The sequence below is a fragment of the Ovis canadensis genome, chromosome 25 (genome assembly GCF_042477335.2).
Source record: "Ovis canadensis isolate MfBH-ARS-UI-01 breed Bighorn chromosome 25, ARS-UI_OviCan_v2, whole genome shotgun sequence".
Classification (NCBI taxonomy): domain Eukaryota; kingdom Metazoa; phylum Chordata; class Mammalia; order Artiodactyla; family Bovidae; genus Ovis; species Ovis canadensis.
This window is the reverse complement of record NC_091269.1, coordinates 16,073,703-16,145,791: the sequence shown is the minus strand read 5'-3', so window position 1 is coordinate 16,145,791 and position 72,089 is coordinate 16,073,703.

Here is a 72,089-nt window from a genome sequence, read left to right as displayed (position 1 = left end):
GTGGAAATCACGTGGCCCCCACCCGGAAATCACGTGGGCCCCACCCTGAAATCACGTGGGCCCCACGGGGAAATCACGTGGGCCCCCAGGGGAAATCACGTGTGCCCCCAGGGGAAATCACGTGGGCCCCACCCGGAAATCACGTCGGCCCCACGGGGAAATCACGTGGGCCCCACAGGGAAATCACGTGGGCCCCACCCGGAAATCACGTGGGCCCCACGGGGAAATCACGTGGGCCCCACCCGGAAATCACGTGGGCCCCACGGGGAAATCACGTGGGCCCCCAGGGGAAATCACGTGGGCCCCCAGGGGAAATCACGTGGGCCCCCAGGGGAAATCACGTGGGCCCCACGGGGAAATCACGTGGGCCCCACGGGGAAATCACGTGGGCCCCACCCGGAAATCACGTAGGCCCCACGGGGAAATCACGTGGGCCCCACAGGGAAATCACGTGGGCCCCACCCGGAAATCACGTGGGCCCCACCCGGAAATCATGTGGGCCCCACGGGGAAATCTCGTGGGCCCCACGGGGAAATCACGTCGGCCCTCAGGGGAAATCACGTGGGCCCCACGGGGAAATCACGTGGGCCCCCAGGGGAAATCACGTGGGCCCCCAGGGGAAATCACGTGGGCCCCACGGGGAAATCACGTGGGCCTCAAGGGGAAATCAGGTGGGCCCCACGGGGAAATCACGTGGGCCCCACGGGGAAATCACGTGGGCCCCAACCGGAAATCACGTGGGCCCCACGTGGAAATCACGTGGGCCTCACCCAGAAATCACGTGGGCCCCACGGGGAAATCACGTGGGCCCCCAGGGGAAATCACGTGGGCCCCCAGGGGAAATCACGTGGGCCCCACGGGGAAATCACATGGGCCCCACGGGGAAATCACGTGGGCCCCACCCGGAAATCACATGGGCCCCACGGGGAAATCACGTGGGCCCCACGGGGAAATCACGTGGGCCCCCTGGGGAAATCACGTGGGCCCCCAGGAGAAATCACGTGGGCCCCCAGGGGAAATCATGTGGGCACCACGGGGAGATCACGTGGGCCCCACCCGGAAATCACGTGGGCCCCCCGGGGAAATCACGTGGGCCCCACCGGGAAATCACGTGGGCCCCACGGGGAAATCACGTGGTCCCCCAGGGGAAATCACTTGGGCCCCCAGGGGAAATCACGTGGGCCCCACGGGGAAATCACGTGGGCCTCCAGGGGAAATCACGTGGGCCCCCAGGGGAAATCACGTGGGCCCCACGGGTAAATCACGTGGGCCCCCAGGGGAAATCACGTGGGCCCCCAGGGGAAATCACGTGGGCCCCACGGGGAAATCACGTGGGCCCCACACGGAGATCACGTGGGCCCCACCCGAAAATCACGTGGGCCTCACGGGGAAATCACGTGGGCCCCCAGGGGAAATCACGTGGGCCCCACGGGGAAATCACGTGGGCCCCCAGTGGAAATCACGTGGCCCCCACCCGGAAATCACGTGGGCCCCACCCTGAAATCACATGGGCCCCACGGGGAAATCACGTGGGCCCCCAGGGGAAATCACGTGAGCCCCCAGGGGAAATCACGTGGGCCCCACGGGGAAATCACGTGGGCCCCACAGGGAAATCACGTGGGCCCCACCCGGAAATCACGTAGGCGCCACGGGGAAATCACGTGGGCCCCACAGGGAAATCACGTGGGCCCCACCCGGAAATCACGTGGGCCCCACGGGGAAATCACGTGGGCCCCACCCGGAAATCACGTGGGCCCCACGGGGAAATCACGTGGGCCCCCAGGGGAAATCACGTGGGCCCCCAGGGGAAATCACGTGGGCCCCAAGGGGAAATCACGTGAGCCCCAGGGGAAATCAAGTGGGCCCCACGGGGAAATCACGTGGGCCCCACTGGGAAATCACGTGGGCCCCACGGGGAAATCACGTGGGCCCCACGGGAAAATCACGTGGGCCCCACCGGGAAATCACGTGGGCCCCACTGGGAAATCACGTGGGCCCCCAGGGGAAATCACGTGGGCCCCCAGGGGAAATCACGTGGGCCCCACAGGGAAGTCACTTGGGCCCCGAGGGGAAATCACGTGGGCCCCCAGGGGAAATCACGTGGGCCCCACGGGGAAATCAGGTGGGCCCCACGGGGAAATCACGTGGGCCCCACGGGGAAATCACGTGGGCCCCACGCGGAAATCACGTGGGCCACACCCGGGAATCACGTGGGCCCCACGGGGAAATCACGTGTGCCCTCAGGGGAAATCACGTGGGCCCCACGGGGAAATCACGTGGGCCCCATCCGGAAATCACGTGGGCCCCCAGGGGAAATCACGTGGGCCCCACGGGGAAATCACGTGGGCCCCCAGGGGAAATCACGTGGGCCCCACGGGGAAATCACGTGGGCCCCATGGGGAAATCACGTGGGCCCCACCCGGAAATCACGTGGGCCCCATGGGGAAATCACGTGGGCCCTACGGGGAAATAACGTGGGTCCCACGGGGAAATCACGTGGGCCCCCAGGGGAAATCACTTGGGCCCCACCCGGAAATCACGTGGGCCCCACCCAGAAATCACGTGGGCCCCACGGGAAATCACGTGGGTCCCACGGGGAAATCACGTGTGCCCCCAGGGGAAATCACGTGCGCCCCCAGTGGAAATCACGTGGGCCCCCAGGGGAAATCACGTGGGCCCCACGGAGAAATCACGTGGGCCCCCAGGGGAAATCACGTGGGTCCCCAGGGGAAATCACGTGGGCCCCACGGGGAAATCACGTGGGCCCCCAGGGGAAATCACGTGGGCCCCACGGGGAAATGACGTGGGCCCTCAGGGGAAATCAGGTGGGCCCAACGGGGAAATCACGTGGGCCCCACGGGGAAATCACGTTGGCCCCCAGGGGAAATCAGGTGGGCCCAACGGGGAAATCACGTGGGCCCCACGGGGAAATCACGTTGGCCCCACCCGGAAATCACGTGGGCCCAACGGGGAAATCACGTGGGCCCCCAGGGGAAATCACGTGGGCCCCCAGGGGAAATCACGTGGGCCCCACGCGGAAATCACGTGGGCCCCACGCGGAAATCACGTGGGCCCCACGGGGAAATAACGTGGGCCCCGCCCGGAAATCACGTGGGCCTCACGGGGAAATCTCGTGGGCCGCCATGGGAAATCACGTGCGCCCCCAGGGGAAATCACGTGGGCCCCACGGGGAAACCACGTGGGCCCCCAGGGGAAATCACGTGGGGGCCCAGGGGATATCACGTGGGCCCCATGGGGAAATCACGTGGGCCCCACGGGGAAATCACGTAGGCCCCACGGGGAAATCACGTGGGCCCCACCCGGAAATCACGTGGGCCCCACCCGGAAATCACGTGGGCCCCACGGGGAAATCACGTGGGCCCAGAGGGGAAATCACGTGGGCCCCCAGGTGAAATCACGTGGGCCCCACGGGGAAATCACGAGGGCCCCACCCGGAAATCCCGTGGGCCCCCAGGGGAAATCACGTGGGCCCCCAGGGGAAATCTCGTGGGCCCCCAGGGGAAATCACGTGGGCCCCACGGGGAAATCACGTGGCCCCTCAGGGGAAATCACGTGGGCCCCCAGGGGAAATCACGTGGGCCCCACGGGGAAATCACGTGGCCCCTCAGGGGAAATCACGTGGGCCCCCAGGAGAAATCACGTGGGCCCCACGGGGGAATCACGTGGGCCCCCAGGGGAAATCACGTGGGCCCCACGGGGAAATCACGTGGGCCCCACCCGGAAATCACGTGGGCCCCACGGGGAAATCACGTGGGCCCCCAGGGAAAATCACGTGGGCCCCCAGGGGAAATCACGTGGGACCAACGGGGAAATCACGTGGGCCCCCTGGGGAAATCACGTGGGCCCCACGGGGAAATCACGTGGGCCCCCAGGGGAAATCACGTGGGCCCAACGGGGAAATCACGTGGGCCCCCAGGGGAAATCACGTGGGCCCCACGGGGAAATCACGTGGGCCCCACCCGGAAATCACGTCGGCCCCACGGGGAAATCACGTGGGCCCCCAGGGGAAATCACGTGGGCCCCACGGGGAAATCACGAGGGCCCCACCCGGAAATCACGTGGGCCCCCAGGTGAAATCACGTGGGCCCCCAGGGGAAATCAAGTGGGCCCCTCGGGGAAATCACCTGGGCCCCCAGGGGAAATCAGGTGGGCCCCACGGGGAAATCACGTGGGCCCCACGGGGAAATCACGTGGGCCCCAACCGGAAATCACGTGGGCCCCACGTGGAAATCACGTGGGCCCCACCCGGAAATCACGTGGGCCCCACGGGGAAATCACGTGGGCCCCAAGGGGAAATCAGGTGGGCCCCACGGGGAAATCACGTGGGCCCCACGGGGAAATCACGTGGGCCCCAACCGGAAATCACGTGGGCCCCACGTGGAAATCACGTGGGCCCCACCCGGAAATCACGGGGGCCCCACGGGGAAATCACGTGGGCCCCCAGGGGAAATCACGTGGGCCCCACGGGGAAATCACGTGGGCCCCACCCGGAAATCACGTGGGACCCACGGGGAAATCACGTGGGCCCCAAGGGGAAATCAGGTGGGCCCCACGGGGAAATCACGTGGGCCCCCAGGGGAAATCACGTGTGCCCCAGGGGAAATCACGAGGGCCCGCAGGGGAAATCACGAGGGCCCCACGGGGAAATCACGTGGGCCCCCAGGGGAAATCACGTGGGCCCCCAGGGGAAATCACGTGGGCCCCCAGGGGAAATCACGTGGACCCCCAGGGGAAATCACGTGGGCCCCACGGGGAAATCACGTGGGCCCCACGGGGAAATCACGTGGGCCCCACCCGGAAATCACGTGGGCCCCACAGGGAAATCACGTGGGCCCCACCCGGAAATCACGTGGGCCCCACGGGGAAATTACGTGGGCCCCACCCGGAAATCACGTGGGCCCCCAGGGGAAATCACGTGGGCCCCACGGGGAAATCACGTGGGCCACACGGGGAAATCACGTGGGCCCCACCCGGAAATCACGTGGGCCCCACGGGGAAATCACGTGGGCCCCCAGGGAAAATCACGTGGGGGCCCAGGGGAAATCACGTGGGCCCCATGGGGAAATCACGTGGGCCCCACGGGGAAATCACGTAGGCCCCACGGGGAAATCACGTGGGCCCCACCCGGAAATCACGTGGGCCCCACCCGGAAATCACGTGGGCCCCACGGGGAAATCACGTGGGCCCAGAGGGGAAATCACGTGGGCCCCACGGGGAAATCACGTGGGCCCCACGGGGAAATCACGAGGGCCCCACCCGGAAATCCCGTGGGCCCCCAGGGGAAATCACGTGGGCCCCCAGGGGAAATCTCGTGGGCCCCCAGGGGAAATCACGTGGGCCCCACGGGGAAATCACGTGGCCCCTCAGGGGAAATCACGTGGGCCCCCAGGGGAAATCACGTGGGCCCCACGGGGAAATCACGTGGCCCCTCAGGGGAAATCACGTGGGCCCCCAGGGGAAATCACGTGGGCCCCACGGGGAAATCACGTGGGCCCCCAGGGGAAATCACGTGGGCCCCACGGGGAAATCACGTGGGCCCCACCCGGAAATCACGTGGGCCCCACGGGGAAATCACGTGGGCCCCCAGGGAAAATCACGTGGGCCCCCAGGGGATATCACGTGGGACCAACGGGGAAATCACGTGGGCCCCCTGGGGAAATCACGTGGGCCCCACGGGGAAATCACGTGGGCCCCCAGGGGAAATCACGTGGGCCCAACGGGGAAATCACGTGGGCCCCCAGGGGAAATCACGTGGGCCCCACGGGGAAATCACGTGGGCCCCACCCGGAAATCACGTGGGCCCCACGGGGAAATCACGTGGGCCCCCAGGGGAAATCACGTGGGCCCCACGGGGAAATCACGAGGGCCCCACCCGGAAATCACGTGGGCCCCCAGGTGAAATCACGTGGGCCCCCAGGGGAAATCAAGTGGGCCCCTCGGGGAAATCACCTGGGCCCCCAGGGGAAATCAGGTGGGCCCCACGGGGAAATCACGTGGGCCCCACGGGGAAATCACGTGGGCCCCAACCGGAAATCACGTGGGCCCCACGTGGAAATCACGTGGGCCCCACCCGGAAATCACGTGGGCCCCACGGGGAAATCACGTGGGCCCCAAGGGGAAATCAGGTGGGCCCCACGGGGAAATCACGTGGGCCCCACGGGGAAATCACGTGAGCGCCAACCGGAAATCACGTGGGCCCCACGTGGAAATCACGTGGGCCCCACCCGGAAATCACGGGGGCCCCACGGGGAAATCACGTGGGCCCCCAGGGGAAATCACGTGGGCCCCACGGGGAAATCACGTGGGCCCCACCCGGAAATCACGTGGGACCCACGGGGAAATCACGTGGGCCCAAGGGGAAATCAGGTGGGCCCCACGGGGAAATCACGTGGGCCCCCAGGGGAAATCACGTGTGCCCCAGGGGAAATCACGAGGGCCCGCAGGGGAAATCACGAGGGCCCCACGGGGAAATCACGTGGGCCCCCAGGGGAAATCACGTGGGCCCCCAGGGGAAATCACGTGGGCCCCCAGGGGAAATCACGTGGACCCCCAGGGGAAATCACGTGGGCCCCACGGGGAAATCACGTGGGCCCCACGGGGAAATCACGTGGGCCCCACCCGGAAATCACGTGGGCCCCACAGGGAAATCACGTGGGCCCCACCCGGAAATCACGTGGGCCCCACGGGGAAATCACGTGGGCCCCACCCGGAAATCACGTGGGCCCCCAGGGGAAATCACGTGGGCCCCACGGGGAAATCACGTGGGCCACACGGGGAAATCACGTGGGCCCCACCCGGAAATCACGTGGGCCCCACGGGGAAATCACGTGGGCCCCCAGGGAAAATCACGTGGGCCCCCAGGGGAAATCACGTGGGACCAACGGGGAAATCACGTGGGCCCCACGGGGGAATCACGTGGGCCCCAGGGGGAAATCACGTGGGCCCCCAGGGGAAATCACGTGGGCACCACGGGAAAATCACGTGGGCCCCCTGGGGAAATCACGTGGGCCCCACGGGGAAATCACGTGGGCCCCCAGGGGAAATCACGTGGGCCCCCAGGGGAAATCACGTGGGTCCAACGGGGAAATCACGTGGGCCCCCAGGGGAAATCACGTGGGCCCCACGGGGAAATCACGTGGGCCCCACCCGGAAATCACGTGGGCCCCACGGGGAAATCACGTGGGCCCCCAGGGAAAATCACGTGGGCCCCACGGGGAAATCACGAGGGCCCCACCCGGAAATCACGTGGGCCCCCAGGTGAAATCACGTGGGCCCCAAGGGGAAATCACGTGGGCCCCAGGGGGAAATCACTTGGGCCCCCGGGGGAAATCACGTGGGCCCCAACCGGAAATCAGGTGGGCCCCACGGGGAAATCACGTGGGCGCCACCCGGAAATCACGTGAGCCCCACCCGGTAATTACGTGGGCCCCACGGGGAAATCAGGTGTGCCCCACGGGGAAATCACGTGGGCCCCCAGGGGAAATCACGTGGGCCCCCTGGGGAAATCACGTGGGCCCGCAGGGGAAATCACGTGGGCCCCACGGGGAAATCACGAGAGCCCCCAGGGGAAATCACGTGGGACCCCAGGGGAAATCACGTGGGCCCCACGGGGAAATCACGTGGGCCCTCAGGGGAAATCAAGTGGGCTCCACGGGGAAATCACGTGGGCCCCACGGGGAAATCACGTGGGCCCCATGGGGAAATCACGTGGGCCCCACCCGGAAATCACGTGGGCCCCACGGGGAAATCACGTGTGCCCCCAGGGGAAATCACGTGGGCCCCCTGGGGAAATCACGTGGGCCCCACGGGGAAATCACGTGGGCCCCACCCGGAAATCACGTGGGCCCCACGGGGAAATCACGTGTGCCCCCAGGGGAAATCACGTGGGCCCCCAGCGGAAATCACGGGGGCCCCAGGGGAAATCACGTGGGCCCCACGGGGAAATCACGTGGGCCCCACGGGGAAATCACGTGGGCCCCACGCGGAAATCACGTGGGCCACACCCGGGAATCACGTGGGCCCCACGGGGAAATCACGTGTGCCCTCAGGGGAAATCACGTGGGCCCCACGGGGAAATCACGTGGGCCCCATCCGGAAATCACGTGGGCCCCCAGGGGACATCACGTGGGCCCCACGGGGAAATCACGTGGGCCCCCAGGGGACATCACGTGGGCCCCACGGGGAAATCACGTGGGCCCCACCCGGAAATCACGTGGGCCCCACCCGGAAATCACGTGGGCCCCATGGGGAAATCACGTGGGCCCTACGGGGAAATAACGTGGGTCCCACGGGGAAATCACGTGGGCCCCCAGGGGAAATCACTTGGGCCCCACCCGGAAATCACGTGGGCCCCACCCGGAAATCACGTGGGCCCCACGGGAAATCACGTGGGTCCCACGGGGAAATCACGTGGGCCCCCAGGGGAAATCACGTGCACCCCCAGTGGAAATCACGTGGGCCCCCAGGGGAAATCACGTGGGCCCCACGGAGAAATCACGTGGGCCCCCAGGGGAAATCACGTGGGTCCCCAGGGGAAATCACGTGGGCCCCACGGGGAAATCACGTGGGCCCCCAGGGGAAATCACGTGGGCCCCACGGGGAAATGACGTGGGCCCTCAGGGGAAATCAGGTGGGCCCAACGGGGAAATCACGTGGGCCCCACGGGGAAATCACGTTGGCCCCAGGGGAAATCAGGTGGGCCCAACGGGGAAATCACGTGGGCCCCACGGGGAAATCACGTTGGCCCCACCCGGAAATCACGTGGGCCCAACGGGGAAATCACGTGGGCCCCCAGGGGAAATCACGTGGGCCCCACGGGGAAATAACGTGGGCCCCGCCCGGAAATCACGTGGGCCTCACGGGGAAATCTCGTGGGCCGCCATGGGAAATCACGTGCGCCCCCAGGGGAAATCACGTGGGCCCCACGGGGAAACCACGTGGGCCCCCAGGGAAAATCACGTGGGGGCCCAGGGGAAATCACGTGGGCCCCATGGGGAAATCACGTGGGCCCCACGGGGAAATCACGTAGGCCCCACGGGGAAATCACGTGGGCCCCACCCGGAAATCACGTGGGCCCCACCCGGAAATCACGTGGGCCCCACGGGGAAATCACGTGGGCCCAGAGGGGAAATCACGTGGGCCCCCAGGGGAAATCACGTGGGCCCCACGGGGAAATCACGAGGGCCCCACCCGGAAATCCCGTGGGCCCCCAGGGGAAATCACGTTGGCCCCCAGGGGAAATCTCGTGGGCCCCCAGGGGAAATCACGTGGGCCCCACGGGGAAATCACGTGGCCCCTCAGGGGAAATCACGTGGGCCCCCAGGGGAAATCACGTGGGCCCCACGGGGAAATCACGTGGCCCCTCAGGGGAAATCACGTGGGCCCCCAGGGGAAATCACGTGGGCCCCACCCGGAAATCACGTGGGCCCCACAGGGAAATCACGTGGGCCCCACCCGGAAATCACGTGGGCCCCACGGGGAAATCACGTGGGCCCCACCCGGAAATCACGTGGGCCCCCAGGGGAAATCACGTGGGCCCCACGGGGAAATCACGTGGGCCACACGGGGAAATCACGTGGGCCCCACCCGGAAATCACGTGGGCCCCACGGGGAAATCACGTGGGCCCCCAGGGAAAATCACGTGGGCCCCCAGGGGAAATCACGTGGGACCAACGGGGAAATCACGTGGGCCCCACGGGGGAATCACGTGGGCCCCAGGGGGAAATCACGTGGGCCCCCAGGGGAAATCACGTGGGCACCACGGGAAAATCACGTGGGCCCCCTGGGGAAATCACGTGGGCCCCACGGGGAAATCACGTGGGCCCCCAGGGGAAATCACGTGGGCCCCCAGGGGAAATCACGTGGGCCCAACGGGGAAATCACGTGGGCCCCCAGGGGAAATCACGTGGGCCCCACGGGGAAATCACGTGGGCCCCACCCGGAAATCACGTGGGCCCCACGGGGAAATCACGTGGGCCCCCAGGGGAAATCACGTGGGCCCCACGGGGAAATCACGAGGGCCCCACCCGGAAATCACGTGGGCCCCCAGGTGAAATCACGTGGGCCCCCAGGGGAAATCACGTGGGCCCCTCGGGGAAATCACCTGGGCCCCCAGGGGAAATCACGTGGGCCCTCAGGGGAAATAACGTGGGCCCCCAGGGGAAATCACGTGGGCCCCACGGGAAAAACACGGGGGCCCCCAGGGGAAATCACGTGGGCCACACGGGGAAATCACGTGGGCCCCACGGGGAAATCACGTGGGCCCCACCCGGAAATCACGTGGGCCCCACGGGGAAATCACGTGGGCCCCACCCGGAAATCACGTGGACCCCACAGGGAAATCACGTGGGCCCCACGGGGAAATCACGTAGGCCCCACAGGGAAATCACGTGGGCCCCACCCGGAAATCACGTGGGCCCCAAGGGGAAATCACGTGGGCCCCAGGGGGAAATCACTTGGGCCCCCGGGGGAAATCACTTGGGCCCCACCCGGAAATCAGGTGGGCCCCACGGGGAAATCACGTGGGCGCCACCCGGAAATCACGTGAGCCCCACCCGGTAATTACGTGGGCCCCACGGGGAAATCAGGTGTGCCCCACGGGGAAATCACGTGGGCCCCCAGGGGAAATCACGTGGGCCCCCTGGGGAAATCACGTGGGCCCGCAGGGGAAATCACGTGGGCCCCACGGGGAAATCACGAGAGCCCCCAGGGGAAATCACGTGGGACCCCAGGGGAAATCACGTGGGCCCCACGGGGAAATCACGTGGGCCCTCAGGGGAAATCACGTGGGCTCCACGGGGAAATCACGTGGGCCCCACGGGGAAATCACGTGGGCCCCATGGGGAAATCACGTGGGCCCCACCCGGAAATCACGTGGGCCCCACGGGGAAATCACGTGTGCCCCCAGGGGAAATCACGTGGGCCCCCTGGGGAAATCACGTGGGCCCCACGGGGAAATCACGTGGGCCCTACCCGGAAATCACGTGGGCACCACGGGGAAATCACGTGTGCCCCCAGGGGAAATCACGTGGGCCCCCAGCGGAAATCACGTGGGGCCCAGGGGAAATCACGTGGGCCCCACGGGGAAATCACGTGGGCCCTCAGTTGAAATCACGTGGACCCCACGGGGAAATCACGTGGGCCCCACGGGGAATTCACGTGGGCCCCACGGGGAAATCACGTGGGCCCCCAGGGGAAATCACGTGGGCACCACGGGAAAATCACGTGGGCCCCACGGGGAAATCACGTGGGCCCCACGGGGAAATCACGTGGGCCCCACGGGGAAATCACGTGGGCCCCCAGGGGAAATCACGTGGGCCCCACCCGGAAATCACGTGGGCCCCCAGGGGAAATCACGTGGTCCCCCAGGGGAAATCACGTGGGCCCCACGGGGAAATCACGTGGGCCCCACGGGGAAATCACGTGGGCCCCACCCGGAAATCACGTGGGCCCCACAGGGAAATCACGTGGGCCCCACCCGGAAATCACGTGGGACCCACGGGGAAATCACGTGGGCCCCATCCGGAAATCACGTGGGCCCCCAGGGGAAATCACGTGGGCCCCACGGGGAAATCACGTGGGCCACACGGGGAAATCACGTGGGCCCCACCCGGAAATCACGTGGGCCCCACGGGGAAATCACGTGGGCCCCCAGGGAAAATCACGTGGGCCCCCAGGGGAAATCACGTGGGACCAACGGGGAAATCACGTGGGCCCCACGGGGGAATCACGTGGGCCCCACGGGGAAATCACGTGGGCCCCCAGGGGAAATCACGTGGGCCCCACGGGGAAATCACGTGGGCCCCACGGGGAAATCACGTGGGCCCCACCCGGAAATCACGTGGGCCCCACAGGGAAATCACGTGGGCCCCACCCGGAAATCACGTGGGACCCACGGGGAAATCACGTGGGCCCCATCCGGAAATCACGTGGGCCCCCAGGGGAAATCACGTGGGCCCCACGGGGAAATCACGTGGGCCACACGGGGAAATCACGTGGGCCCCACGGGGAAATCACGTGGGCCCCCAGGGAAAATCACGTGGGCCCCCAGGGGAAATCACGTGGGACCAACGGGGAAATCACGTGGGCCCCACGGGGGAATCACGTGGGCCCCACGGGGAAATCACGTGGGCCCCCAGGGGAAATCACGTGGGCCCCCAGGAGAAATCACGTGGGCCCCACGGGGAAATCACGTGGCCCCTCAGGGGAAATAACGTGGGCCCCCAGGGGAAATCACGTGGGCCCCACGGGGAAATCACGTGGGCCCCCAGAGGAAATCACGTGGGCCCCACGGGGAAATCACGTGGACCCCACGGGGAAATCACGTGGGCCCCACCCGGAAATCACGTTTGCCTCACGGGGAAATCACGTGGGCCCCACCCGGAAATCACGTGGGCCCTACGGGGAAATCACGTGGGCCCCACGGGGAAATCACGTGGGCCCCACCCGGAAATCACGTGGGCCCTACCCGGAAATCACGTGGGCCCCACGGGGAAATCACGTGGGCCCCCAGGGAAATCACGTGGGCCCCACGAGGAAATCACGTGGGCCCCCAGGGGAAATAACCTGGGCCCCCAGGGGAAATCACGTGGGCCCCACGGGGAAATCACGTGGGCCCCAAGGGGAAATCAGGTGGGCCCCACGGGGAAATCACGTGGGCCCCACGGGGAAAACACGTGGGCCCCAACCGGAAATCACGTGGGCCCCACGTGGAAATCACTTGGGCCCCACCCGGAAATCACGTGGGCCCCACGGGGAAATCACGTGAGCCCCCAGGGGAAATCACGTGGGCCCCCAGGGGAAATCACGTGGGCCCCACGGGGAAATCACATGGCCCCACGGGGAAATCACGTGGGCCCCACCCGGAAATCACATGGGCCCCACGGGGAAATCACGTGGGCCCCACGGGGAAATCACGTGGGCCCCCTGGGGAAATCACGTGGGCCCCCAGGAGAAATCACGTGGGCCCCTAGGGGAAATCATGTGGGCACCACGGGGAAATCACGTGGGCCCCACCCGGAACTCACGTGGGCCCCCCGGGGAAATCACGTGGGCCCCACCCGGAAATCACGTGGGCCCCACGGGGAAATCACGTGGGCCCCCAGGGGAAATCACTTGGGCCCCAAGGGGAAATCACGTGGGCCCAACGGGGAAATCACGTGGGCCCCCGTGGGGAAATCACGTGGGCCCCCAGGGGAAATCACGTGGGCCCCACGGGGAAATCACGTGGGCCCCACCCGGAAATCACGTGGGCCCCACGGGGAAATCACGTGGGCCCCACGGGTAAATCACGTGGGCCCCACCCGGAAATCACGTGGGCCCCACGGGGAAATCACGTGGGCCCCCAGGGGAAATCACGTGGGCCCCACGCGGAAATCATGTGGGCCCCACCCGGAAATCACGTGGGCCCCACGGGAAAATCACGTGGGCCCCCAGGGGAAATCACGTGGGCCCCACGGGGAAATCACGAGGGCCCCACCCGGAAATCACGTGGACCCCCAGGGGAAATCACGTGGGCCCCCAGGAGAAATCACGTGGGCCCCACGGGGAAATCACGTGGCCCCTCAGGGGAAATAACGTGGGCCCCCAGGGGAAATCACGTGGGCCCCACGGGGAAATCACGTGGGCCCCCAGGGGAAATCACGTGGGCCCCCAGGGGAAATCACGTGGGCCCCACGGGGAAATCACGTGGGCCCCACACGGAGATCACGTGGGCCCCACCCGAAAATCACGTGGGCCCCACGGGGAAATCACGTGGGCCCCCAGGGGAAATCACGTGGGCCCCACGGGGAAATCACGTGGGCCCCCAGGGGAAATCACGTGGGCCCCACCCGGAAATCACGTGGGCCCCACCCGGAAATCACGTGGGCCCCACGGGGAAATCACGTGGGCCCCACGGGGAAATCACGTGGGCCCCCAGGGGAAATCACGTGGTCCCCACGGGGAAATCACGTGGGCCCCACGGGGAAATCACGTGGGCCCCCAGGGGAAATCACGTGGGCCCCACGGGGAAATCACGTGGGCCCCACGGGGAAATCACGTGAACCCCACGAGGAAATCACGTGGGCCCCCAGGGGAAATCACGTGGGCCCCCAGGTGAAATCACGTGGGCCCTACGGGGAAATCACGAGGGCCCCACGGGGAAATCACGTGGGCCCCCAGGGGAAATCACGTGGGCCCCACCCGGAAATCACATGGGCCCCACCCGGAAATCAAGTGGGCCCCACGGGGAAATCACGTGGGGCCCACGGGGAAATCACGTGGGCCCCCAGGGGAAATCACGTGGGCCCCACGGGGAAATCACGTGGGCCCCCAGTGGAAATCACGTGGCCCCCACCCGGAAATCACGTGGGCCCCACCCTGAAATCACGTGGGCCCCACGGGGAAATCACGTGGGCCCCCAGGGGAAATCACGTGAGCCCCCAGGGGAAATCACGTGGGACCCACGGGGAAATCACGTGGGCCCCACAGGGAAATCACGTGGGCCCCACCCGGAAATCACGTAGGCCCCACGGGGAAATCACGTGGGCCCCACGGGGAAATCACGTGGGCCCCAACCGGAAATCACGTGGGCCCCACGGGGAAATCACGTGGGCCCCACCCGGAAATCACGTGGGCCCCCAGGGGAAATCACGTGGGCCCCCAGGGGAAATCACTTGGGCCCCCAGGGGAAATCACGTGGGCCCCACGGGGAAATCACGTGGGCCCCCTGGGGAAATCACGTGGGCCCCCAGGGGAAATCACGTGGGCCCCCAGGGGAAATCACGTGGGCCCCACGGGGAAATCACGTGAGCCCCAGGGGAAATCAAGTGGGCCCCACAGGGAAATCACGTGGGCCCCACTGGGAAATCACGTGGGCCCCACGGGGAAATCACGTGGGCCCCACGGGAAAATCACGTGGGCCCCACCTGGAAATCACGTGGGCCCCACTGGGAAATCACGTGGTCCCCAGGGGAAATCACGTGGGCCCCCACGGGAAATCACGTGGGCCCCACAGGGAAGTCACTTGGGCCCCGAGGGGAAATCACGTGGGCCCCCAGGGGAAATCACGTGGGCCCCACGGGGAAATCACGTGGGCCCCACGGGGAAATCACGTGGGCCCCACGGGGAAATCACGTGGGCCCCACATGGAAATCACGTGGGCCACACCCGGAAATCACGTGGGCCCCACGGGGAAATCACGTGTGCCCTCAGGGGAAATCACGTGGGCCCCACGGGGAAATCATGTGGGCCCCATCCGGAAATCACGTGGGACCCCAGGGGAAATCACTTGGGCCCCACCCGGAAATCACGAGGGCCCCACCCGGAAATCACGTGGGCCCCACGGGAAATCACGTGGGTCCCACGGGGAAATCACGTGAGCCCCCACGGGAAATCACGTGGGCCCCACGGGGAAATCACGTTGGCCCCCAGGGGAAATCAGGTGGGCCCAACGGGGAAATCACGTGGGCCCCACGGGGAAATCACGTTGGCCCCACCCGGAAATCACGTGGGCCCAACGGGGAAATCACGTGGGCCCCCAGGGGAAATCACGTGGGCCCCCAGGGGAAATCACGTGGGCCCCCAGGGGAAATCACGTGGGCCCCACAGGGAAATCACGTGGGCCCCACCCGGAAATCACGTGGGCCCCACCCGGAAATCACGTGGGCCCCCAGGGGAAATCACGTGGGCCCCATGGGGAAATCACGTGGGCCCCCAGGGGAAATCACGTGGGCCCCACGGGGAAATCACTTGGGCCCCCAGGGGAAATCACGTGGGCCCCCAGGGGAAATCAGGTGGGGCTCACGGGGAAATCACGTGGACCCCCAGGGGAAATCACGTGGGCCCCACGGGAAAATCACGTGGGCCTCCAGGGGAAATCACGTGGGCCCCCAGGGGAAATCACGTGGGCCCCCAGGGGAATTCCCGTGGGCCCCACCCGGAAATCACATGGGCCCCACCCGGAAATCACGTGGGCCCCAGGGGGAAATCACGTGGACCCCACGGGGAAATCACGTGGGCCCCACCCGGAAATCACGTGGGCCCCACGGGGAAATCACGTGGGCCCCCAGGGGAAATCACGTGGGCCCCCAGGTGAAATCACGTGGGCCCCCAGGTGAAATCACGTGGGCCCCACGGGGAAATCACGTGGGCCCCACACGGAGATCACGTGGGCCCCACCCGAAAATCACGTGGGCCCCACGGGGAAATCACGTGGGCCCCCAGGGGAAATCACGTGGGCCCCACGGGGAAATCACGTGGGCCCCCAGTGGAAATCACGTGGCCCCCACCCGGAAATCACGTGGGCGCCACCCTGAAATCACGTGGGCCCCACGGGGAAATCACGTGGGCCCCCAGGGGAAATCACGTGAGCCCCCAGGGGAAATCACGTGGGCCCCACGGGGAAATCACGTGGGCCCCATAGGGAAATCACGTGGGCCCCACCCGGAAATCACGTAGGCCCCACGGGGAAATCACGTGGGCCCCACAGGGAAATCACGTGGGCCCCACCCGGAAATCACGTGGGCCCCACGGGGAAATCACGTGGGCCCCACCCGGAAATCACGTGGGCCCCACGGGGAAATCACGTGGGCCCCCAGGGGAAATCACGTGGGCCCCCAGGGGAAATCACGTGGGCCCCACGGGGAAATCACGTGAGCCCCAGGGGAAATCAAGTGGGTCCCACGGGGAAATCACGTGGGCCCCACTGGGAAATCACGTGGGCCCCACGGGGAAATCACGTGGGCCCCACGGGAAAATCACGTGGGCCCCACCGGGAAATCACGTGGGCCCCACTGGGAAATCACGTGGGCCCCCAGGGGAAATCACGTGGGCCCCCAGGGGAAATCACGTGGGCCTCACAGGGAAGTCACTTGGGCCCCGAGGGGAAATCACGTGGGCCCCCAGGGGAAATCACGTGGGCCCCCCGGGGACATCACGTGGGCCCCACGGGGAAATCACGTGGGCCCCACGGGGAAATCACGTGGGCCCCACGCGGAAATCACGTGGGCCACACCCGGAAATCACGTGGGCCCCTCGGGGAAATCACGTGTGCCCTCAGGGGAAATCACGTGGGCCCCACGGGGAAATCACGTGGGCCCCATCCGGAAATCACGTGGGCCCCCAGGGGAAATCACGTGGGCCCCACGGGGAAATCACGTGGGCCCCCAGGGGAAATCACGTGGGCCCCACGGGGAAATCACGTGGGCCCCACGGGGAAATCACGTGGGCCCCACCCGGAAATCACGTGGGTCCCACGGGGAAATCACGTGGGCCCCCAGGGGAAATCACGTGCGCCCCCAGTGGAAATCACGTGGGCCCCACGGGAAATCACGTGGGTCCCACGGGGAAATCACGTGGGCCCCCAGGGGAAATCACGTGCGCCCCCAGGGGAAATCACGTGGGTCCCCAGGGGAAATCACGTGGGCCCAACGGGGAAATCACGTGGGCCCCACGGGGAAATCACGTTGGCCCCACCCGGAAATCACGTGGGCCCAACGGGGAAATCACGTGGGCCCCCAGGGGAAATCACGTGGGCCCCCAGGGGAAATCACGTGGGCCCCACAGGGAAATCACGTGGGCCCCACCCGGAAATCACGTGGGCCCCACCCGGATATCACGTGGGCCCCACCCGGAAATCACGTGGGCCCCCAGGGGAAATCACGTGGGCCCCACGGGGAAATCACGTGGGCCCCCAGGGGAAATCACGTGGGCCCCACGGGGAAATCACCTGGGCCCCCAGGGGAAATCACGTGGGCCCCCAGGGGAAATCACGTGGGGCCCACGGGGAAATCACGTGGGCCCCCAGGGGAAATCACGTGGGCCCCACGGGAAAATCACGTGGGCCCCCAGTGGAAATCACGTGGGCCCCCAGGGGAAATCACGTGGGCCCCCAGGGGAATTCACGTGGGCCCCAACCGGAAATCACGTGGGCCTCACGGGGAAATCTCGTGGGCCGCCATGGGAAATCACGTGCGCCCCCAGGGGAAATCACGTGGGCCCCACGGGGAAACCACGTGGGCCCCCAGGGGAAATCACGTGGGGGCCCAGGGGAAATCACGTGGGTCCCATGGGGAAATCACGTGGGCCCCACGGGGAAGCCACGTGTGCCCCGAGGGGAAATCACGTGTGCCCCACGCGGAAATCACGTGGGCCCCACCCGGAAATCACGTGGGCCCCACGGGGAAATCACGTGGGCCCCCAGGGGAAATCACGTGGGCCCCACGGGGAAATCACGTGGGTCCCACCCGGAAATCACGTGGGCCCCCAAGGGAAATCACGTGGGCCCCACGGGTAATCACGTGGGTCCCCAGGGGAAATCACGTGGGCCCCTCGGGGAAATCACGTGGGCCCCACGGGGAAATCACGTGGGCCCCACCCGGAAATCACGTGGGCCCCACGGGGATATCACGTGGGCCCCCCGGGGAAATCACGTGGGCCCCACCCGGAAATCACGTGGGCCCCACCCGGAAATCACGTGGGCCCCACGCGGAAATCACGTGGGCCCCACGGGGAAATCACGTGGGCCCCCAGGGGAAATCACGTGTGCCCCACGCGGAAATCACGTGGGCCCCACCCGGAAATCACGTCGGCCCCACGGGGAAATCACGTGGGCCCCCAGGGGAAATCACGTGGGCCCCACCCGGAAATCACGTGGGCCCCACGGGGAAATCACGTGGGCCCCACGGGGAAATCACGTGGGCCCCACGGGGAAATCACGTGGGCCCCACGGGGAAATCACTTGGGCCCCACGCGGAAATCACGTGGGCCCCACGCGAAAATCACGTGGGCCCCACGGGGAAATCACGTGGGCCCCGCCCGGAAATCACGTGGGCCTCACGGGGAAATCTCGTGGGCCCCCAGGGGAAATCACGTGCGCCCCCAGGGGAAATCACGTGGGCCCCACGGGGAAACCAAGTGGGCCCCCAGGGGAAATCACGTGGGGGCCCAGGGGAAATCACGTGTGCCCCATGGGGAAATCACGTGGGCCAAACGGGGAAATCACGTAGGCCCCACGGGGAAATCACGTGGGCCCCACCCGGAAATCACGTGGGCCCCACCCGGAAATCACGTGGGCCCCACGGGGAAATCACGTGGGCCCAGAGGGGAAATCACGTGGGCCCCCAGGGGAAATCACGTGGGCCCCATGGGGAAATCACGAGGGCCCCACCCGGAAATCACGTGGGCCCCCAGGGGAAATCACGTGGGCCCCCAGGGGAAATCTCGTGGGCCCCCAGGGGAAATCACGTGGGCCCCACGGGGAAATCACGTGGCCCCTCAGGGGAAATCACGTGGGCCCCCAGGGGAAATCACGTGGGCCCCACGGGGAAATCACGTGGCCCCTCAGGGGAAATCACGTGGGCCCCCAGGGGAAATCACGTGGGCCCCACGGGGAAATCACGTGGGCCCCACGGGGAAATCACGTGGGCCCCACGGGGAAATCACGTGGGCCCCACCCGGAAATCACGTGGGCCCCACGGGGAAATCACGTAGGCCCCACGGGGAAATCACGTGGGCCCCACGGGGAAATCACGAGGGCCCCACGGGGAAATCACGTAGGCCCCACGGGGAAATCACGTGGGCCCCCAGGGGAAATCTCGTGGGCCCCACCCGGAAATCACGTGGGCCCCACGGGGAAATCACGTGGGCCCCACGGGGAAATCACGTGGGCCCCCAGGGGAAATCACGTGGGCCCCACCCGGAAATCACGTGGGCCCCACGGGAAAATCACGTGGGCCCCCAGGGGAACTCACGTGGGCCCCACGGGGAAATCACGAGGGCCCCACCCAGAAATCACGTGGGCCCCCAGGGGAAATCACGTGGGCCCCCAGGGGAAATCACGTGGGCCCCACGGGGAAATCACGTCGCCCCTCAGGGGAAATAACGTGGGCCCCCAGAGGAAATCACGTGGGCCCCACGGGGAAATCACGTGGGCCCCACCCGGAAATCACGTGGGCCCCACGGGGAAATCACGTGGGCCCCACAGGGAAATCACGTGGGCCCCACCCGGAAATCACGTGGGCCCCACGGGGAAATCACGTGTGCCCCACCCGGAAATCACGTGGGCCCCCAGGGGAAATCACGTGGGCCCCCTGGGGAAAACACTTGGGCCCCCAGGGGAAATCACGTGGGCCCCACGGGGAAATCACGTGGGCCCCACGGGGAAATCACGTGGGCCCCACCTGGAAATCACTTGGGCCCCACGGGGAAATCAGGTGGGCCCCACGGGGAAATCACGTGGGCCCCCAGGGGAAATCACGTGGGCCCACTGGGGAAATCACGTGGGCCCCATGGGGAAATCACGTGGGCCTCACGGGGAAATCACGTGGGCCACACGGGGAAATCACGTGGGCCCCCAGGGGAAATCACGTGGGCCCCACCCGGAAATCACGTGGGCCCCACGGGGAAATCACGTGGGCCCCCAGGGAAAATCACGTGGGCCCCCAGGGGAAATCACGTGGGCACCCAGGGGAAATCACGTGGGCCCCACGGGGAAATCACGTGGGCCCCACCTGGAAATTACGTGGGCCCCACGTGGAAATCACGTGGGCCCACGGGGAAATCACGGGGGCCCCCAGGGGAAATCACGTGAGCCCCACGGGGAAATCACGTGGGCCCCCAGGGGAAATCACGTGGGCCCCACGGGGAAATCACATGGCCCCACGGGGAAATCACGTGGGCCCCACCCGGAAATCACATGGGCCCCACGGGGAAATCACGTGGGCCCCACGGGGAAATCACGTGGGCCCCCTGGGGAAATCACGTGGGCCCCCAGGAGAAATCACGTGGGCCCCTAGGGGAAATCATGTGGGCACCACGGGGAAATCACGTGGGCCCCACCCGGAAATCACGTGGGCCCCCCGGGGAAATCACGGGGGCCCCACCCGGAAATCACGTGGGCCCCCCGGGGAAATCACGTGGGCCCCCAGGGGGAATCACTTGGGCCCCCAGGGGAAATCACGTGGGCCCCACGGGGAAATCACGTGGGCCCCCGTGGGGAAATCACGTGGGCCCCCAGGGGAAATCACGTGGGCCCCACGGGGAAATCACGTGGGCCCCACCCGGAAATCACGTGGGCCCCACGGGGAAATCACGTGGGCCCCACGGGGAAATCACGTGGGCCACACGGGTAAATCACGTGGGCCCCACCCGGAAATCACGTGGGCCCCACGGGGAAATCACGTGGGCCCCCAGGGGAAATCACGTGGGCCCCACGCGGAAATCACGTGGGCCCCACCCGGAAATCACGTGGGCCCCACGGGAAAATCACGAGGCCCCCAAGGGGAAATCACGTGGGCCCCACGGGGAAATCACGAGGGCCCCACCCGGAAATCACGTGGACCCACAGGGGAAATCACGTGGGCCCCCAGGAGAAATCACGTGGGCCCCACGGGGAAATCACGTGGCCCCTCAGGGGAAATAACGTGGGCCCCCAGGGGAAATCACGTGTGCCCCACGGGGAAATCACGTGGGCCCCAAGGGGAAGTCACGTGGGCCCCACGGGGAAATCACGTGGGCCCCACACGGAGATCACGTGGGCCCCACCCGAAAATCACGTGGGCCCCACGGGGAAATCACGTGGGCCCCCAGGGGAAATCACGTGGGCCCCACGGGGAAATCACGTGGGCCCCCAGGGGAAATCACGTGGGCCCCACCCGGAAATCACGTGGGCCCCACCCGGAAATCACGTGGGCCCCACGGGGAAATCACGTGGGCCCCACGGGGAAATCACGTGGGCCCCCAGGGGAAATCACGTGGTCCCCACGGGGAAATCACGTGGGCCCCCAGGGGAAATCACGTGGGCCCCACGGGGAAATCACGTGGGCCCCACGGGGAAATCACGTGAACCCCACGGGGAAATCACGTGGGCCCCCAGGGGAAATCACGTGGGCCCCACGGGGAAATCACGTGGGCCCCCAGGGGAAATCACGTGGGCCCCACCCGGAAATCACGTGGGCCCCACCCGGAAATCACGTGGGACCCACGGGGAAATCACGTGGGCCCCACGGGGAAATCACGTGGGCCCCACGGGGAATCTCGTGAGCCCCCAGGGGAAATCACGTGGGCCCCACGGGGAAATCACGTGGGCCCCACCCGGAAATCACGTGGGCCCCACGGGCAAATCACGTGGGCCCCACGGGGAAATCACGTGGGCCCCACGGGGAAATCACGTGGGCCCCACCCGGAAATCACGTGGGCCCCACGGGGAAATCACGTGGGCCCCCAGGGGAAATCACGTGGGCCCCACCCGGAAATCATGTGGGCCCCACCCGGAAATCACGTGGGACCCACGGGGAAATCACTTGGGCCCCACGGGGAAATCACGTGGGCCCCACGGGGAAATCACGTGGGCCCCACCCGGAAATCACGTGGGCCCCACGGGGAAATCACGTGGGCCCCCAGGGGAAATCACGTGGGCCCCACGGGGAAATCACGTGGGCCCAACGTGGAAATCACGTGGGCCCCACCCTGAAATCACGTGGGCCCTACGGGGAAATCACGTGGGCCCTACGGGGAAATCACGTGGGCCCCCAGGGGAAATCACGTGAGCCCCCAGGTGAAATCACGTGGGCCCTACGGGGAAATCACGTGGGCCCCCAGGGGAAATCACGTGGGCCCCCAGTGGAAATCACGTGGCCCCCACCCGGAAATCACGTGGGCCCCACCCTGAAATCACGTGGGCCCCACGGGGAAATCACGTGGGCCCCCAGGGGAAATCACGTGAGCCCCCAGGGGAAATCACGTGGGCCCCACGGGGAAATCACGTGGGCCCCACGGGGAAATCACGTGGGCCCCACCCGGAAATCACGTAGGCCCCACGGGGAAATCACGTGGGCCCCACAGGGAAATCACGTGGGCCCCAACCGGAAATCACGTGGGCCCCACGGGGAAATCACGTGGGCCCCACCCGGAAATCACGTGGGCCCCCAGGGGAAATCACGTGGGCCCCCAGGGGAAATCACTTGGGCCCCCAGGGGAAATCACGTGGGCCCCACGGGGAAATCACGTCGCCCCTCAGGGGAAATAACGTGGGCCCCCAGAGGAAATCACGTGGGCCCCACGGGGAAATAACGTGCGCCCCCAGGGGAAATCACGTGGGCCCCCAGGGGAAATCACGTGGGCCCCACGGGGAAATCACGTGGCCCCACGGGGAAATCACGTGGGCCCCCAGAGGAAATCACGTGGGCCCCACGGGGAAATCACGTGGGCCCCACGGGGAAATCACGTGGGTCCCACCCGGAAATCACGTGGGCCCCACGGGGAAATCACGTGGGTCCCACCCGGAAATCACGTGGGCCCTACGGGGAAATCACGTGGGCCCCACGGGGAAATCACGTAGGCCCCACGGGGAAATCACGTGGGCCCCACACGGAAATCACGTGGGCCCTACCCAGAAATCACGTGGGCCCCACGGGGAAATCACGTGGGCCCCACGGGGAAATCACGTGGGCCCCCAGGGGAAATCACGTGGGCCCCAGGGGGAAATCACGTGGGCCCCCGGGGGAAATCACGTGGGCCCCACCCGGAAATCAGGTGGGCCCCACGGGGAAATCACGTGGGCGCCACCCGGAAATCACGTGAGCCCCACCCGGAAATCACGTGGGCCCCACGGGGAAATCACGTGGGCCCCACGGGGAAATCACGTGGGCCCCCAGGGGAAATCACGTGGGACCCAGGGGGAAATCACGTGGGCCCCCGGGGGAAATCACGTGGGCCCCACCCGGAAATCACGTGGGCCCCACGGGGAAATCACGTGGGCCCCACGGGGAAATCAGGTGGGCCCCACGGGGAAATCACGTGGGCCCCACGGGGAAATCACGTGGGCCCCAGGGGAAATCACGAGGGCCCGCAGGGGAAATCACGAGGGCCCCACGGGGAAATCACGTGGGCCCCCAGGGGAAATCACGTGGGCCCCAGGGGGAAATCACGTGGGCCCCCGGGGGAAATCACGTGGGCCCCACCCGGAAATCATGTGGGCCCCACGGGGAAATCACGTGGGCGCCACCCGGAAATCACGTGAGCCCCACCCGGAAATCACGTGGGCCCCACGGGGAAATCACGTGGGCCCCAGGGGAAATCACGAGGGCCCGCAGGGGAAATCACGAGGGCCCCACGGAGAAATCACGTGGGCCCCCAGGGGAAATCACGGGGGCCCCACGGGGAAATCACGTGGGCCCCCAGGGGAAATCACGGGGGCCCCAAGGGGAAATCACGTGGGCGCCACCCGGAAATCACGTGAGCCCCACCCGGAAATCACGTGGGCCCCACGGGGAAATCAGGTGGGCCCCACGGGGAAATCACGTGGGCCCCCAGGGGAAATCACGTGGGCCCCAGGGGGAAATCACGTGGGCCCCCGGGGGAAATCATGTGGGCCCCACCCGGAAATCATGTGGGCCCCACGGGGAAATCACGTGGGCGCCACCCGGAAATCACGTGAGCCCCACCCGGAAATCACGTGGGCCCCACGGGGAAATCAGGTTGGCCCCACGGGGAAATCACGTGGGCCCCCAGTGGAAATCACGTGGGCCCCAGGGGAAATCACGAGGGCCCGCAGGGGAAATCACGAGGGCCCCACGGGGAAATCACGTGGGCCCCCAGGGGAAATCACGGGGGCCCCAAGGGGAAATCACGTGGGCCCCACGGGGAAATAACGAGGGCCCCCAGGGGAAATCACGTGGGCCCCCTGGGGAAATCACGTGGGCCCCCAGGGAAAATCACGTGGGCCCCACGCGGAAATCACGTGGGCCCCACCCGGAAATCACGTGGGCCCCACGGGGAAATCACGTGGGCCCCCAGGGGAAATCACGTCGGCCCCACGGGGAAATCACGTGGGTCCCACCCGGAAATCACGTGGGCCCCCAGGGGAAATCACGTGGGCCCCACGGGTAAATCACGTGGGTCCCCAGGGGAAATCACGTGGGCCCCTCGGGGAAATCACGTGGGCCCCACGGGGAAATCACGTGGGCCCCACGGGGAAATCACGTGGGCCCCACGGGGAAATCACGTGGGCCCCCAGTGGAAATCACGTGGCCCCCACCCGGAAATCACGTGGGCCCCACGGGGAAATCACGTGGGCCCCACCTGGAAATCACGTGGGCCCCTCGGGGACATCACGTGGGCCCCACGGGGAAATCACGTGGGCCCCACCCGGAAATCACGTGGGCCCCACGGGGAAATCACGTGGGCCCCACAGGGAAATCACGTGGGCCCCACCCGGAAATCACGTGGGCCCCACGGGGAAATCACGTGTGCCCCACCCGGAAATCACGTGGGCCCCCAGGGGAAATCACGTGGGCCCCCTGGGGAAAACACTTGGGCCCCCAGGGGAAATCACGTGGGCCCCACGGGGAAATCACGTGGGCCCCACGGGGAAATCACGTGGGCCCCACCTGGAAATCACTTGGGCCCCACGGGGAAATCAGGTGGGCCCCACGGGGAAATCACGTGGGCCCCCAGGGGAAATCACGTGGGCCCACTGGGGAAATCACGTGGGCCCCATGGGGAAATCACGTGGGCCTCACGGGGAAATCACGTGGGCCACACGGGGAAATCACGTGGGCCCCCAGGGGAAATCACGTGGGCCCCACCCGGAAATCACGTGGGCCCCACGGGGAAATCACGTGGGCCCCCAGGGAAAATCACGTGGGCCCCCAGGGGAAATCACGTGGGCACCCAGGGGAAATCACGTGGGCCCCACGGGGAAATCACGTGGGCCCCACCTGGAAATTACGTGGGCCCCACGTGGAAATCACGTGGGCCCACGGGGAAATCACGGGGGCCCCCAGGGGAAATCACGTGAGCCCCACGGGGAAATCACGTGGGCCCCCAGGGGAAATCACGTGGGCCCCACGGGGAAATCACATGGCCCCACGGGGAAATCACGTGGGCCCCACCCGGAAATCACATGGGCCCCACGGGGAAATCACGTGGGCCCCACGGGGAAATCACGTGGGCCCCCTGGGGAAATCACGTGGGCCCCCAGGAGAAATCACGTGGGCCCCTAGGGGAAATCATGTGGGCACCACGGGGAAATCACGTGGGCCCCACCCGGAAATCACGTGGGCCCCCCGGGGAAATCACGTGGGCCCCACCCGGAAATCACGTGGGCCCCACGGGGAAATCACGTGGGCCCCCAGGGGAAATCACTTGGGCCCCCAGGGGAAATCACGTGGGCCCCACGGGGAAATCACGTGGGCCCCCGTGGGGAAATCACGTGGGCCCCCAGGGGAAATCACGTGGGCCCCACGGGGAAATCACGTGGGCCCCACCCGGAAATCACGTGGGCCCCACGGGGAAATCACGTGGGCCCCACGGGGAAATCACGTGGGCCACACGGGTAAATCACGTGGGCCCCACCCGTAAATCACGTGGGCCCCACGGGGAAATCACGTGGGCCCCCAGGGGAAATCACGTGGGCCCCACGCGGAAATCACGTGGGCCCCACCCGGAAATCACGTGGGCCCCACGGGAAAATCACGAGGCCCCCAAGGGGAAATCACGTGGGCCCCACGGGGAAATCACGAGGGCCCCACCCGGAAATCACGTGGACCCACAGGGGAAATCACGTGGGCCCCCAGGAGAAATCACGTGGGCCCCACGGGGAAATCACGTGGCCCCTCAGGGGAAATAACGTGGGCCCCCAGGGGAAATCACGTGTGCCCCACGGGGAAATCACGTGGGCCCCAAGGGGAAGTCACGTGGGCCCCACGGGGAAATCACGTGGGCCCCACACGGAGATCACGTGGGCCCCACCCGAAAATCACGTGGGCCCCACGGGGAAATCACGTGGGCCCCCAGGGGAAATCACGTGGGCCCCACGGGGAAATCACGTGGGCCCCCAGGGGAAATCACGTGGGCCCCACCCGGAAATCACGTGGGCCCCACCCGGAAATCACGTGGGCCCCACGGGGAAATCACGTGGGCCCCACGGGGAAATCACGTGGGCCCCCAGGGGAAATCACGTGGTCCCCACGGGGAAATCACGTGGGCCCCCAGGGGAAATCACGTGGGCCCCACGGGGAAATCACGTGGGCCCCACGGGGAAATCACGTGAACCCCACGGGGAAATCACGTGGGCCCCCAGGGGAAATCACGTGGGCCCCACGGGGAAATCACGTGGGCCCCCAGGGGAAATCACGTGGGCCCCACCCGGAAATCACGTGGGCCCCACCCGGAAATCACGTGGGACCCACGGGGAAATCACGTGGGCCCCACGGGGAAATCACGTGGGCCCCACGGGGAATCTCGTGAGCCCCCAGGGGAAATCACGTGGGCCCCACGGGGAAATCACGTGGGCCCCACCCGGAAATCACGTGGGCCCCACGGGCAAATCACGTGGGCCCCACGGGGAAATCACGTGGGCCCCACGGGGAAATCACGTGGGCCCCACCCGGAAATCACGTGGGCCCCACGGGGAAATCACGTGGGCCCCCAGGGGAAATCACGTGGGCCCCACCCGGAAATCATGTGGGCCCCACCCGGAAATCACGTGGGACCCACGGGGAAATCACTTGGGCCCCACGGGGAAATCACGTGGGCCCCACGGGGAAATCACGTGGGCCCCACCCGGAAATCACGTGGGCCCCACGGGGAAATCACGTGGGCCCCCAGGGGAAATCACGTGGGCCCCACGGGGAAATCACGTGGGCCCAACGTGGAAATCACGTGGGCCCCACCCTGAAATCACGTGGGCCCTACGGGGAAATCACGTGGGCCCTACGGGGAAATCACGTGGGCCCCCAGGGGAAATCACGTGAGCCCCCAGGTGAAATCACGTGGGCCCTACGGGGAAATCACGTGGGCCCCCAGGGGAAATCACGTGGGCCCCCAGTGGAAATCACGTGGCCCCCACCCGGAAATCACGTGGGCCCCACCCTGAAATCACGTGGGCCCCACGGGGAAATCACGTGGGCCCCCCGGGGAAATCACGTGAGCCCCCAGGGGAAATCACGTGGGCCCCACGGGGAAATCACGTGGGCCCCACGGGGAAATCACGTGGGCCCCACCCGGAAATCACGTAGGCCCCACGGGGAAATCACGTGGGCCCCACAGGGAAATCACGTGGGCCCCAACCGGAAATCACGTGGGCCCCACGGGGAAATCACGTGGGCCCCACCCGGAAATCACGTGGGCCCCCAGGGGAAATCACGTGGGCCCCCAGGGGAAATCACTTGGGCCCCCAGGGGAAATCACGTGGGCCCCACGGGGAAATCACGTGGGCCCCCAGGGGAAATCACGTGGGCCCCCAGGGGAAATCACGTGGGCCCCACGGGGAAATCACGTGAGCCCCAGGGGAAATCAAGTGGGCCCCACAGGGAAATCACGTGGGCCCCACTGGGAAATCACGTGGGCCCCACGGGGAAATCACGTGGGCCCCACGGGAAAATCACGTGGGCCCCACCGGGAAATCACGTGGGCCCCACTGGGAAATCACGTGGCCCCCAGGGGAAATCACGTGGGCCCCCAGGGGAAATCACGTGGGCCCCACAGGGAAGTCACTTGGGCCCCGAGGGGAAATCTCGTGGGCCCCCAGGGGAAATTACGTGGGCCCCACGGGGAAATCACGTGGGCCCCACGGGGAAATCACGTGGGCCCCACGCGGAAATCACGTGGGCCCCACGCGGAAATCACGTGGGCCCCACGCGGAAATCACGTGGGCCACACCCGGAAATCACGTGGGCCCCATGGGGAAATCACGTGGGCCCTAAGGGGAAATAACGTGGGTCCCACGGGGAAATCACGTGGGCCCCCAGGGGAAATCACGTGGGCCCCACCCGGAAATCACGTGGGCCCCACCCGGAAATCACGTGGGCCCCACGGGAAATCACGTGGGTCCCACGGGGAAATCACGTGAGCCCCCACGGGAAATCACGTGGGCCCCACGGGGAAATCACGTTGGCCGCCAGGGGAAATCAGGTGGGCCCAACGGGGAAATCACGTGGGCCCCACGGGGAAATCACGTGGGCCCCACCCGGAAATCACGTGGGCCCAACGGGGAAATCACGTGGGCCCCCAGGGGAAATCACGTGGGCCCCCAGGGGAAATCACGTGGGCCCCCAGGGGAAATCACGTGGGCCCCACAGGGAAATCACGTGGGCCCCACCCGGAAATCACGTGGGCCCCACCTGGAAATCACGTGGGCCCCCAGGGGAAATCACGTGGGCCCCACGGGGAAATAACGTGGGCCCCCAGGGGAAATCACGTGGGCCCCCAGGGGAAATCACGTGGGCCCCACGGGGAAATCACGTGGGCCCCCAGGGGAAATCACGTGGGCCCCACCCGGAAATCACGTGGGCCCCACCCGGAAATCACGTGGGCCCCACGGGGAAATCACGTGGGCCCCCAGGGGAAATCACGTGGGCCCCACGGGGAAATCACGTGGGCCCCCAGGGGAAATCACGTGGGTCCCACCCGGAAATCACGTGGGCCCCACCCGGAAATCACGTGGGCCCCACGGGGAAATCACGTGGGCCCCACGGGGAAATCACGTGGGCCCCCAGGGGAAATCACGTGGTCCCCACGGGGAAATCACGTGGGCCCCCAGGGGAAATTACGTGGGCCCCCAGGAGAAATCACTTGGGCCCCACGGGGAAATCACGAGGGCCCCACCCGGAAATCACGTGGACCCCCAGGGGAAATCACGTGGGCCCCCAGGAGAAATCACTTGGGCCCCACGGGGAAATCCCGTGGGCCCCACGGGGAAATCACGTGGGCCCCACGGTGAAATCACGTGGGCCCCCAGGGGAAATCACGTGGGCCCCACCCGGAAATCACGTGGGCCCCACGGGAAAATCACGTGGGCCACCAGGGGAAATCACGTCGGCCCCACGGGGAAATCACGAGGGCCCCACCCGGAAATCACGTGGAACCCCAGGGGAAATCACGTGGGCCCCCAGGAGAAATCACTTGGGCCCCACGGGGAAATCACGTGGGCCCCCAGGGGAAATCACGTGGGCCCCACCCGGAAATCACGTGGGCCCCACGTGGAAATCACGTGTGCCCCAAGGGGAAATCACGTGGGCCCCCAGCGGAAATCACGTGGGCCCCAGGGGAAATCACGTGGGCCCCACGGGAAAATCACGTAGGCCCTCAGTTGAAATCACGTGGACCCCACGGGGAAATCACGTGGGCCCCACGGGGAATTCACGTGGGCCCCACGGGGAAATCACGTGGGCCCCCAGGGGAAATCACGTGGGCCACCAGGGGAAATCACGAGGGCCCCACGGGGAAAACACGTGGGCCACCAGGGGAAATCACGTGGGCGCCACGGGGAAATCACGTGGGCCCCCAGGGGAAATCACGTGGGCCCCACCGGGAAATCACGTGGGCCCCACGGGAAAATCACGTGGGCCACCAGGGGAAATCACGTGGGCCCCACGGGGAAATCACGAGGGCCCCACCCGGAAATCACGTGGACCCCCAGGGGAAATCACGTGGGCCCCCAGGAGAAATCACTTGGGCCCCACGGGGAAATCACGTGGCCCCTCAGGGGAAATAACGTGGGCCCCCAGGGGAAATCACGTGGGCCCCACGGGGAAATCACGTGGGCCCCCAGAGGAAATCACGTGGGCCCCACGGGGAAATCACGTGGACCCCACGGGGAAATCACGTGGGCCCCACCCGGAAATCACGTTTGCCTGACGGGGAAATCACGTGGGCCCCACCCGGAAATCACGTGGGCCCTACGGGAAAATCACGTGGGCCCCACGGGGAAATCACGTGGGCCCCACCCGGAAATCACGTGGGCCCTACCCAGAAATCACGTGGGCCCCACGGGGAAATCACGTGGGCCCCAAGGGGAAATCAGGTGGGCCCCACGGGGAAATCACGTGGGCCCCACGGGGAAATCACGTGGGCCCCAACCGGAAATCACGTGGGCCCCACGTGGAAATCACGAGGGCCCCACCCGGAAATCACGTGGGCCCCACGGGGAAAACACGTGGGCCCCCAGGGGAAATCACGAGGGCCCCCAGGGGAAATCACGTGGGCCCCACGGGGAAATCACATGGCCCCACGGGGAAATCACGTGGGCCCCACCCGGAAATCACATGGGCCCCACGGGGAAATCACGTGGGCCCCACGGGGAAATCACGTGGGCCCCCTGGGGAAATCACGTGGGCCCCCAGGAGAAATCATGTGGGCCCCTAGGGGAAATAATGTGGGCACCACGGGGAAATCACGTGGGCCCCACCCGGAAATCACGTGGGACCCCCGGGGAAATCACGTGGGCCCCACCCGGAAATCACGTGGGCCCCACGGGGAAATCACGTGGGCCCCCAGGGGAAATCACTTGGGCCCCCAGGGGAAATCACGTGGGCCCCACGGGGAAATCACGTGGGCCCCCGTGGGGAAATCACGTGGGCCCCCAGGGGAAATCACGTGGGCCCCACGGGGAAATCACGTGGGCCCCACCCGGAAATCACGTGGGCCCCACGGGGAAATAACGTGGGCCCCACGGGGAAATCACGTGGGCCACACGGGTAAATCACGTGGGCCCCACCCGGAAATCACGTGGGCCCCACGGGGAAATCACGTGGGCCCCCAGGGGAAATCACGTGGGCCCCACGCGGAAATCACGTGGGCCCCACCCGGAAATCACGTGGGCCCCACGGGAAAATCACGTGGGCCCCCAGGGGAAATCACGTGGGCCCCACGGGGAAATCACGAGGGCCCCACCCGGAAATCACGTGGACCCCCAGGGGAAATCACGTGGGCCGCCAGGAGAAATCACGTGGGCCCCACGGGGAAATCACGTGGCCCCTCAGGGGAAATAACGTGGGCCCCCAGGGGAAATCACGTGTGCCCCACGGGGAAATCACGTGGGCCCCCAGGGGAAGTCACGTGGGCCCCACGGGGAAATCACGTGGGCCCCACACGGAGATCACGTGGGCCCCACCCGAAAATCACGTGGGCCCCACGGGGAAATCACGTGGGCCCCCAGGGGAAATCACGTGGGCCCCACGGGGAAATCACGTGGGCCCCCAGGGGAAATCACGTGGGCCCCACCCGGAAATCACGTGGGCCCCACCCGGAAATCACGTGGGCCCCACGGGGAAATCACGTGGGCCCCACCCGGAAATCACGTGGGCCCCCAGGGGAAATCACGTGGTCCCCACGGGGAAATCACGTGGGCCCCCAGGGTAAATCACGTGGGCCCCCAGGGGAAATCACGTGGGCCCCACGGGGAAATCACGTGGGCCCCACGGGGAAATCACGTGAACCCCACGGGGAAATCACGTGGGCCCCCAGGGGAAATCACGTGGGCCCCACGGGGAAATCACGTGGGCCCCCAGGGGAAATCACGTGGGCCCCACCCGGAAATCACGTGGGCCCCACCCGGAAATCACGTGGGACCCACGGGGAAATCACGTGGGCCCCACGGGGAAATCACGTGGGCCCCACGGGGAATCTCGTGAGCCCCCAGGGGAAATCACGTGGGCCCCACGGGGAAATCACGTGGGCCCCACCCGGAAATCACGTGGGCCCCACGGGCAAATCACGTGGGCCCCACGGGGAAATCACGTGGGCCCCTCGGGGAAATCACGTGGGCCCCACCCGGAAATCACGTGGGCCCCACGGGGAAATCACGTGGGCCCCCAGGGGAAATCACGTGGGCCCCACCCGGAAATCACGTGGGCCCCACGGGGAAATCACGTGGGACCCACGGGGAAATCACTTGGGCCCCACGGGGAAATCACGTGGGCCCCACGGGTAAATCACGTGGGCCCCACCCGGAAATCACGTGGGCCCCACGGGGAAATCACGTGGGCCCCCAGGGGAAATCACGTGGGCCCCACGGGGAAATCACGTGGGCCCAACGTGGAAATCACGTGGGCCCCACCCTGAAATCACGTGGGCCCCACGGGGAAATCACGTGGGCCCCAACCGGAAATCACGTGGGCCCCACGGGGAAATCACGTGGGCCCCCAGGGGAAATCACGTGGGCCCCCAGGTGAAATCACGTGGGCCCTACGGGGAAATCACGTGGGCCCCACGGGGAAATCACGTGGGCCCCCAGGGGAAATCACGTGGGCCCCACCCGGAAATCACATGGGCCCCACCCGGAAATCAAGTGGGCCCCACGGGGAAATCACGTGGGGCCCACGGGGAAATCACGTGGGCCCCCAGGGGAAATCACGTGGGCCCCACGGGGAAATCACGTGGGCCCCCAGTGGAAATCACGTGGCCCCCACCCGGAAATCACGTGGGCCCCACCCTGAAATCACGTGGGCCCCACGGGGAAATCACGTGGGCCCCCAGGGGAAATAACGTGAGCCCCCAGGGGAAATCACGTGGGCCCCACGGGGAAATCACGTGGGCCCCACGGGGAAATCACGTGGGCCCCACCCGGAAATCATGTAGGCCCCACGGGGAAATCACGAGGGCCCCACAGGGAAATCACGTGGGCCCCAACCGGAAATCAGGTGGGCCCCACGGGGAAATCACGTGGGCCCCACCCGGAAATCACGTGGGCCCCCAGGGGAAATCACGTGGGCCCCCAGGGGAAATCACGTGGGCCCCACCCGGAAATCACGTGGGCCCCACCCGGAAATCAGGTGGGCCCCACGGGGAAATCACGTGGGCCCCACCCGAAAATCACGTGGGCCCCACGGGGAAATCACGTGGGCCCCCAGGGGAAATCACGTGGGCCCCACGGGGAAATCACGTGGGCCCCCAGGGGAAATCACGTGGGCCCCACCCGGAAATCACGTGGGCCCCACCCGGAAATCAGGTGGGCCCCACGGGGAAATCACGTGGGCCCCACCCGAAAATCACGTGGGCCCCACGGGGAAATCACGTGGGCCCCCAGGGGAAATCACGTGGGCCCCACGGGGAAATCACGTGGGCCCCCAGGGGAAATTACGTGGGCCCCACCCGGAAATCACGTGGGCCCCACCCGGAAATCACGTGGGCCCCACGGGGAAATCACGTGGGCCCCACCCGGAAATCACGTGGGCCCCCAGGGGAAATCACGTGGTCCCCACGGGGAAATCACGTGGGCCCCCAGGGTAAATCACGTGGGCCCCCAGGGGAAATCACGTGGGCCCCACGGGGAAATCACGTGGGCCCCACGGGGAAATCACGTGAACCCCACGGGGAAATCACGTGGGCCCCCAGGGGAAATCACGTGGGCCCCACGGGGAAATCACGTGGGCCCCCAGGGGAAATCACGTGGGCCCCACCCGGAAATCACGTGGGCCCCACCCGGAAATCACGTGGGACGCACGGGGAAATCACGTGGGCCCCACGGGGAAATCACGTGGGCCCCACGGGGAATCTCGTGAGCCCCCAGGGGAAATCACGTGGGCCCCACGGGGAAATCACGTGGGCCCCACCCGGAAATCACGTGGGCCCCACGGGCAAATCACGTGGGCCCCACGGGGAAATCACGTGGGCCCCACGGGGAAATCACGTGGGCCCCACCCGGAAATCACGTGGGCCCCACGGGGAAATCACGTGGGCCCCCAGGGGAAATCACGTGGGCCCCACCCGGAAATCACGTGGGCCCCACCCGGAAATCACGTGGGACCCACGGGGAAATCACTTGGGCCCCACGGGGAAATCACGTGGGCCCCACGGGGAAATCACGTGGGCCCCACCCGGAAATCACGTGGGCCCCACGGGGAAATCACGTGGGCCCCCAGGGGAAATCACGTGGGCCCCACGGGGAAATCACGTGGGCCCAACGTGGAAATCACGTGGGCCCCACCCTGAAATCACGTGGGCCCCACGGGGAAATCACGTGGGCCCCAACCGGAAATCACGTGGGCCCCACGGGGAAATCACGTGGGCCCCCAGGGGAAATCACGTGGGCCCCCAGGTGAAATCACGTGGGCCCTACGGGGAAATCACGTGGGCCCCACGGGGAAATCACGTGGGCCCCCAGGGGAAATCACGTGGGCCCCACCCGGAAATCACATGGGCCCCACCCGGAAATCAAGTGGGCCCCACGGGGAAATCACGTGGGGCCCACGGGGAAATCACGTGGGCCCCCAGGGGAAATCACGTGGGCCCCACGGGGAAATCACGTGGGCCCCCAGTGGAAATCACGTGGCCCCCACCCGGAAATCACGTGGGCCCCACCCTGAAATCACGTGGGCCCCACGGGGAAATCACGTGGGCCCCCAGGGGAAATAACGTGAGCCCCCAGGGGAAATCACGTGGGCCCCACGGGGAAATCACGTGGGCCCCACGGGGAAATCACGTGGGCCCCACCCGGAAATCATGTAGGCCCCACGGGGAAATCACGAGGGCCCCACAGGGAAATCACGTGGGCCCCAACCGGAAATCAGGTGGGCCCCACGGGGAAATCACGTGGGCCCCACCCGGAAATCACGTGGGCCCCCAGGGGAAATCACGTGGGCCCCCAGGGGAAATCACGTGGGCCCCACGGGGAAATCACGTGAGCCCCAGGGGAAATCAAGTGGGCCCCACAGGGAAATCACGTGGGCCCCACTGGGAAATCACGTGGGCCCCACGGGGAAATCACGTGGGCCCCACGGGAAAATCACGTGGGCCCCACCGGGAAATCACGTGGGCCCCACTGGGAAATCACGTGGCCCCCAGGGGAAATCACGTGGGCCCCCAGGGGAAATCACGTGGGCCCCACAGGGAAGTCACTTGGGCCCCGAGGGGAAATCACGTGGGCCCCCAGGGGAAATCACGTGGGCCCCACGGGGAAATCACGTGGGCCCCACGGGGAAATCACGTGGGCCCCACGCGGAAATCACGTGGGCCACACCCGGAAATCACGTGGGCCCCATGGGGAAATCACGTGGGCCCTACGGGGAAATAACGTGGGTCCCAAGGGGAAATCACGTGGGCCCCCAGGGGAAATCACTTGGGCCCCACCCGGAAATCACGTGGGCCCCACCCGGAAATCACGTGGGCCCCACGGGAAATCACGTGGGTCCCACGGGGAAATCACGTGAGCCCCCACGGGAAATCACGTGGGCCCCACGGGGAAATCACGTTGGCCCCCAGGGGAAATCAGGTGGGCCCAACGGGGAAATCACGAGGGCCCCACGGGGAAATCACGTTGGCCCCACCCGGAAATCACGTGGGCCCAACGGGGAAATCACGTGGGCCCCCAGGGGAAATCACGTGGGCCCCCAGGGGAAATCACGTGGGCCCCCAGGGGAAATCACGTGGGCCCCACAGGGAAATCACGTGGGCCCCACACGGAAATCACGTGGGCCCCACCCGGAAATCACGTGGGCCCCCAGGGGAAATCACGTGGGCCCCACGGGGAAATCACGTGGGCCCCCAGGGGAAATCACGTGGGCCCCACGGGGAAATCACTTGGGCCCCCAGGGGAAATCACGTGGGCCCCCAGGGGAAATCACGTGGGGCCCACGGGGAAATCACGTGGGCCCCCAGGGGAAATCACGTGGGCCCCACGGGAAAATCACGTGGGCCCCCAGGGGAAATCACGTGGGCCCCCAGGGGAAATCACGTGGGCCCCCAGGGGAATTCACGTGGGCCCCACCCGGAAATCACATGGGCCCCACCCGGAAATCACGTGGGCCCCACGGGGATATCACGTGGACCCCACGGGGAAATCACGTGGGCCCCACCCGGAAATCACGTGGTCCCCACGGGGAAATCACGTGGGCCCCCAGGGGAAACCACGTGGGCCCCCAGGTGAAATCACGTGGGCCCCACGGGGAAATCACGTGGGCCCCACCCGGAAATCACGTGGGCCCCCAGGGGAAATCACGTGGGCCCCACCCGGAAATCACGTGGGCCCCACCCGGAAATCATGTGGGCCCCACGGGGAAATCACGTGGGCCCCACGGGGAAATCACGTGGGCCCCCAGGGAAATCACGTGGGCCCCACGGGGAAATCACGTGGGCCCCCAGGGGAAATAACCTGGGCCCCCAGGGGAAATCACGTGGGCCCCACGGGGAAATCACGTGGGCCCCAAGGGGAAATCAGGTGGGCCCCACGGGGAAATCACGTGGGCCCCACGGGGAAATCACGTGGGCCCCAACCGGAAATCACGTGGGCCCCACGTGGAAATCACGTGGGCCCCACGCGGAAATCACGTGGGCCCCACGGGGAAAACACGTGGGCCCCCAGGGGAAATCACGAGGGCCCCCAGGGGAAATCACGTGGGCCCCACGGGGAAATCACATGGCCCCACGGGGAAATCACGTGGGCCCCACCCGGAAATCACATGGGCCCCACGGGGAAATCACGTGGGCCCCACGGGGAAATCACGTGGGCCCCCTGGGGAAATCACGTGGGCCCCCAGGAGAAATCACGTGGGCCCCTAGGGGAAATAATGTGGGCACCACGGGGAAATCACGTGGGCCCCACCCGGAAATCACGTGGGCCCCCCGGGGAAATCACGTGGGCCCCACCCGGAAATCACGTGGGCCCCACGGGGAAATCACGTGGGCCCCCAGGGGAAATCACTTGGGCCCCCAGGGGAAATCACGTGGGCCCCACGGGGAAATCACGTGGGCCCCCGTGGGGAAATCACGTGGGCCCCCAGGGGAAATCACGTGGGCCCCACGGGGAAATCACGTGGGCCCCACCCGGAAATCACGTGGGCCCCACGGGGAAATAACGTGGGCCCCACGGGGAAATCACGTGGGCCACACGGGTAAATCACGTGGGCCCCACCCGGAAATCACGTGGGCCCCACGGGGAAATCACGTGGGCCCCCAGGGGAAATCACGTGGGCCCCACGCGGAAATCACGTGGGCCCCACCCGGAAATCACGTGGGCCCCACGGGAAAATCACGTGGGCCCCCAGGGGAAATCACGTGGGCCCCACGGGGAAATCACGAGGGCCCCACCCGGAAATCACGTGGACCCCCAGGGGAAATCACGTGGGCCCCCAGGAGAAATCACGTGGGCCCCACGGGGAAATCACGTGGCCCCTCAGGGGAAATAACGTGGGCCCCCAGGGGAAATCACGTGTGCCCCACGGGGAAATCACGTGGGCCCCCAGGGGAAGTCACGTGGGCCCCACGGGGAAATCACGTGGGCCCCACACGGAGATCACGTGGGCCCCACCCGAAAATCACGTGGGCCCCACGGGGAAATCACGTGGGCCCCCAGGGGAAATCACGTGGGCCCCACGGGGAAATCACGTGGGCCCCCAGGGGAAATCACGTGGGCCCCACCCGGAAATCACGTGGGCCCCACCCGGAAATCACGTGGGCCCCACGGGGAAATCACGTGGGCCCCACCCGGAAATCACGTGGGCCCCCAGGGGAAATCACGTGGTCCCCACGGGGAAATCACGTGGGCCCCCAGGGTAAATCACGTGGGCCCCCAGGGGAAATCACGTGGGCCCCACGAGGAAATCACGTGGGCCCCACGGGGAAATCACGTGAACCCCACGGGGAAATCACGTGGGCCCCCAGGGGAAATCACGTGGGCCCCACGGGGAAATCACGTGGGCCCCCAGGGGAAATCACGTGGGCCCCACCCGGAAATCACGTGGGCCCCACCCGGAAATCACGTGGGACCCACGGGGAAATCACGTGGGCCCCACGGGGAAATCACGTGGGCCCCACGGGGAATCTCGTGAGCCCCCAGGGGAAATCACGTGGGCCCCACGGGGAAATCACGTGGGCCCCACCCGGAAATCACGTGGGCCCCACGGGCAAATCACGTGGGCCCCACCCGGAAATCACGTGGGCCCCACGGGGAAATCACGAGGGCCCCACCCGGAAATCACGTGGACCCCCAGGGGAAATCACGTGGGCCCCCAGGAGAAATCACGTGGGCCCCACGGGGAAATCACGTGGCCCCTCAGGGGAAATAACGTGGGCCCCCAGGGGAAATCACGTGTGCCCCACGGGGAAATCACGTGGGCCCCCAGGGGAAGTCACGTGGGCCCCACGGGGAAATCACGTGGGCCCCACACGGAGATCACGTGGGCCCCACCCGAAAATCACGTGGGCCCCACGGGGAAATCACGTGGTCCCCCAGGGGAAATCACGTGGGCCCCACGGGGAAATCACGTGGGCCCCCAGGGGAAATCACGTGGGCCCCACCCGGAAATCACGTGGGCCCCACCCGGAAATCACGTGGGCCCCACGGGGAAATCACGTGGGCCCCACCCGGAAATCACGTGGGCCCCCAGGGGAAATCACGTGGTCCCCACGTGGAAATCACGTGGGCCCCCAGGGTAAATCACGTGGGCCCCCAGGGGAAATCACGTGGGCCCCACGGGGAAATCACGTGGGCCCCACGGGGAAATCACGTGAACCCCACGGGGAAATCACGTGGGCCCCCAGGGGAAATCACGTGGGCCCCACGGGGAAATCACGTGGGCCCCCAGGGGAAATCACGTGGGCCCCACCTGGAAATCACGTGGGCCCCACCCGGAAATCACGTGGGACCCACGGGGAAATCACGTGGGCCCCACGGGGAAATCACGTGGGCCCCACGGGGAATCTCGTGAGCCCCCAGGGGAAATCACGTGGGCCCCACGGGGAAATCACGTGGGCCCCACCCGGAAATCACGTGGGCCCCACGGGCAAATCACGTGGGCCCCACGGGGAAATCACGTGGGCCCCACGGGGAAATCACGTGGGCCCCACCCGGAAATCACGTGGGCCCCACGGGGAAATCACGTGGGCCCCCAGGGGAAATCACGTGGGCCCCACCCGGAAATCACGTGGGCCCCACCCGGAAATCACGTGGGACCCACGGGGAAATCACTTGGGCCCCACGGGGAAATCACGTGGGCCCCACGGGGAAATCACGTGGGCCCCACCCGGAAATCACGTGGGCCCCACGGGGAAATCACGTGGGCCCCCAGGGGAAATCACGTGGGCCCCACGGGGAAATCACGTGGGCCCAACGTGGAAATCACGTGGGCCCCACCCTGAAATCACGTGGGCCCCACGGGGAAATCACGTGGGCCCCAACCGGAAATCACGTGGGCCCCACGGGGAAATCACGTGGGCCCCCAGGGGAAATCACGTGGGCCCCCAGGTGAAATCACGTGGGCCCTACGGGGAAATCACGTGGGCCCCACGGGGAAATCACGTGGGCCCCCAGGGGAAATCACGTGGGCCCCACCCGGAAATCACATGGGCCCCACCCGGAAATCAAGTGGGCCCCACGGGGAAATCACGTGGGGCCCACGGGGAAATCACGTGGGCCCCCAGGGGAAATCACGTGGGCCCCACGGGGAAATCACGTGGGCCCCCAGTGGAAATCACGTGGCCCCCACCCGGAAATCACGTGGGCCCCACCCTGAAATCACGTGGGCCCCACGGGGAAATCACGTGGGCCCCCAGGGGAAATAACGTGAGCCCCCAGGGGAAATCACGTGGGCCCCACGGGGAAATCACGTGGGCCCCACGGGGAAATCACGTGGGCCCCACCCGGAAATCATGTAGGCCCCACGGGGAAATCACGAGGGCCCCACAGGGAAATCACGTGGGCCCCAACCGGAAATCAGGTGGGCCCCACGGGGAAATCACGTGGGCCCCACCCGGAAATCACGTGGGCCCCCAGGGGAAATCACGTGGGCCCCCAGGGGAAATCACGTGGGCCCCACGGGGAAATCACGTGAGCCCCAGGGGAAATCAAGTGGGCCCCACAGGGAAATCACGTGGGCCCCACTGGGAAATCACGTGGGCCCCACGGGGAAATCACGTGGGCCCCACGGGAAAATCACGTGGGCCCCACCGGGAAATCACGTGGGCCCCACTGGGAAATCACGTGGCCCCCAGGGGAAATCACGTGGGCCCCCACGGGAAATCACGTGGGCCCCACAGGGAAGTCACTTGGGCCCCGAGGGGAAATCACGTGGGCCCCCAGGGGAAATCACGTGGGCCCCACGGGGAAATCACGTGGGCCCCACGCGGAAATCACGTGGGCCACACCCGGAAATCACGTGGGCCCCATGGGGAAATCACGTGGGCCCTACGGGGAAATAACGTGGGTCCCAAGGGGAAATCACGTGGGCCCCCAGGGGAAATCACTTGGGCCCCACCCGGAAATCACGTGGGCCCCACCCGGAAATCACGTGGGCCCCACGGGAAATCACGTGGGTCCCACGGGGAAATCACGTGAGCCCCCACGGGAAATCACGTGGGCCCCACGGGGAAATCACGTTGGCCCACAGGGGAAATCAGGTGGGCCCCCAGGGGAAATCACGTGGGCCCCACAGGGAAATCACGTGGGCCCCACACGGAAATCACGTGGGCCCCACCAGGAAATCACGTGGGCCCCACACGGAAATCACGTGGGCCCCACACGGAAATCACGTGGGCCCCACCCGGAAATCACGTGGGCCCCCAGGGGAAATCACGTGGGCCCCACGGGGAAATCATGTGGGCCCCCAGGGGAAATCACGTGGGCCCCACGGGGAAATCACTTGGGCCCCCAGGGGAAATCACGTGGGCCCCCAGGGGAAATCACGTGGGGCCCACGGGGAAATCACGTGGGCCCCCAGGGGAAATCACGTGGGCCCCACGGGAAAATCACGTGGGCCCCCAGGGGAAATCACGTGGGCCCCCAGGGGAAATCACGTGGGCCCCAAGGGGAATTCACGTGGGCCCCACCCGGAAATCACATGGGCCCCACCCGGAAATCACGTGGGCCCCACGGGGATATCACGTGGACCCCACGGGGAAATCTCGTGGGCCCCACCCGGAAATCACGTGGGCCCCACGGGGAAATCACGTGGGCCCCCAGGGGAAACCACGTGGGCCCCCAGGTGAAATCACGTGGGCCCCACGGGGAAATCACGTGGGCCCCACCCGGAAATCACGTGGGCCCCCAGGGGAAATCACGTGGGCCCCACCCGGAAATCACGTGGGCCCCACCCGGAAATCATGTGGGCCCCACGGGGAAATCACGTGGGCCCCACGGGGAAATCACGTGGGCCCCACGGGGAAATCACGTGGGCCCCACCCGGAAATCACGTGGGCCCCACCCGGAAATCATGTGGGCCCCACGGGGAAATCACGTGGGCCCCACGGGGAAATCACGTGGGCCCCCAGGGGAAATCACGTGGGCCCCACGGGGAAATCACGTGGGCCCCCAGGGGAAATCACGTGGGCCCCCAGGGGAAATCACGTGGGCCCCACGGGGAAATCACGTGGGCCTCAAGGGGAAATCAGGTGGGCCCCACGGGGAAATCACGTGGGCCCCACGGGGAAATCACGTGGGCCCCAACCGGAAATCACGTGGGCCCCACGGGGAAATCACGTGGGCCCCCAGGGGAAATCACGTGGGCCCCACGGGGAAATCACATGGGCCCCACGGGGAAATCACGTGGGCCCCAACCCGGAAATCACATGGGCCCCACGGGGAAATCACGTGGGCCCCACGGGGAAATCACGTGGGCCCCCTGGGGAAATCACGTGGGCCCCAAGGAGAAATCACGTGGGCCCCCAGGGGAAATCATGTGGGCACCACGGGGAAATCACGTGGGCCCCACCCGGAAATCACGTGGGCCCCCCGGGGAAATCACGTGGGCCCCACCGGGAAATCACGTGGGCCCCACGGGGAAATCACGTGGTCCCCCAGGGGAAATCACTTGGGCCCCCAGGGGAAATCACGTGGGCCCCACGGGGAAATCACGTGGGCCCCACAGGGAAATCACGTGGGCCCCACCCGGAAATCACGTGGGCCCCACCCGGAAATCATGTGGGCCCCACGGGGAAATCACGTGGGCCCCACGGGGAAATCACGTGGGCCCCCAGGGGAAATCACGTGGGCCCCACGGGGAAATCACGTGGGCCCCCAGGGGAAATCACGTGGGCTCCCAGGGGAAATCACGTGGGCCCCACGGGGAAATCACGTGGGCCTCAAGGGGAAATCAGGTGGGCCCCACGGGGAAATCACGTGGGCCCCACGGGGAAATCACGTGGGCCCCAACCGGAAATCACGTGGGCCCCACGTGGAAATCACGTGGGCCCCACCCAGAAATCACGTGGGCCCCACGGGGAAATCACGTGGGCCCCCAGGGGAAATCACGTGGGCCCCCAGGGGAAATCACGTGGGCCCCCAGGGGAAATCACGTGGGCCCCCAGGGGAATTCACGTGGGCCCCACCCGGAAATCACATGGGCCCCACCCGGAAATCACGTGGGCCCCACGGGGATATCACGTGGACCCCACGGGGAAATCACGTGGGCCCCACCCGGAAATCACGTGGGCCCCCAGGGGAAACCACGTGGGCCCCCAGGTGAAATCACGTGGGCCCCACCCGGAAATCACGTGGGCCCCACCCGGAAATCATGTGGGCCCCACGGGGAAATCACGTGGGCCGCACGGGGAAATCACGTGGGCCCCACAGGGAAATCACGTGGGCCCCACCCGGAAATCACGTGGGCCCCACCCGGAAATCATGTGGGCCCCACGGGGAAATCACGTGGGCCCCACGGGGAAATCACGTGGGCCCCACCGGGAAATCACGTGGGCCCCACTGGGAAATCACGTGGTCCCCCAGGGGAAATCACTTGGGCCCCCAGGGGAAATCACGTGGGCCCCACGGGGAAATCACGTGGGCCCCACAGGGAAATCACGTGGGCCCCACCCGGAAATCACGTGGGCCCCACCCGGAAATCATGTGGGCCCCACGGGGAAATCACGTGGGCCCCACGGGGAAATCACGTGGGCCCCCAGGGGAAATCACGTGGGCCCCACGGGGAAATCACGTGGGCCCCCAGGGGAAATCACGTGGGCCCCCAGGGGAAATCACGTGGGCCCCACGGGGAAATCACGTGGGCCTCAAGGGGAAATCAGGTGGGCCCCACGGGGAAATCACGTGGGCCCCACGGGGAAATCACGTGGGCCCCAACCGGAAATGACGTGGGCCCCACGTGGAAATCACGGGGGCCCCACCCAGAAATCATGTGGGCCCCACGGGGAAATCACGTGGGCCCCCAGGGGAAATCACGTGGGCCCCCAGGGGAAATCACGTGGGCCCCCAGGGGAAATCACGTGGGCCCCCAGGGGAATTCACGTGGGCCCCACCCGGAAATCACATGGGCCCCACCCGGAAATCACGTGGGCCCCACGGGGATATCACGTGGACCCCACGGGGAAATCACGTGGGCCCCACGGGGAAATCACGTGGGCCCCCAGGGGAAACCACGTGGGCCCCACGGGGAAATCACGTGGGCCCCCAGGGGAAATCACGTGGGCCCCACGGGGAAATCACATGGGCCCCACGGGGAAGTCACGTGGGCCCCACCCGGAAATCACATGGGCCCCACGGGGAAATCACGTGGGCCCCACGGGGAAATCACGTGGGCCCCCTGGGGAAATCACGTGGGCCCCCAGGAGAAATCACGTGGGCCCCCAGGGGAAATCATGTGGGCACCACGGGGAAATCACGTGGGCCCCACCCGGAAATCACGTGGGCCCCCAGGGGAAATCACGTGGGCCCCACCGGGAAATCACGTGGGCCCCACGGGGAAATCACGGGGTCCCCCAGGGGAAATCACTTGGGCCCCCAGGGGAAATCACGTGGGCCCCACGGGGAAATCACGTGGGCCCCACAGGGAAATCACGTGGGCCCCACCCGGAAATCACGTGGGCCCCACCCGGAAATCATGTGGGCCCCACGGGGAAATCACGTGGGCCCCACGGGGAAATCACATGGGCCCCCAGGGGAAATCACGTGGGCCCCACGGGGAAATCACGTGGGCCCCCAGGGGAAATCACGTGGGCCCCCAGGGGAAATGACGTGGGCCCCACGGGGAAATCACGTGGGCCTCAAGGGGAAATCAGGTGGGCCCCACGGGGAAATCACGTGGGCCCCACGGGGAAATCACGTGGGCCCCAACCGGAAATCACGTGGGCCCCACGTGGAAATCACGTGGGCCCCACCCAGAAATCACGTGGGCCCCACGGGGAAATCACGTGGGCCCCCAGGGGAAATCACGTGGGCCCCCAGGGGAAATCACGTGGGCCCCACGGGGAAATGACATGGGCCCCACGGGGAAATCACGTGGGCCCCACCCGGAAATCACATGGGCCCCACGGGGAAATCACGTGGGCCCCACGGGGAAATCACGTGGGCCCCACGGGGAAATCACGTGGGCCCCCAGTGGAAATCACGTGGCCCCAACCCGGAAATCACGTGGGCCCCACCCTGAAATCACGTGGGCCCCACGGGGAAATCACGTTGGCCCCCAGGGGAAATCACGTGAGCCCCCAGGGGAAATCACGTGGGCCCCACCCGGAAATCACGTAGGCCCCACGGGGAAATCACGTGGGCCCCACAGGGAAATCACGTGGGCCCCACCCGGAAATCACGTGGGCCCCACGGGGAAATCACGTGGGCCCCACCCGGAAATCACGTGGGCCCCACGGGGAAATCACGTGGGCCCCCAGGGGAAATCACGTGGGCCCCCAGGGGAAATCACGTGGGCCCCCAGGGGAAATCACGTGGGCCCCACGGGGAAATCACGTGGGCCCCACGGGGAAATCACGTGGGCCCCACCCGGAAATCACGTAGGCCCCACGGGGAAATCACGTGGGCCCCACAGGGAAATCACGTGGGCCCCACCCGGAAATCACGTGGGCCCCACCCGGAAATCATGTGGGCCCCACGGGGAAATCACGTGGGCCCCACGGGGAAATCACGTGGGCCCTCAGGGGAAATCACGTGGGCCCCACGGGGAAATCACGTGGGCCCCCAGGGTAAATCACGTGGGCCCCCCGGGGAAATCACGAGGGCCCCACGGGGAAATCACGTGGGCCCCAAGGGGAAATCAGGTGGGCCCCACGGGGAAATCACGTGGGCCCCACGGGGAAATCACTTGGGCCCCAACCGGAAATCACGTGGGCCCCACGTGGAAATCACGTGGGCCCCACCCAGAAATCACGTGGGCCCCACGGGGAAATCACGTGGGCCCCCAGGGGAAATCACGTGGGCCCCCAGGGGAAATCACGTGGGCCCCACGGGGAAATCACATGGGCCCCACGGGGAAATCACGTGGGCCCCACCCGGAAATCACATGGGCCCCACGGGGAAATCACGTGGGCCCCACGGGGAAATCACGTGGGCCCCCTGGGGAAATCACGTGGGCCCCCAGGAGAAATCACGTGGGCCCCCAGGGGAAATCATGTGGGCACCACGGGGAAATCACGTGGGCCCCACCCGGAAATCACGTGGGCCCCCCGGGGAAATCACGTGGGCCCCACCGGGAAATCACGTGGGCCCCACGGGGAAATCACGTGGTCCCCCAGGGGAAATCACTTGGGCCCCCAGGGGAAATCACGTGGGCCCCACGGGGAAATCACGTGGGCCTCCAGGGGAAATCACGTGGGCCCCCAGGGGAAATCACGTGGGCCCCACGGGTAAATCACGTGGGCCCCCAGGGGAAATCACGTGGGCCCCCAGGGGAAATCACGTGGGCCCCACGGGGAAATCACGTGGGCCCCACACGGAGATCACGTGGGCCCCACCCGAAAATCACATGGGCCTCACGGGGAAATCACGTGGGCCCCCAGGGGAAATCACGTGGGCCCCACGGGGAAATCACGTGGGCCCCCAGTGGAAATCACGTGGCCCCCACCCGGAAATCACGAGGGCCCCACCCTGAAATCACGTGGGCCCCACGGGGAAATCACGTGGGCCCCCAGGGGAAATCACGTGAGCCCCCAGGGGAAATCACGTGGGCCCCACGGGGAAATCACGTGGGCCCCACGGGGAAATCACGTGGGCCCCACCCGGAAATCACGTAGGCCCCACGGGGAAATCACGTGGGCCCCACAGGGAAATCACGTGGGCCCCACCCGGAAATCACGTGGGCCCCCAGGGGAAATCACGTGGGCCCCACGGGGAAATCACGTGGGCCTCAAGGGGAAATCAGGTGGGCCCCACGGGGAAATCACGTGGGCCCCACGGGGAAATCACGTGGGCCCCAACCGGAAATCACGTGGGCCCCACGTGGAAATCACGTGGGCCCCACCCAGAAATCATGTGGGCCCCACGGGGAAATCACGTGGGCCCCCAGGGGAAATCACGTGGGCCCCCAGGGGAAATCACGTGGGCCCCCAGGGGAAATCACGTGGGCCCCCAGGGGAATTCACGTGGGCCCCACCCGGAAATCACATGGGCCCCACCCGGAAATCACGTGGGCCCCACGGGGATATCACGTGGACCCCACGGGGAAATCACGTGGGCCCCACGGGGAAATCACGTGGGCCCCCCGGGGAAACCACGTGGGCCCCACGGGGAAATCACGTGGGCCCCCAGGGGAAATCACGTGGGCCCCACGGGGAAATCACATGGGCCCCACGGGGAAATCACGTGGGCCCCACCCGGAAATCACATGGGCCCCACGGGGAAATCACGTGGGCCCCACGGGGAAATCACGTGGGCCCCCTGGGGAAATCACGTGGGCCCCCAGGAGAAATCACGTGGGCCCCCAGGGGAAATCATGTGGGCACCACGGGGAAATCACGTGGGCCCCACCCGGAAATCACGTGGGACCCCCGGGGAAATCACGTGGGCCCCACCGGGAAATCACGTTGGCCCCACGGGGAAATCACGTGGTCCCCCAGGGGAAATCACTTGGGCCCCCAGGGAAAATCACGTGGGCCCCACGGGGAAATCACGTGGGCCCCACAGGGAAATCACGTGGGCCCCACCCGGAAATCACGTGGGCCCCACCCGGAAATCATGTGGGCCCCACGGGGAAATCACGTGGGCCCCACGGGGAAATCACGTGGGCCCCCAGGGGAAATCACGTGGGCCCCACGGGGAAATCACGTGGGCCCCCAGGGGAAATCACGTGGGCCCCCAGGGGAAATCACGTGGGCCCCACGGGGAAATCACGTGGGCCTCAAGGGGAAATCAGGTGGGCCCCACGGGGAAATCACGTGGGCCCCACGGGAAAATCACGTGGGCCCCAACCGGAAATCACGTGGGCCCCACGTGGAAAGCACGTGGGCCCCACCCAGAAATCACGTGGGCCCCACGGGGAAATCACGTGGGCCCCCAGGGGAAATCACGTGGGCCCCCAGGGGAAATCACGTGGGCCCCACGGGGAAATGACATGGGCCCCACGGGGAAATCACGTGGGCCCCACCCGGAAATCACATGGGCCCCACGGGGAAATCACGTGGGCCCCACGGGGAAATCACGTGGGCCCCACGGGGAAATCACGTGGGCCCCCAGTGGAAATCACGTGGCCCCCACCCGGAAATCACGTGGGCCCCACCCTGAAATCACGTGGGCCCCACGGGGAAATCACGTTGGCCCCCAGGGGAAATCACGTGAGCCCCCAGGGGAAATCACGGGGGCCCCACCCGGAAATCACGTAGGCCCCACGGGGAAATCACGTGGGCCCCACAGGGAAATCACGTGGGCCCCACCCGGAAATCACGTGGGCCCCACGGGGAAATCACGTGGGCCCCACCCGGAAATCACGTGGGCCCCACGGGGAAATCACGTGGGCCCCCAGGGGAAATCACGTGGGCCCCCAGGGGAAATCACGTGGGCCCCCAGGGGAAATCACGTGGGCCCCACGGGGAAATCACGTGGGCCCCACGGGGAAATCACGTGGGCCCCACCCGGAAATCACGTAGGCCCCACGGGGAAATCACGTGGGCCCCACAGGGAAATCACGTGGGCCCCACCCGGAAATCACGTGGGCCGCACCCGGAAATCATGTGGGCCCCACGGGGAAATCTCGTGGGCCCCACGGGGAAATCACGTCGGCCCTCAGGGGAAATCACGTGGGCCCCACGGGGAAATCACGTGGGCCCCCAGGGGAAATCACGTGGGCCCCCAGGGGAAATCACGTGGGCCCCACGGGGAAATAACGTGGGCCACAAGGGGAAATCAGGTGGGCCCCACGGGGAAATCACGTGGGCCCCACGGGGAAATCACGTGGGCCCCAACCGGAAATCACGTGGGCCCCACGTGGAAATCACGTGGGCCCCACCCAGAAATCACGTGGGCCCCACGGGGAAATCACGTGGGCCCCCAGGGGAAATCACGTGGGCCCCCAGGGGAAATCACGTGGGCCCCACGGGGAAATCACATGGGCCCCACGGGGAAATCACGTGGGCCCCACCCGGAAATCACATGGGCCCCACGGGGAAATCACGTGGGCCCCACGGGGAAATCACGTGGGCCCCCTGGGGAAATCACGTGGGCCCCCAGGAGAAATCACGTGGGCCCCCAGGGGAAATCATGTGGGCACCACGGGGAAATCACGTGGGCCCCACCCGGAAATCACGTGGGCCCCCCGGGGAAATCACGTGGGCCCCACCGGGAAATCACGTGGGCCCCACGGGGAAATCACGTGGTCCCCCAGGGGAAATCACTTGGGCCCCCAGGGGAAATCACGTGGGCCCCACGGGGAAATCACGTGGGCCTCCAGGGGAAATCACGTGGGCCCCCAGGGGAAATCACGTGGGCCCCACGGGTAAATCACGTGGGCCCCCAGGGGAAATCACGTGGGCCCCCAGGGGAAATCTCGTGGGCCCCACGGGGAAATCACGTGGGCCCCACACGGAGATCACGTGGGCCCCACCCGAAAATCACGTGGGCCTCACCCGGAAATCACGTGGGCCCCCAGGGGAAATCACGTGGGCCCCACGGGGAAATCACGTGGGCCCCCAGTGGAAATCACGTGGCCCCCACCCGGAAATCACGTGGGCCCCACCCTGAACTCACGTGGGCCCCACGGGGAAATCACGTGGGCCCCCAGGGGAAATCACGTGGGCCCCACGGGGAAATCACGTGGGCCCCACGGGGAAATCACGTGGGCCCCACAGGGAAATCACGTGGGCCCCACCCGGAAATCACGTAGGCCCCACGGGGAAATCACGTGGGCCCCACAGGGAAATCACGTGGGCCCCACCCGGAAATCACGTGGGCCCCACGGGGAAATCACGTGGGCCCCACCCGGAAATCACGTGGGCCCCACGGGGAAATCACGTGGGCCCCCAGGGGAAATCACGTGGGCCCCCAGGGGAAATCACGTGGGCCCCAAGGGGAAATCACGTGAGCCCCAGGGGAAATCAAGTGGGCCCCACGGGGAAATCACGTGGGCCCCACTGGGAAATCACGTGGGCCCCACGGGGAAATCACGTGGGCCCCACGGGAAAATCACGTGGGCCCCACCGGGAAATCACGTGGGCCCCACTGGGAAATCACGTGGGCCCCCAGGGGAAATCACGTGGGCCCCCAGGGGAAATCACGTGGGCCCCACAGGGAAGTCACGTGGGCCCCGAGGGGAAATCACGTGGGCCCCCAGGGGAAATCACGTGGGCCCCACGGGGAAATCAGGTGGGCCCCACGGGGAAATCACGTGGGCCCCACGGGGAAATCACGTGGGCCCCACGCGGAAATCACGTGGGCCACACCCGGGAATCACGTGGGCCCCACGGGGAAATCACGTGTGCCCTCAGGGGAAATCACGTGGGCCCCACGGGGAAATCACGTGGGCCCCATCCGGAAATCACGTGGGCCCCCAGGGGAAATCACGTGGGCCCCACGGGGAAATCACGTGGGCCCCCAGGGGAAATCACGTGGGCCCCACGGGGAAATCACGTGGGCCCCACCCGGAAATCACGTGGGCCCCACGGGGAAATCACGTGGGCCCCCAGGGAAAATCACGTGGGCCCCCAGGGGAAATCACGTGGGACCAACGGGGAAATCACGTGGGCCCCCTGGGGAAATCACGTGGGCCCCACGGGGAAATCACGTGGGCCCCCAGGGGAAATCACGTGGGCCCAACGGGGAAATCACGTGGGCCCCCAGGGGAAATCACGTGGGCCCCACGGGGAAATCACGTGGGCCCCACCCGGAAATCACGTGGGCCCCACGGGGAAATCACGTGGGCCCCCAGGGGAAATCACGTGGGCCCCACGGGGAAATCACGAGGGCCCCACCCGGAAATCACGTGGGCCCCCAGGTGAAATCACGTGGGCCCCCAGGGGAAATCACGTGGGCCCCTCGGGGAAATCACCTGGGCCCCCAGGGGAAATCACGTGGGCCCCACGGGGAAATCACGTGGGCCCCACGGGGAAATCACGTGGGCCCCACCCGGAAATCACGTGGGCCCCACGTGGAAATCACGTGGGCCCCACCCGGAAATCACGTGGGCCCCACGGGGAAATCACGTGGGCCCCAAGGGGAAATCAGGTGGGCCCCACGGGGAAATCACGTGGGCCCCACGGGGAAATCATGTGGGCCCCAACCGGAAATCACGTGGGCCCCACGTGGAAATCACGTGGGCCCCACCCGGAAATCACGGGGGCCCCACGGGGAAATCACGTGGGCCCCCAGGGGAAATCACGTGGGCCCCACGGGGAAATCACGTGGGCCCCACCCGGAAATCACGTGGGACCCACGGGGAAATCACGTGGGCCCCAAGGGGAAATCAGGTGGGCCCCACGGGGAAATCACGTGGGCCCCCAGGGGAAATCACGTGTGCCCCAGGGGAAATCACGAGGGCCCGCAGGGGAAATCACGAGGGCCCCACGGGGAAATCACGTGGGCCCCCAGGGGAAATCACGTGGGCCCCCAGGGGAAATCACGTGGGCCCCCAGGGGAAATCACGTGGACCCCCAGGGGAAATCACGTGGGCCCCACGGGGAAATCACGTGGGCCCCACGGGGAAATCACGTGGGCCCCACCCGGAAATCACGTGGGCCCCACAGGGAAATCACGTGGGCCCCACCCGGAAATCACGTGGGCCCCACGGGGAAATTACGTGGGCCCCACCCGGAAATCACGTGGGCCCCCAGGGGAAATCACGTGGGCCCCACGGGGAAATCACGTGGGCCACACGGGGAAATCACGTGGGCCCCACCCGGAAATCACGTGGGCCCCACGGGGAAATCACGTGGGCCCCCAGGGAAAATCACGTGGGGGCCCAGGGGAAATCACGTGGGCCCCATGGGGAAATCACGTGGGCCCCACGGGGAAATCACGTAGGCCCCACGGGGAAATCACGTGGGCCCCACCCGGAAATCACGTGGGCCCCACCCGGAAATCACGTGGGCCCCACGGGGAAATCACGTGGGCCCAGAGGGGAAATCACGTGGGCCCCACGGGGAAATCACGTGGGCCCCACGGGGAAATCACGAGGGCCCCACCCGGAAATCCCGTGGGCCCCCAGGGGAAATCACGTGGGCCCCCAGGGGAAATCTCGTGGGCCCCCAGGGGAAATCACGTGGGCCCCACGGGGAAATCACGTGGCCCCTCAGGGGAAATCACGTGGGCCCCCAGGGGAAATCACGTGGGCCCCACGGGGAAATCACGTGGCCCCTCAGGGGAAATCACGTGGGCCCCCAGGGGAAATCACGTGGGCCCCACGGGGAAATCACGTGGGCCCCCAGGGGAAATCACGTGGGCCCCACGGGGAAATCACGTGGGCCCCACCCGGAAATCACGTGGGCCCCACGGGGAAATCACGTGGGCCCCCAGGGAAAATCACGTGGGCCCCCAGGGGAAATCACGTGGGACCAACGGGGAAATCACGTGGGCCCCCTGGGGAAATCACGTGGGCCCCACGGGGAAATCACGTGGGCCCCCAGGGGAAATCACGTGGGCCCAACGGGGAAATCACGTGGGCCCCCAGGGGAAATCACGTGGGCCCCACGGGGAAATCACGTGGGCCCCACCCGGAAATCACGTGGGCCCCACGGGGAAATCACGTGGGCCGCCCAGGGGAAATCACGTGGGCCCCACGGGGAAATCACGAGGGCCCCACCCGGAAATCACGTGGGCCCCCAGGTGAAATCACGTGGGCCCCCAGGGGAAATCAAGTGGGCCCCTCGGGGAAATCACCTGGGCCCCCAGGGGAAATCAGGTGGGCCCCACGGGGAAATCACGTGGGCCCCACGGGGAAATCACGTGGGCCCCAACCGGAAATCACGTGGGCCCCACGTGGAAATCACGTGGGCCCCACCCGGAAATCACGTGGGCCCCACGGGGAAATCACGTGGGCCCCAAGGGGAAATCAGGTGGGCCCCACGGGGAAATCACGTGGGCCCCACGGGGAAATCACGTGAGCGCCAACCGGAAATCACGTGGGCCCCACGTGGAAATCACGTGGGCCCCACCCGGAAATCACGGGGGCCCCACGGGGAAATCACGTGGGCCCCCAGGGGAAATCACGTGGGCCCCACGGGGAAATCACGTGGGCCCCACCCGGAAATCACGTGGGACCCACGGGGAAATCACGTGGGCCCCAAGGGGAAATCAGGTGGGCCCCACGGGGAAATCACGTGGGCCCCCAGGGGAAATCACGTGTGCCCCAGGGGAAATCACGAGGGCCCGCAGGGGAAATCACGAGGGCCCCACGGGGAAATCACGTGGGCCCCCAGGGGAAATCACGTGGGCCCCCAGGGGAAATCACGTGGGCCCCCAGGGGAAATCACGTGGACCCCCAGGGGAAATGACGTGGGCCCCACGGGGAAATCACGTGGGCCCCACGGGGAAATCACGTGGGCCCCACCCGGAAATCACGTGGGCCCCACAGGGAAATCACGTGGGCCCCACCCGGAAATCACGTGGGCCCCACGGGGAAATCACGTGGGCCCCACCCGGAAATCACGTGGGCCCCCAGGGGAAATCACGTGGGCCCCACGGGGAAATCACGTGGGCCACACGGGGAAATCACGTGGGCCCCACCCGGAAATCACGTGGGCCCCACGGGGAAATCACGTGGGCCCCCAGGGAAAATCACGTGGGCCCCCAGGGGAAATCACGTGGGACCAACGGGGAAATCACGTGGGCCCCACGGGGGAATCACGTGGGCCCCAGGGGGAAATCACGTGGGCCCCCAGGGGAAATCACGTGGGCACCACGGGAAAATCACGTGGGCCCCCTGGGGAAATCACGTGGGCCCCACGGGGAAATCACGTGGGCCCCCAGGGGAAATCACGTGGGCCCCCAGGGGAAATCACGTGGGTCCAACGGGGAAATCACGTGGGCCCCCAGGGGAAATCACGTGGGCCCCACGGGGAAATCACGTGGGCCCCACCCGGAAATCACGTGGGCCCCACGGGGAAATCACGTGGGCCCCCAGGGAAAATCACGTGGGCCCCACGGGGAAATCACGAGGGCCCCACCCGGAAATCACGTGGGCCCCCAGGTGAAATCACGTGGGCCCCCAGGGGAAATCACGTGGGCCCCTCGGGGAAATCACCTGGGCCCCCAGGGGAAATCACGTGGGCCCTCAGGGGAAATAACGTGGGCCCCCAGGGGAAATCACGTGGGCCCCACGTGCAAAACACGGGGGCCCCCAGGGGAAATCACGTGGGCCACACGGGGAAATCACGTGGGCCCCACGGGGAAATCACGTGGGCCCCACCCGGAAATCACGTGGGCCCCACGGGGAAATCACGTGGGCCCCACCCGGAAATCACGTGGACCCCACAGGGAAATCACGTGGGCCCCACGGGGAAATCACGTAGGCCCCACAGGGAAATCACGTGGGCCCCACCCGGAAATCACGTGGGCCCCAAGGGGAAATCACGTGGGCCCCAGGGGGAAATCACTTGGGCCCCCGGGGGAAATCACGTGGGCCCCAACCGGAAATCAGGTGGGCCCCACGGGGAAATCACGTGGGCGCCACCCGGAAATCACGTGAGCCCCACCCGGTAATTACGTGGGCCCCACGGGGAAATCAGGTGTGCCCCACGGGGAAATCACGTGGGCCCCCAGGGGAAATCACGTGGGCCCCCTGGGGAAATCACGTGGGCCCGCAGGGGAAATCACGTGGGCCCCACGGGGAAATCACGAGAGCCCCCAGGGGAAATCACGTGGGACCCCAGGGGAAATCACGTGGGCCCCACGGGGAAATCACGTGGGCCCTCAGGGGAAATCAAGTGGGCTCCACGGGGAAATCACGTGGGCCCCACGGGGAAATCACGTGGGCCCCATGGGGAAATCACGTGGGCCCCACCCGGAAATCACGTGGGCCCCACGGGGAAATCACGTGTGCCCCCAGGGGAAATCACGTGGGCCCCCTGGGGAAATCACGTGGGCCCCACGGGGAAATCACGTGGGCCCCACCCGGAAATCACGTGGGCCCCACGGGGAAATCACGTGTGCCCCCAGGGGAAATCACGTGGGCCCCCAGCGGAAATCACGGGGGCCCCAGGGGAAATCACGTGGGCCCCACGGGGAAATCACGTGGGCCCCACGGGGAAATCACGTGGGCCCCACGCGGAAATCACGTGGGCCACACCCGGGAATCACGTGGGCCCCACGGGGAAATCACGTGTGCCCTCAGGGGAAATCACGTGGGCCCCACGGGGAAATCACGTGGGCCCCATCCGGAAATCACGTGGGCCCCCAGGGGAAATCACGTGGGCCCCACGGGGAAATCACGTGGGCCCCCAGGGGAAATCACGTGGGCCCCACGGGGAAATCACGTGGGCCCCACCCGGAAATCACGTGGGCCCCACCCGGAAATCACGTGGGCCCCATGGGGAAATCACGTGGGCCCTACGGGGAAATAACGTGGGTCCCACGGGGAAATCACGTGGGCCCCCAGGGGAAATCACTTGGGCCCCACCCGGAAATCACGTGGGCCCCACCCGGAAATCACGTGGGCCCCACGGGAAATCACGTGGGTCCCACGGGGAAATCACGTGGGCCCCCAGGGGAAATCACGTGCGCCCCCAGTGGAAATCACGTGGGCCCCCTGGGGAAATCACGTGGGCCCCACGGGGCAATCACGTGGGCCCCCAGGGGAAATCACGTGGGTCCCCAGGGGAAATCACGTGGGCCCCACGGGGAAATCACGTGGGCCCCCAGGGGAAATCACGTGGGCCCCACGGGGAAATGACGTGGGCCCTCAGGGGAAATCAGGTGGGCCCAACGGGGAAATCACGTGGGCCCCACGGGGAAATCACGTTGGCCCCCAGGGGAAATCAGGTGGGCCCAACGGGGAAATCACGTGGGCCCCACGGGGAAATCACGTTGGCCCCACCCGGAAATCACGTGGGCCCAACGGGGAAATCACGTGGGCCCCCAGGGGAAATCACGTGGGCCCCACGGGGAAATAACGTGGGCCCCGCCCGGAAATCACGTGGGCCTCACGGGGAAATCTCGTGGGCCGCCATGGGAAATCACGTGCGCCCCCAGGGGAAATCACGTGGGCCCCACGGGGAAACCACGTGGGCCCCCAGGGAAAATCACGTGGGGGCCCAGGGGAAATCACGTGGGCCCCATGGGGACATCACGTGGGCCCCACGGGGAAATCACGTAGGCCCCACGGGGAAATCACGTGGGCCCCACCCGGAAATCACGTGGGCCCCACCCGGAAATCACGTGGGCCCCACGGGGAAATCACGTGGGCCCAGAGGGGAAATCACGTGGGCCCCCAGGGGAAATCACGTGGGCCCCACGGGGAAATCACGAGGGCCCCACCCGGAAATCCCGTGGACCCCCAGGGGAAATCACGTTGGCCCCCAGGGGAAATCTCGTGGGCCCCCAGGGGAAATCACGTGGGCCCCACGGGGAAATCACGTGGCCCCTCAGGGGAAATCACGTGGGCCCCCAGGGGAAATCACGTGGGCCCCACGGGGAAATCACGTGGCCCCTCAGGGGAAATCACGTGGGCCCCCAGGGGAAATCACGTGGGCCCCACCCGGAAATCACGTGGGCCCCACAGGGAAATCACGTGGGCCCCACCCGGAAATCACGTGGGCCCCACGGGGAAATCACGTGGGCCCCACCCGGAAATCACGTGGGCCCCCAGGGGAAATCACGTGGGCCCCACGCGGAAATCACGTGGGCCACACGGGGAAATCACGTGGGCCCCACCCGGAAATCACGTGGGCCCCACGGGGAAATCACGTGGGCCCCCAGGGAAAATCACGTGGGCCCCCAGGGGAAATCACGTGGGACCAACGGGGAAATCACGTGGGCCCCACGGGGGAATCACGTGGGCCCCAGGGGGAAATCACGTGGGCCCCCAGGGGAAATCACGTGGGCACCACGGGAAAATCACGTGGGCCCCCTGGGGAAATCACGTGGGCCCCACGGGGAAATCACGTGGGCCCCCAGGGGAAATCACGTGGGCCCCCAGGGGAAATCACGTGGGCCCAACGGGGAAATCACGTGGGCCCCCAGGGGAAATCACGTGGGCCCCACGGGGAAATCACGTGGGCCCCACCCGGAAATCACGTGGGCCCCACGGGGAAATCACGTGGGCCCCCAGGGGAAATCACGTGGGCCCCACGGGGAAATCACGTGGGCCCCACCCGCAACTCACGTGGGCCCCCCTGTGAAATCACGTGGGCCCCCAGGGGAAATCACGTGGGCCCCTCGGGGAAATCACCTGGGCCCCCAGGGGAAATCACGTGGGCCCTCAGGGGAAATTACGTGGGCCCCCAGGGGAAATCACGTGGGCCCCACGGGAAAAACACGGGGGCCCCCAGGGGAAATCACGTGGGCCACACGGGGAAATCACGTGGGCCCCACGGGGAAATCACGTGGGCCCCACCCGGAAATCACGTGGGCCCCACGGGGAAATCACGTGGGCCCCACCCGGAAATCACGTGGACCCCACAGGGAAATCACGTGGGCCCCACGGGGAAATCACGTAGGCCCCACAGGGAAATCACGTGGGCCCCACCCGGAAATCACGTGGGCCCCAAGGGGAAATCACGTGGGCCCCAGGGGGAAATCACTTGGGCCCCCGGGGGAAATCACTTGGGCCCCACCCGGAAATCAGGTGGGCCCCACGGGGAAATCACGTGGGCGCCACCCGGAAATCACGTGAGCCCCACCCGGTAATTACGTGGGCCCCACGGGGAAATCAGGTGTGCCCCACGGGGAAATCACGTGGGCCCCCAGGGGAAATCACGTGGGCCCCCTGGGGAAATCACGTGGGCCCGCAGGGGAAATCACGTGGGCCCCACGGGGAAATCACGAGAGCCCCCAGGGGAAATCACGTGGGACCCCAGGGGAAATCACGTGGGCCCCACGGGGAAATCACATGGGCCCTCAGGGGAAATCACGTGGGCTCCACGGGGAAATCACGTGGGCCCCACGGGGAAATCACGTGGGCCCCATGGGGAAATCACGTGGGCCCCACCCGGAAATCACGTGGGCCCCACGGGGAAATCACGTGTGCCCCCAGGGGAAATCACGTGGGCCCCCTGGGGAAATCACGTGGGCCCCACGGGGAAATCACGTGGGCCCTACCCGGAAATCACGTGGGCCCCACGGGGAAATCACGTGTGCCCCCCGGGGAAATCACGTGGGCCCCCAGCGGAAATCACGTGGGGCCCAGGGGAAATCACGTGGGCCCCACGGGGAAATCACGTGGGCCCTCAGTTGAAATCACGTGGACCCCACGGGGAAATCACGTGGGCCCCACGGGGAATTCACGTGGGCCCCACGGGGAAATCACGTGGGCCCCCAGGGGAAATCACGTGGGCACCACGGGAAAATCACGTGGGCCCCACGGGGAAATCACGTGGGCCCCACGGGGAAATCACGTGGGCCCCACGGGGAAATCACGTGGGCCCCCAGGGGAAATCACGTGGGCCCCACCCGGAAATCACGTGGGCCCCCAGGGGAAATCACGTGGTCCCCCAGGGGAAATCACGTGGGCCCCACGGGGAAATCACGTGGGCCCCACGGGGAAATCACGTGGGCCCCACCCGGAAATCACGTGGGCCCCACAGGGAAATCACGTGGGCCCCACCCGGAAATCACGTGGGACCCACGGGGAAATCACGTGGGCCCCATCCGGAAATCACGTGGGCCCCCAGGGGAAATCACGTGGGCCCCACGGGGAAATCACGTGGGCCACACGGGGAAATCACGTGGGCCCCACCCGGAAATCACGTGGGCCCCACGGGGAAATCACGTGGGCCCCCAGGGAAAATCACGTGGGCCCCCAGGGGAAATCACGTGGGACCAACGGGGAAATCACGTGGGCCCCACGGGGGAATCACGTGGGCCCCACGGGGAAATCACGTGGGCCCCCAGGGGAAATCACGTGGGCCCCACGGGGAAATCACGTGGGCCCCACGGGGAAATCACGTGGGCCCCACCCGGAAATCACGTGGGCCCCACAGGGAAATCACGTGGGCCCCACCCGGAAATCACGTGGGACCCACGGGGAAATCACGTGGGCCCCATCCGGAAATCACGTGGGCCCCCAGGGGAAATCACGTGGGCCCCACGGGGAAATCACGTGGGCCACACGGGGAAATCACGTGGGCCCCACCCGGAAATCACGTGGGCCCCACGGGGAAATCACGTGGGCCCCCAGGGAAAATCACGTGGGCCCCCAGGGGAAATCACGTGGGACCAACGGGGAAATCACGTGGGCCCCACGGGGGAATCACGTGGGCCCCACGGGGAAATCACGTGGGCCCCCAGGGGAAATCACGTGGGCCCCCAGGAGAAATCACGTGGGCCCCACGGGGAAATCACGTGGCCCCTCAGGGGAAATAACGTGGGCCCCCAGGGGAAATCACGTGGGCCCCACGGGGAAATCACGTGGGCCCCCAGAGGAAATCACGTGGGCCCCACGGGGAAATCACGTGGACCCCACGGGGAAATCACGTGGGCCCCACCCGGAAATCACGTTTGCCTCACGGGGAAATCACGTGGGCCCCACCCGGAAATCACGTGGGCCCTACGGGGAAATCACGTGGGCCCCACGGGGAAATCACGTGGGCCCCACCCGGAAATCACGTGGGCCCTACCCGGAAATCACGTGGGCCCCACGGGGAAATCACGTGGGCCCCCAGGGAAATCACGTGGGCCCCACGGGGAAATCACGTGGGCCCCCAGGGGAAATAACCTGGGCCCCCAGGGGAAAGCACGTGGGCCCCACGGGGAAATCACGTGGGCCCCAAGGGGAAATCAGGTGGGCCCCACGGGGAAATCACGTGGGCCCCACGGGGAAAACACGTGGGCCCCAACCGGAAATCACGTGGGCCCCACGTGGAAATCACTTGGGCCCCACCCGGAAATCACGTGGGCCCCACGGGGAAATCACGTGAGCCCCCAGGGGAAATCACGTGGGCCCCCAGGGGAAATCACGTGGGCCCCACGGGGAAATCACATGGCCCCACGGGGAAATCACGTGGGCCCCACCCGGAAATCACATGGGCCCCACGGGGAAATCACGTGGGCCCCACGGGGAAATCACGTGGGCCCCCTGGGGAAATCACGTGGGCCCCCAGGAGAAATCACGTGGGCCCCTAGGGGAAATCATGTGGGCACCACGGGGAAATCACGTGGGCCCCACCCGGAAATCACGTGGGCCCCCCGGGGAAATCACGTGGGCCCCACCCGGAAATCACGTGGGCCCCACGGGGAAATCACGTGGGCCCCCAGGGGAAATCACTTGGGCCCCAAGGGGAAATCACGTGGGCCCAACGGGGAAATCACGTGGGCCCCCGTGGGGAAATCACGTGGGCCCCCAGGGGAAATCACGTGGGCCCCACGGGGAAATCACGTGGGCCCCACCCGGAAATCACGTGGGCCCCACGGGGAAATCACGTGGGCCCCACGGGGAAATCACGTGGGCCACACGGGTAAATCACGTGGGCCCCACCCGGAAATCACGTGGGCCCCACGGGGAAATCACGTGGGCCCCCAGGGGAAATCACGTGGGCCCCACGCGGAAATCACGTGGGCCCCACCCGGAAATCACGTGGGCCCCACGGGAAAATCACGGGGGCCCCCAGGGGAAATCACGTGGGCCCCACGGGGAAATCACGAGGGCCCCACCCGGAAATCACGTGGACCCCCAGGGGAAATCACGTGGGCCCCCAGGAGAAATCACGTGGGCCCCACGGGGAAATCACGTGGCCCCTCAGGGGAAATAACGTGGGCCCCCAGGGGAAATCACGTGGGCCCCACGGGGAAATCACGTGGGCCCCCAGGGGAAATCACGTGGGCCCCCAGGGGAAATCACGTGGGCCCCACGGGGAAATCACGTGGGCCCCACACGGAGATCACGTGGGCCCCACCCGAAAATCACGTGGGCCCCACGGGGAAATCACGTGGGCCCCCAGGGGAAATCACGTGGGCCCCACGGGGAAATCACGTGGGCCCCCAGGGGAAATCACGTGGGCCCCACCCGGAAATCACGTGGGCCCCACCCGGAAATCACGTGGGCCCCACGGGGAAATCACGTGGGCCCCACGGGGAAATCACGTGGGCCCCCAGGGGAAATCACGTGGTCCCCACGGGGAAATCACGTGGGCCCCACGGGGAAATCACGTGGGCCCCCAGGGGAAATCACGTGGGCCCCACGGGGAAATCACGTGGGCCCCACGGGGAAATCACGTGAACCCCACGAGGAAATCACGTGGGCCCCCAGGGGAAATCACGTGGGCCCCCAGGTGAAATCACGTGGGCCCTACGGGGAAATCACGAGGGCCCCACGGGGAAATCACGTGGGCCCCCAGGGGAAATCACGTGGGCCCCACCCGGAAATCACATGGGCCCCACCCGGAAATCAAGTGGGCCCCACGGGGAAATCACGTGGGGCCCACGGGGAAATCACGTGGGCCCCCAGGGGAAATCACGTGGGCCCCACGGGGAAATCACGTGGGCCCCCAGTGGAAATCACGTGGCCCCCACCCGGAAATCACGTGGGCCCCACCCTGAAATCACGTGGGCCCCACGGGGAAATCACGTGGGCCCCCAGGGGAAATCACGTGAGCCCCCAGGGGAAATCACGTGGGACCCACGGGGAAATCACGTGGGCCCCACAGGGAAATCACGTGGGCCCCACCCGGAAATCACGTAGGCCCCACGGGGAAATCACGTGGGCCCCACGGGGAAATCACGTGGGCCCCAACCGGAAATCACGTGGGCCCCACGGGGAAATCACGTGGGCCCCACCCGGAAATCACGTGGGCCCCCAGGGGAAATCACGTGGGCCCCCAGGGGAAATCACTTGGGCCCCCAGGGGAAATCACGTGGGCCCCACGGGGAAATCACGTGGGCCCCCTGGGGAAATCACGTGGGCCCCCAGGGGAAATCACGTGGGCCCCCAGGGGAAATCACGTGGGCCCCACGGGGAAATCACGTGAGCCCCAGGGGAAATCAAGTGGGCCCCACAGGGAAATCACGTGGGCCCCACTGGGAAATCACGTGGGCCCCACGGGGAAATCACGTGGGCCCCACGGGAAAATCACGTGGGCCCCACCTGGAAATCACGTGGGCCCCACTGGGAAATCACGTGGCCCCCAGGGGAAATCACGTGGGCCCCCACGGGAAATCACGTGGGCCCCACAGGGAAGTCACTTGGGCCCCGAGGGGAAATCACGTGGGCCCCCAGGGGAAATCACGTGGGCCCCACGGGGAAATCACGTGGGCCCCACGGGGAAATCACGTGGGCCCCACGGGGAAATCACGTGGGCCCCACATGGAAATCACGTGGGCCACACCCGGAAATCACGTGGGCCCCACGGGGAAATCACGTGTGCCCTCAGGGGAAATCACGTGGGCCCCACGGGGAAATCATGTGGGCCCCATCCGGAAATCACGTGGGACCCCAGGGGAAATCACTTGGGCCCCACCCGGAAATCACGTGGGCCCCACCCGGAAATCACGTGGGCCCCACGGGAAATCACGTGGGTCCCACGGGGAAATCACGTGAGCCCCCACGGGAAATCACGTGGGCCCCACGGGGAAATCACGTTGGCCCCCAGGGGAAATCAGGTGGGCCCAACGGGGAAATCACGTGGGCCCCACGGGGAAATCACGTTGGCCCCACCCGGAAATCACGTGGGCCCAACGGGGAAATCACGTGGGCCCCCAGGGGAAATCACGTGGGCCCCCAGGGGAAATCACGTGGGCCCCCAGGGGAAATCACGTGGGCCCCACAGGGAAATCACGTGGGCCCCACCCGGAAATCACGTGGGCCCCACCCGGAAATCACGTGGGCCCCCAGGGGAAATCACGTGGGCCCCATGGGGAAATCACGTGGGCCCCCAGGGGAAATCACGTGGGCCCCACGGGGAAATCACTTGGGCCCCCAGGGGAAATCACGTGGGCCCCCAGGGGAAATCAGGTGGGGCTCACGGGGAAATCACGTGGACCCCCAGGGGAAATCACGTGGGCCCCACGGGAAAATCACGTGGGCCTCCAGGGGAAATCACGTGGGCCCCCAGGGGAAATCACGTGGGCCCCCAGGGGAATTCACGTGGGCCCCACCCGGAAATCACATGGGCCCCACCCGGAAATCACGTGGGCCCCAGGGGGAAATCACGTGGACCCCACGGGGAAATCACGTGGGCCCCACCCGGAAATCACGTGGGACCCACGGGGAAATCACTTGGGCCCCACGGGGAAATCACGTGGGCCCCACGGGGAAATCACGTGGGCCCCACCCGGAAATCACGTGGGCCCCACGGGGAAATCACGTGGGCCCCCAGGGGAAATCACGTGGGCCCCACGGGGAAATCACGTGGGCCCAACGTGGAAATCACGTGGGCCCCACCCTGAAATCACGTGGGCCCCACGGGGAAATCACGTGGGCCCCAACCGGAAATCACGTGGGCCCCACGGGGAAATCACGTGGGCCCCCAGGGGAAATCACGTGGGCCCCCAGGTGAAATCACGTGGGCCCTACGGGGAAATCACGTGGGCCCCACGGGGAAATCACGTGGGCCCCCCGGGGAAATCACGTGGGCCCCACCCGGAAATCACATGGGCCCCACCCGGAAATCAAGTGGGCCCCACGGGGAAATCACGTGGGGCCCACGGGGAAATCACGTGGGCCCCCAGGGGAAATCACGTGGGCCCCACGGGGAAATCACGTGGGCCCCCAGTGGAAATCACGTGGCCCCCACCCGGAAATCACGTGGGCCCCACCCTGAAATCACGTGGGCCCCACGGGGAAATCACGTGGGCCCCCAGGGGAAATAACGTGAGCCCCCAGGGGAAATCACGTGGGCCCCACGGGGAAATCACGTGGGCCCCACGGGGAAATCACGTGGGCCCCACCCGGAAATCATGTAGGCCCCACGGGGAAATCACGAGGGCCCCACAGGGAAATCACGTGGGCCCCAACCGGAAATCAGGTGGGCCCCACGGGGAAATCACGTGGGCCCCACCCGGAAATCACGTGGGCCCCCAGGGGAAATCACGTGGGCCCCCAGGGGAAATCACGTGGGCCCCACGGGGAAATCACGTGAGCCCCAGGGGAAATCAAGTGGGCCCCACAGGGAAATCACGTGGGCCCCACTGGGAAATCACGTGGGCCCCACGGGGAAATCACGTGGGCCCCACGGGAAAATCACGTGGGCCCCACCGGGAAATCACGTGGGCCCCACTGGGAAATCACGTGGCCCCCAGGGGAAATCACGTGGGCCCCCAGGGGAAATCACGTGGGCCCCACAGGGAAGTCACTTGGGCCCCGAGGGGAAATCACGTGGGCCCCCAGGGGAAATCACGTGGGCCCCACGGGGAAATCACGTGGGCCCCACGGGGAAATCACGTGGGCCCCACGCGGAAATCACGTGGGCCACACCCGGAAATCACGTGGGCCCCATGGGGAAATCACGTGGGCCCTACGGGGAAATAACGTGGGTCCCAAGGGGAAATCACGTGGGCCCCCAGGGGAAATCACTTGGGCCCCACCCGGAAATCACGTGGGCCCCACCCGGAAATCACGTGGGCCCCACGGGAAATCACGTGGGTCCCACGGGGAAATCACGTGAGCCCCCACGGGAAATCACGTGGGCCCCACGGGGAAATCACGTTGGCCCCCAGGGGAAATCAGGTGGGCCCAACGGGGAAATCACGAGGGCCCCACGGGGAAATCATGTTGGCCCCACCCGGAAATCACGTGGGCCCAACGGGGAAATCACGTGGGCCCCCAGGGGAAATCACGTGGGCCCCCAGGGGAAATCACGTGGGCCCCCAGGGGAAATCACGTGGGCCCCACAGGGAAATCACGTGGGCCCCACACGGAAATCACGTGGGCCCCACCCGGAAATCACGTGGGCCCCCAGGGGAAATCACGTGGGCCCCACGGGGAAATCATGTGGGCCCCCAGGGGAAATCACGTGGGCCCCACGGGGAAATCACTTGGGCCCCCAGGGGAAATCACGTGGGCCCCCAGGGGAAATCACGTGGGGCCCACGGGGAAATCACGTGGGCCCCCAGGGGAAATCACGTGGGCCCCACGGGAAAATCACGTGGGCCCCCAGGGGAAATCACGTGGGCCCCCAGGGGAAATCACGTGGGCCCCCAGGGGAATTCACGTGGGCCCCACCCGGAAATCACATGGGCCCCACCCGGAAATCACGTGGGCCCCACGGGGATATCACGTGGACCCCACGGGGAAATCACGTGGGCCCCACCCGGAAATCACGTGGGCCCCACGGGGAAATCACGTGGGCCCCCAGGGGAAACCACGTGGGCCCCCAGGTGAAATCACGTGGGCCCCACGGGGAAATCACGTGGGCCCCACCCGGAAATCACGTGGGCCCCCAGGGGAAATCACGTGGGCCCCACCCGGAAATCACGTGGGCCCCACCCGGAAATCATGTGGGCCCCACGGGGAAATCACGTGGGCCCCACGGGGAAATCACGTGGGCCCCACGGGGAAATCACGTGGGCCCCACCCGGAAATCACGTGGGCCCCACCCGGAAATCATGTGGGCCCCACGGGGAAATCACGTGGGCCCCACGGGGAAATCACGTGGGCCCCCAGGGGAAATCACGTGGGCCCCACGGGGAAATCACGTGGGCCCCCAGGGGAAATCACGTGGGCCCCCAGGGGAAATCACGTGGGCCCCACGGGGAAATCACGTGGGCCTCAAGGGGAAATCAGGTGGGCCCCACGGGGAAATCACGTGGGCCCCACGGGGAAATCACGTGGGCCCCAACCGGAAATCACGTGGGCCCCACGTGGAAATCACGTGGGCCCCACCCAGAAATCACGTGGGCCCCACGGGGAAATCACGTGGGCCCCCAGGGGAAATCACGTGGGCCCCACGGGGAAATCACATGGGCCCCACGGGGAAATCACGTGGGCCCCAACCCGGAAATCACATGGGCCCCACGGGGAAATCACGTGGGCCCCACGGGGAAATCACGTGGGCCCCCTGGGGAAATCACGTGGGTCCCAAGGAGAAATCACGTGGGCCCCCAGGGGAAATCATGTGGGCACCACGGGGAAATCACGTGGGCCCCACCCGGACATCACGTGGGCCGCCCGGGGAAATCACGTGGGCCCCACCGGGAAATCACGTGGGCCCCACGGGGAAATCACGTGGTCCCCCAGGGGAAATCACTTGGGCCCCCAGGGGAAATCACGTGGGCCCCACGGGGAAATCACGTGGGCCCCACAGGGAAATCACGTGGGCCCCACCCGGAAATCACGTGGGCCCCACCCGGAAATCATGTGGGCCCCACGGGGAAATCACGTGGGCCCCACGGGGAAATCACGTGGGCCCCCAGGGGAAATCACGTGGGCCCCACGGGGAAATCACGTGGGCCCCCAGGGGAAATCACGTGGGCTCCCAGGGGAAATCACGTGGGCCCCACGGGGAAATCACGTGGGCCTCAAGGGGAAATCAGGTGGGCCCCACGGGGAAATCACGTGGGCCCCACGGGGAAATCACGTGGGCCCCAACCGGAAATCACGTGGGCCCCACGTGGAAATCACGTGGGCCCCACCCAGAAATCACGTGGGCCCCACGGGGAAATCACGTGGGCCCCCAGGGGAAATCACGTGGGCCCCCAGGGGAAATCACGTGGGCCCCCAGGGGAAATCACGTGGGCCCCCAGGGGAATTCACGTGGGCCCCACCCGGAAATGACATGGGCCCCACCCGGAAATCACGTGGGCCCCACGGGGATATCACGTGGACCCCACGGGGAAATCACGTGGGCCCCACCCGGAAATCACGTGGGCCCCCAGGGGAAACCACGTGGGCCCCCAGGTGAAATCACGTGGGCCCCACCCGGAAATCACGTGGGCCCCACCCGGAAATCATGTGGGCCCCACGGGGAAATCACGTGGGCCGCACGGGGAAATCACGTGGGCCCCACAGGGAAATCACGTGGGCCCCACCCGGAAATCACGTGGGCCCCACCCGGAAATCATGTGGGCCCCACGGGGAAATCACGTGGGCCCCACGGGGAAATCACGTGGGCCCCACCGGGAAATCACGTGGGCCCCACTGGGAAATCACGTGGTCCCCCAGGGGAAATCACTTGGGCCCCCAGGGGAAATCACGTGGGCCCCACGGGGAAATCACGTGGGCCCCACAGGGAAATCACGTGGGCCCCACCCGGAAATCACGTGGGCCCCACCCGGAAATCATGTGGGCCCCACGGGGAAATCACGTGGGCCCCACGGGGAAATCACGTGGGCCCCCAGGGGAAATCACGTGGGCCCCACGGGGAAATCACGTGGGCCCCCAGGGGAAATCACGTGGGCCCCCAGGGGAAATCACGTGGGCCCCACGGGGAAATCACGTGGGCCTCAAGGGGAAATCAGGTGGGCCCCACGGGGAAATCACGTGGGCCCCACGGGGAAATCACGTGGGCCCCAACCGGAAATGACGTGGGCCCCACGTGGAAATCACGTGGGCCCCACCCAGAAATCATGTGGGCCCCACGGGGAAATCACGTGGGCCCCCAGGGGAAATCACGTGGGCCCCCAGGGGAAATCACGTGGGCCCCCAGGGGAAATCACGTGGGCCCCCAGGGGAATTCACGTGGGCCCCACCCGGAAATCACATGGGCCCCACCCGGAAATCACGTGGGCCCCACGGGGATATCACGTGGACCCCACGGGGAAATCACGTGGGCCCCACGGGGAAATCACGTGGGCCCCCAGGGGAAACCACGTGGGCCCCACGGGGAAATCACGTGGGCCCCCAGGGGAAATCACGTGGGCCCCACGGGGAAATCACATGGGCCCCACGGGGAAATCACGTGGGCCCCACCCGGAAATCACATGGGCCCCACGGGGAAATCACGTGGGCCCCACGGGGAAATCACGTGGGCCCCCTGGGGAAATCACGTGGGCCCCCAGGAGAAATCACGTGGGCCCCCAGGGGAAATCATGTGGGCACCACGGGGAAATCACGTGGGCCCCACCCGGAAATCACGTGGGCCCCCAGGGGAAATCACGTGGGCCCCACCGGGAAATCACGTGGGCCCCACGGGGAAATCACGGGGTCCCCCAGGGGAAATCACTTGGGCCCCCAGGGGAAATCACGTGGGCCCCACGGGGAAATCACGTGGGCCCCACAGGGAAATCACGTGGGCCCCACCCGGAAATCACGTGGGCCCCACCCGGAAATCATGTGGGCCCCACGGGGAAATCACGTGGGCCCCACGGGGAAATCACGTGGGCCCCCAGGGGAAATCACGTGGGCCCCACGGGGAAATCACGTGGGCCCCCAGGGGAAATCACGTGGGCCCCCAGGGGAAATCACGTGGGCCCCACGGGGAAATCACGTGGGCCTCAAGGGGAAATCAGGTGGGCCCCACGGGGAAATCACGTGGGCCCCACGGGGAAATCACGTGGGCCCCAACCGGAAATCACGTGGGCCCCACGTGGAAATCACGTGGGCCCCACCCAGAAATCACGTGGGCCCCTCGGGGAAATCACGTGGGCCCCCAGGGGAAATCACGTGGGCCCCCAGGGGAAATCACGTGGGCCCCACGGGGAAATGACATGGGCCCCACGGGGAAATCACGTGGGCCCCACCCGGAAATCACATGGGCCCCACGGGGAAATCACGTGGGCCCCACGGGGAAATCACGTGGGCCCCACGGGGAAATCACGTGGGCCCCCAGTGGAAATCACGTGGCCCCAACCCGGAAATCACGTGGGCCCCACCCTGAAATCACGTGGGCCCCACGGGGAAATCACGTTGGCCCCCAGGGGAAATCACGTGAGCCCCCAGGGGAAATCACGTGGGCCCCACCCGGAAATCACGTAGGCCCCACGGGGAAATCACGTGGGCCCCACAGGGAAATCACGTGGGCCCCACCCGGAAATCACGTGGGCCCCACGGGGAAATCACGTGGGCCCCACCCGGAAATCACGTGGGCCCCACGGGGAAATCACGTGGGCCCCCAGGGGAAATCACGTGGGCCCCCAGGGGAAATCACGTGGGCCCCCAGGGGAAATCACGTGGGCCCCACGGGGAAATCACGTGGGCCCCACGGGGAAATCACGTGGGCCCCACCCGGAAATCACGTAGGCCCCACGGGGAAATCACGTGGGCCCCACAGGGAAATCACGTGGGCCCCACCCGGAAATCACGTGGGCCCCACCCGGAAATCATGTGGGCCCCACGGGGAAATCACGTGGGCCCCACGGGGAAATCACGTGGGCCCTCAGGGGAAATCACGTGGGCCCCACGGGGAAATCACGTGGGCCCCCAGGGTAAATCACGTGGGCCCCCAGGGGAAATCACGTGGGCCCCACGGGGAAATCACGTGGGCCTCAAGGGGAAATCAGGTGGGCCCCACGGGGAAATCACGTGGGCCCCACGGGGAAATCACTTGGGCCCCAACCGGAAATCACGTGGGCCCCACGTGGAAATCACGTGGGCCCCACCCAGAAATCACGTGGGCCCCACGGGGAAATCACGTGGGCCCCCAGGGGAAATCACGTGGGCCCCCAGGGGAAATCACGTGGGCCCCACGGGGAAATCACATGGGCCCCACGGGGAAATCACGTGGGCCCCACCCGGAAATCACATGGGCCCCACGGGGAAATCACGTGGGCCCCACGGGGAAATCACGTGGGCCCCCTGGGGAAATCACGTGGGCCCCCAGGAGAAATCACGTGGGCCCCCAGGGGAAATCATGTGGGCACCACGGGGAAATCACGTGGGCCCCACCCGGAAATCACGTGGGCCCCCCGGGGAAATCACGTGGGCCCCACCGGGAAATCACGTGGGCCCCACGGGGAAATCACGTGGTCCCCCAGGGGAAATCACTTGGGCCCCCAGGGGAAATCACGTGGGCCCCACGGGGAAATCACGTGGGCCTCCAGGGGAAATCACGTGGGCCCCCAGGGGAAATCACGTGGGCCCCACGGGTAAATCACGTGGGCCCCCAGGGGAAATCACGTGGGCCCCCAGGGGAAATCACGTGGGCCCCACGGGGAAATCACGTGGGCCCCACACGGAGATCACGTGGGCCCCACCCGAAAATCACATGGGCCTCACGGGGAAATCACGTGGGCCCCCAGGGGAAATCACGTGGGCCCCACGGGGAAATCACGTGGGCCCCCAGTGGAAATCACGTGGCCCCCACCCGGAAATCACGTGGGCCCCACCCTGAAATCACGTGGGCCCCACGGGGAAATCACGTGGGCCCCCAGGGGAAATCACGTGAGCCCCCAGGGGAAATCACGTGGGCCCCACGGGGAAATCACGTGGGCCCCACGGGGAAATCACGTGGGCCCCACCCGGAAATCACGTAGGCCCCACGGGGAAATCACGTGGGCCCCACAGGGAAATCACGTGGGCCCCACCCGGAAATCACGTGGGCCCCCAGGGGAAATCACGTGGGCCCCACGGGGAAATCACGTGGGCCTCAAGGGGAAATCAGGTGGGCCCCACGGGGAAATCACGTGGGCCCCACGGGGAAATCACGTGGGCCCCAACCGGAAATCACGTGGGCCCCACGTGGAAATCACGTGGGCCCCACCCAGAAATCATGTGGGCCCCACGGGGAAATCACGTGGGCCCCCAGGGGAAATCACGTGGGCCCCCAGGGGAAATCACGTGGGCCCCCAGGGGAAATCACGTGGGCCCCCAGGGGAATTCACGTGGGCCCCACCCGGAAATCACATGGGCCCCACCCGGAAATCACGTGGGCCCCACGGGGATATCACGTGGGCCCCACGGGGAAATCACGTGGGCCCCACGGGGAAATCACGTGGGCCCCCAGGGGAAACCACGTGGGCCCCACGGGGAAATCACGTGGGCCCCCAGGGGAAATCACGTGGGCCCCACGGGGAAATCACATGGGCCCCACGGGGAAATCACGTGGGCCCCACCCGGAAATCACATGGGCCCCACGGGGAAATCACGTGGGCCCCACGGGGAAATCACGTGGGCCCCCTGGGGAAATCACGTGGGCCCCCAGGAGAAATCACGTGGGCCCCCAGGGGAAATCATGTGGGCACCACGGGGAAATCACGTGGGCCCCACCCGGAAATCACGTGGGACCCCCGGGGAAATCACGTGGGCCCCACCGGGAAATCACGTGGGCCCCACGGGGAAATCACGTGGTCCCCCAGGGGAAATCACTTGGGCCCCCAGGGGAAATCACGTGGGCCCCACGGGGAAATCACGTGGGCCCCACAGGGAAATCACGTGGGCCCCACCCGGAAATCACGTGGGCCCCACCCGGAAATCATGTGGGCCCCACGGGGAAATCACGTGGGCCCCACGGGGAAATCACGTGGGCCCCCAGGGGAAATCACGTGGGCCCCACGGGGAAATCACGTGGGCCCCCAGGGGAAATCACGTGGGCCCCCCGGGGAAAGCACGTGGGCCCCACGGGGAAATCACGTGGGCCTCAAGGGGAAATCAGGTGGGCCCCACGGGGAAATCACGTGGGCCCCACGGGAAAATCACGTGGGCCCCAACCGGAAATCACGTGGGCCCCACGTGGAAATCACGTGGGCCCCACCCCGAAATCACGTGGGCCCCACGCTGAAATCACGTGGGCCCCCAGGGGAAATCACGTGGGCCCCCAGGGGAAATCACGTGGGCCCCACGGGGAAATGACATGGGCCCCACGGGGAAATCACGTGGGCCCCACCCGGACATCACATGGGCCCCACGGGGAAATCAAGTGGGCCCCACGGGGAAATCACGTGGGCCCCACGGGGAAATCACGTGGGCCCCCAGGGGAAATCACGTGGCCCCCACCCGGAAATCACGTGGGCCCCACCCTGAAATCACGTGGGCCCCACGGGGAAATCACGTGGGCCCCCAGGGGAAATCACGTGAGCCCCCAGGGGAAATCACGTGGGCCCCACCCGGAAATCACGTAGGCCCCACGGGGAAATCACGTGGGCCCCACAGGGAAATCACGTGGGCCCCACCCGGAAATCACGTGGGCCCCACGGGGAAATCACGTGGGCCCCACCCGGAAATCACGTGGGCCCCACGGGGAAATCACGTGGGCCCCCA